General features: G+C 40.9%; 1 protein-coding gene across 2 annotated transcripts; it reads left to right on the plus strand.

The window, feature by feature from the left end:
* The first annotated feature begins 229 nt into the window (after positions 1 to 229).
* On the plus strand, positions 230 to 49,760 carry CA8 (carbonic anhydrase 8 (inactive)). Of its 2 annotated transcripts, XM_087735479.1 has the most exons (9): positions 233 to 620; positions 1,015 to 1,206; positions 5,093 to 5,217; positions 24,573 to 24,668; positions 27,123 to 27,185; positions 28,572 to 28,620; positions 31,250 to 31,362; positions 37,766 to 37,935; positions 49,110 to 49,760. In XM_087735479.1, the coding sequence occupies exons 1-8, from the start codon at positions 542 to 544 to the stop codon at positions 37,898 to 37,900; spliced, it is 852 nt and encodes a 283-aa protein (XP_087591605.1). In that variant the 5' UTR covers positions 233 to 541; the 3' UTR covers positions 37,901 to 37,935; positions 49,110 to 49,760. The 2 variants fall into 2 exon arrangements, with proteins under 2 accessions (XP_087591613.1, XP_087591605.1); XM_087735487.1 differs by lacking the exon at positions 24,573 to 24,668 and having other exon boundaries at positions 230 to 620.
* Positions 49,761 to 72,089: the final 22,329 nt, after the last annotated feature.

Consider the following 72,089-nt stretch of genomic DNA (forward strand, 5'->3'; position numbering starts at 1 on the left):
AACTTGTACCAGTGCCTGGCTTATTCCTCCCCAGGGGCAGGGCTTTGCCCTTCCCCTCGAAGTTGCTCTCCCCGGGTGTCCCCGGGCGCACAGACCGCCTGTGCCCAGCCCAGGGGCAGCGGGAGCTGCGGGGACACCCACCCGCCCGCCCGCCCACCCAGCCAGGCGAGGGGAGCAGCCTGCAGGGGAAGGCGAGGAAGACGCAGGGAGGACAGGGGAGCGGCGGCCCAGGGGGGACGCCAGCCTGGGCTGCGGTCGCCTCTCCCCGCTCCGCCGGCTGCCACCTTACCCCTCGCTCCGCGCCCCTGGCCCCTGCCCCGCCACACGACGACAGCCGCCGGCGGGGGCGGGAGGGCGGAGGGAGGGCCGAGGCACGGTGCGGAGCGCCGCCAGCCCGCCGCGCCCCTTCACACACACACACACACTCACACTCACTCACACTCACACACACTCACGCTCACACACACACACCCCCACACACACCCACACACACCCCCCGCCCGGCCGACGGGAGTCGGGGCCGCTCGCAGGGCGCCCGCCCATGGCTGACAGGAGCCTGAACGAGGGCGCCGAGCCCTTTCCGCGCCGGGAGGAGGCTCCGGAGTGGGGCTACGAGGAAGGTGAGGAGCGGGCGGCGGCTCCGGCGGGGAGAAACTTTCGCCGCGGCCGGGGGAGGAGGAGGCGGCGGCGGTGGGAGGATTTCAGCGGCGGAGCGGAGGGAAAATCGCCCCCCGGCCGTCCCGAGCCGCGGGGAGCGGGGAAGCGGCGGCCCGCAGCGGGCGGCAGGTCCGGCACCGCCGGCGGGAGAGCGGCGCGGGGCGGCGGCGGCCGCGGAGCCGCCCGCAGCGGTCGCCGGGGCCGGCGGGCCGAGGTGCGGCGGAGGAGCCCCCTCTTCCGCGCCGGCGGGCAGCGGCGAGGCGGTCGGTGAGGGCGGGGAGGGTCTGGCCGGCCCGGGAGCCGCCGTGCGGCGCAGGGAGCCGGGTCTCCCCGTAACGGCTCTCCCTTGTCCCTCAGGAGTGGAGTGGGGGCTGATTTTTCCTGATGCTAACGGGGAGTACCAGTCGCCTATTAACTTGAACTCGAGAGAAGCTAAATATGACCCCTCGCTCCTGGAAGTGCGTTTGTCGCCAAACTACGTGGTGTGTCGTGACTGTGAAGTGATCAACGACGGGCATTCAATTCAGATTGCCCTGAAGTCAAAATCAGGTATGCTGAAACACGGCCTTTGCTTTCCCCGCTAAAGCTTGTGTTGCCTTAAGACTGGCTGTACGTGTATGCCGGAGCATAGGAAGAGCAACTGCTCCCAGCAGCGAGCGGCTGTGCTCGTTGGGCACGGACCGCGGCCAGTAAGAGTGTTGCTGTTGACTTCAGTAGGAAAAGGAGCAAGCTTTGCAATGGGAGCTGCGAGTTTCAACGCCAGACTGGATGGTCAGTCAGATTGCTTCAGAGCATGTCCAGAATTTCCTCTTGTGGTGGTATCAGCTAATTCACTGGCATTAACAGCTGCCTGCATTCAGAAGCAGTCCAGACTATCGCTAAGACAGTGTGATGCCAAACTATTTGGTACAGCTGGCAAAATTTGTCCTTGGTCAGAAGACCACTTAAGTTAAAAGAGCTTTTTCCATTAGTTTGAGTGGGTTCTGAATACTAACTGCAGAACTGGGCAGCTTAAGGTAGATACTCCAGTTATACATGCTTACAATATTGATGAAGAGCAGGTAGCAAAGCAGTCCTCATTTCTTAAAGGGTTTTTTGGTGTCATTCATCAAATAAGAATTAGAAGCACATAATAAAAGAAACAATTCCAGCTTAAGTGAAATTGCAGTATCTCATTCAGACCTTTCATCTGGGTAAACTATCCTGTATGAAGGAGACAACTGCCAAGAAAGTAGGGAGAAAAAAGTCCATTGTGCTTTCCAGCACTGTGGTAGTTCTTACCATGTGTTTGGAAGAGCATCCAAGTCATTCTAACCAATCTTAGCTAGTAACAGCCTTTTGGGGGCATTTAAACAGCTGAACATTGTCAAACCATGAGACATTCCAACTTTTGTTTCCTTCTGAGATCCCAGTAGTCCTAGGAGCTACAGCTGTGCTGAGAGTGAGAGAGTCAGTTCAGTTCTACAATGAATTTTATAAAAAAGAAGGGTTTGTTTTTTTAATAATGATACTTTCCTTTATAATTTCCTTTCCATGTATTATTGCAACACAGAACATGTCTTTCCACGGAATTTTGCAGATTTACAATAGAATAGAAATTTTGTACTTCAGTCAGTTTTACTGCCTTCATCAGAAGCAGAGCTCTTTTCCCAAGGAGTAAGGTTCTCTCTGCAGGATCAGGAAGGTTCTTGAATTCTCCTGTGGAGGAAGTGAGAGTGACGGCAAACGACGTCATCGCTTGCATGCCAAAATGCATCTCCTTCAACTCTACCTTTCCCAAGGGCACTTTATAGCTTAGTAGCAATAATTAATAAGGTGGGACCAGCACACCTAAATGCATGTGCAAAACCATTGGAGACTTAGGAGAAGGAAAGACTTCTTTTCAAACTTGAATGCAGTGTGATGCCAGACTGATGAGTTTTGAAATATAAGAAAATATGAAATAAAATAAAAGTTTATGACTGAGGTATGGAATTATGATTTAGGAAATCCTGTTTTAGTTTCACCTTTTCCTTAGATTTCATGTTACATAATTCCCATTCTTCATTTGTAAACTGGGGATAATTTTTCCATTTTTTGGAGGGGGAAGACAACGTTTGTTATCCCTACCAAGAGGAGAAAAGAGTTAATAAGCTGTGTTTGACCTAGTATTCTGGCCAATTTTCAGGGATTGCGGAAACTCCTGCAGCTTCTTTTCCTCACAGGGGATCTCTGATGACAAATCCATTTAGCCAGATTATTTTAATGGGAACTGTTGAGCACTAAATGCTTTTGAAACTCTGTCCAATTAATGTGCAAGAGGTCCTCATCTACTGTAATGTTAACAGTCAAAGAAAAACTTCTTTGTGGAAAAAAGTAAACTGATTAAGATATGTCTTAAAAATCAATTTGTCATTATTGGTGATTGATTTTATCCTTTAATTCAGGACATGCAGTGCATCTGGAATTCCCAAATCCTTCTCATTATTTAATTGCAAACATTTTCACAGGCTGCTTCCAGTTTGATCGTCGTACATGTGTTATGCATTAGGTGGAAGAAGCATGACCAACTGTGTAATGGAATTGTATATTGAAAAATGCTTTAGAGGTTATCCTACTAACAGAGGGACTTGTCTTAAGCCAGAAGTGGATTGCACAGTGAATCATGTTTTCCGAATAATTTTCTAATGGGGATCAAAAATTGCTGAAAGGCAAAGCAAAGTTAAACATGTTTCATGCATTGACAAGGATCAAGATTTGATGAAAGGCAAAGGAAAGATTAACATGCTCCATGCATTGAAGTACTTTTATCATGGGATCAATGTTATGACTTAAGCCTCAGAAGCCTCTTTGAAGCTCCTGGAGATCCAGAACTACATCATATAGAGAACATTTGTTCTAGTTACACTTTCTCTAGGAGCAATATTTTAAAACAGAGAAAATGCTCCATTTTCCTAAGAAATAGCACTAATTGAGTATCATGTTTCTTTCTGTTTGTCCAGATTTCCCTAAATACTTCAATGTTCACCAGATTTGTAGATTTTTCCCTATAGGGTATATGTATAGATAGAATATAGATAAAGCAAGTTTAAGAAGCAAATCTGAATCTGTAACTACATTTAGGACATGTCATTTTAGAAAACCTAATGGCTGTTAGATTAGTTATGAAGAATTATTAAAGGAGGATTAATTGGAATATTTTACTTTTTTCTCCAATGTAATTGCTTATGAAAACCATAACTGATCAGTTGTCTTTCAGGTTTTTTTATAGTTCTGTACTTTTGTTTTTGTGTTTGTACAGTTGCAATATGACTCAATTGCTAAATTATGTTTTAATATTACACTATGTCTTGTGATCCAAACTAAGGCCGTTTAGTTTGTGTGTCAAAATAACTTTATATTATGGAACTTTGGTTCCCTAAAGCTGTAGGTTATGCAATTGAATAATGCTTATCAATTATCAGAGATGGTAAAAGATTCGTTCAAAGTCTATGATATGTAAGCTAGAATTTAATGGATTCTGGGGAAGACTGTGAATGCCCTTAAGTAAAATCCAGCCCTGCCTAGAAGCCAATATTCAATGATTTCAGTGGAAAGTTACCTACAGCTTGTGGAGTAATATTTGATCTGAAGCAGATTCAGAAATCCCTGGGCAGAATGTTTTCATTGATTAATTCCAAAGTAGTTTGGGCGTCACAAGGTACGATTGCTTGCTTTTACAACTTATGGTGGAAGTGTCTATTAATGCAAAAGTATTGAGCTACTATATAAATTTTTTGTGTGTATGTTGCAATTTTTAAGAAATTCCAGATGTTTAAAAAACAGAAGTAAAAAAAAGCCATGGCTGCCTAGAAGCTGTTTTTAAGTGAATGAGGTATGTTGGTGCTCCTCTGTGTAGGTTTGATTATATTTGGATATGGAGGCATTCTGTACCTCAGAAGCCTGACAGGTGGTATATGACTGAACACCTTTACCTGGCAAAATACTGACAATCAAAAGTTTTCTATCCGTTTCTGTGACTCATAGCAAATATAGGTGATGGAGATTAAGCATTCAAACAAGTTGGAGTCAGTTACCAGTTCAATTCAGAACCCCCACCATCTGTTTAGAGCATACATATACTGTCTTGATAAGAGCAATAAACATAGTCACTCTTCTGACTGATAAAGGTACAATGTTTTTATTTTGTGCTATGACCAGCTGTTCTGCCTTATAAAATGAAGAGTGCAGCCTGACAGCAATTTCACTGCTGTTCGTAACGGCCTGCATTCATGTTCTGTACTTGCTCGGTACTTCAAAAGTAAAGATGTCACGTCTGTCAACTTTACTCTTCTCCTCTCTAGTATCACTGATAATAAAGAAGCTTGCAACAATCTCCCCATTGTATTTGGAGAATATGTTCAGTGGCTTGTCTGCTTCAAGAGCCAAGTTCCTTACCATTTGTCTTCTTTCCCAGTGTTAATAGGGGGGCCACTACCTCGAGGACATGAGTTTGAACTACACGATGTTCGATTTCACTGGGGGAGAGAAAACCAGCGTGGTTCTGAACACACGGTTAATTTTAAGGCCTTTCCCATGGAGGTAAGAGTGACACTGCATTGCATAACACCCGCCAAATGCAAAAGATTTTATTTCATAGCCTGAATTCCTGATAGTTCAAAAGAGAGTTTCTTTTAGCTCAGCATTTTATTGCTTTATATTTCAACCACAAAGGCGTCTTGCTGAGGTGTGCTTTAGTGCAGGTAAATTAGGATATGCATCTGGAATAGAATGCCTCCAGCACTCATCACATTGTATGATTAATTGGTCATAAAGTTAACCTGCAGAATTATTAACTTCTGTCTTAATAATATTAGTGTTCTAACAAGATCTACCGTTTCAACACTTCCTATGTCACCTTGACTAATAGCTATAGATGGGAAGAACTAGCCACTGGAAATATTTCCATGGTGAATAATAGCAACGTAGGTAAGTTTGGAGCAAGTGTAGAGCAATTTGTTCAGGAAATAGCTTTACATACCTGAAAATTGAAGATTATGTGATATTCTTGGGTATGTTCTGTAATATCTCAACAAATTACAAAATTTTGAAACACAAGTGAAGTGATAACGCAGTCTGAAAAACTTCAGCTGTTCATGGGGTGTCAGTTTGGACTCCTAGAAAACCCAAATGCTGGGACCCATTTCTCCTGCCCTCCAGCAGGCTTTCATATTACTTCACTGTCCCATTGCTTACACTTGTCGAGGAGTGGCTTGGAGTATCCTTTAGAACCGGGGCTGCAAGACTACGTTTTAATGGATACCAACCCTAATGTTTGGGGACTTCAACTTTGCATCTTTTATTTCATTTGTTGTGCACTGTTGGTTTTAGAGAAACTCAAACTTTTTTCAGAGTTCTTTGAGTTATTTTTGCCTTATTAATCTATCATCATCCCTCGCGAGCCTGAAACTCTGTTTCCTTGTTCCCTGTCTTGTTCAGTGCTAGGAAATTTGTTATTGTAGCACTACATTCATGAGTGCCAGATTACTGGAATAGAACCCCTTTATGGAAAAGGATACAAAAAGTATTAGAGCAACTACTGCAGAGCTAAGCGTAAAAAGCTTGTGGACTTACACTGTCAATCTAATTCTGAGGGTTGTTCAGGTACTTCTTTTAAGAGTTGTGGGTCAGATTTTGGTCTCTGTTGTTTGCTATTTTGCACTGGTTCATCAAAAAACCCCATACATAAAGTCACTCATAGGGGCTTTGCAGGTTGAGTTGAGGCAGATCATAGAATCATAGAATCATTTGGGTTGGAAAAGACCTTTAAGAACATTGAGTCCAACCGTAAACCTAACACTGCCAAGTCCACTGCTAAACCATGTCCCTAAGTGCCACATCTACACATAGATCCTCTTTGCAGGTTGAGTTCAGGCAGATCCTGGAAATGCAGGAGAATTACTTGAATGGGGAAGGCTCACCAACCAAAGGGAAAGCAGAGGAATCACAAGAACATGATTTATACGGGCAGTAAGACCTACAGGATACTGCAGTGTTTCCCTGAGGCAGGAAGCAGCTTGTTCATTATGAAACAAACAGCTCTGCTTAGTGCTTTTCCTCAAGGCTGATTTAGCATGTGGTGATCAAGAAATATTGACCTGAACTATGTCGAGAACTGTACTTGGGAGTCTATCAGGTTCTCCTGTCTCCTTGTTTATTAAGGATCACTTTGCAAATAATCTTGGTATGTGGGAACAGTCTGTTGACAATCTGCAGAAGCCCCAGAATTCTCTACTCCAAATCAGTCCAGAGAAAAATATACTTGACCCAGAGATGCAAAACAACAAACTTAATCAGTCATGAAGGGATTTCATTCTTCAACTACTTTAAAAGCAGCACGGCAGCTGCACAAACAGGATTCTGGCACAGTTGAAGAACATCACCTGGAGGTGAGCAATCCGGTGTTATCCTGTCTCTTGCATCTAAGCAGCTTTCAGCTAGACTGTGATCTCCAAGAAATAACTACTGATGCAAAAATTCTGTAGCAGAAAAAAATTGACACATAATACACTTTAAGTACAGTGTGGATGTTTAATTTTGCAAACAGATCCTTACGCAGATGAATTCTGGCAGAAAATGACAGCATAGCTTGTCGTATCCAAGGTCAGTTGCACACAGGTGCATTGGCTGATCCAATCATCATCTTCATCCATGAAGTTCATCATCTTCAGCCCCATGTTGCAAGAAAGCACAGGGCAGTTTGTTTGACAGATGAGCTGCATTTCCCTCTGCTATATGCACAAAGAGCTGCTATATTAAATCTCAAATTGTCCAAATCAAATATTATACTTGAGCAATAATAAAACAGGTGATTGTGACCACTATAAATGTTTAGGAAGTAGTAGACCTGAGACTCCAGAATGGAAGATTTTCTGTTTCCATTCCAGGGATTGCCCCATCTAATTTTTTTTTGTGGAGAACAATCAAGGGACCAGGAAATTTTATTTTTGTAACTTTTAACATTAGCATTGGTTTATACATTTGTTGGAAATCACCATATTCTGAACACATATTGGGCTTGATTTTCACTGGGTTTGTTAGTTACTGAACACAAACAGCGATGGGTGCCTATTTTGGCTATATACAAGCAGTCTGGTGTAGTTTATGCTTTCATCCTGTACTAAATACAAAACAAGCCGGCAGTTTTTTGTGCAGAAATGCATGCCTAGAAATATGTTGAGCACCAAGTGCACAAGTTTGGATCTTCTGCTAGTGGAGCAAATCTAGTAGGAAGTTTTCCTAGGAAACTAGAAGCGATTTACAAAGCAAATGATAAGGATTTTAAATTCTCCTCTCTTCGTGGGAGGAAGTCAAGTCAAGGGGATAAGCAGTAGTGTGAAAACATAAGTGCTTGTTTTAAGTGGGTACATTAACAACACAACAAACTAGGCCCAGATCTTGTACTCCGTTACACTATTATAAAACCCAAGCAGTTCTACAGAAACCAACTTTGAGTTTGAAGAGACCTATCTGAGATGACTAGCTGAGACTATTTATTGACTGGAGCAGCAATCTGGTTTTTTAGGACTGAAGACTGTAAGGCTTTATTTTATTACATTGGACCAAATAGTTGTGGAACAGCTTCAGATTATCGGTGTAATGATCTTTCTTTGTAAAGGATGACTTTAAAAAAGAGTGTTATTTTTCAAAGTTTGGAAGAGTGCTCTTCAGTTACTTCCTTAGCCTCTTCACCTTTGATACCGTAACTGCTTTTATAGAAATTAGGCAATATCCTGTATTAGTTGCGTAATACCCTGTGTCTCTTAATGCAAAAATCTATTATTTCTTACTAGACAGCTGGGGCCTTTGCCCATGGTTAGGATATATAGGTTCATGGTGAAATGGGTTAGACTACTAAGCTTATGTAACCTTTGGAACAGCTTCTTGAAATAATTCACACTGTCAAAAAACGTTGTTCATGTGGCTTGAAGGCTGAGTTCATTGTTATTTTTATTATTATATGAAGTTCAGCAAAGATGTGTTTTCTGCCTTCCTTGACTGAAGAAACCAGAATGTTGACAGTAATACGCCAGCGTTACCATTTTCACTGAAACATCTGTGTTTGCAATCAGTCAGGAAAGCAGGACAAAACAATAAATAGTTGTCAAAGGTAAATACTGTAACACATCTTTCTAAACAAAAGAAAAGCAGAGGGCTGTACGTATCGGTACAATAATCCTCTCTCTGTTCCATGAAAACAAGAGCATGAAGGCCATTCTTGCCTTTTGGCCAGAAATTGGAAGGAGGCATTTGTGCAACTTTCTCCAGAAATCTTTCTCACCAAGTACTTCTACTGCACATAAACAGTGCATTTTGCCTTTTGGCCAAATTTACTTTGGCCACCGCTTGAGCTAAATATTTAATAATTGTCTTGACATTGAGAGACTGTTTCTTGCCAGCAAATGGAACAAGGTACCAAAGATTAGATTGTGCTTTACAGTACACGTTTCCACAGAGCAGCAAAATACACACTTATACCTGCATGTGAGTTACCTCAACATGATTTGGGTGTAAGAAAGAGAGGAACTATTTGACATCTTTATTCCTCTCCTTCATGCCAAGAGTCTGGATTAGAGAAGTAGGAAGAACAAATGAAGAAATAATGAAGCTCTGACTCTCTCCCTTACTTTTGATGTATAAGAGGGAGACAGAGGGGGGCAGGAATAGGAAATTACTGCTATTTATTTTTGTTATTAACAAAGTTAAAATAGGGGCAGCTAAAAATGGAGTCCCGCTGTACCCAATCTCTGTATAAACACAGCATACTATAGTGTCAGGCCGAATCAACTTACAGTCAAAAAAGACAGGATAGACAGCAGGAGAAAGTGAACTATATGATGGCATCAATGCTGTTTTATGAAAAAAAAAAAAAAGTTTTCACTGCTTCTGAAGTGAAGGGAAACAGGGAAAATTATGCCTTCAAGGTGTCTCTTCCTCTTAGTTACTCAAGTAGTGGTGTGAGCAAATGCACAATCTGACCATAAGGGAACAGTTATTTCCAGGCTGCTGCTCTGAAATAAAACTGTATCTGAGAAAATAAAAAGGTTCCTTTCACCACTTGTAATATGACCAGGAGGATAATTCTCTGTAATCCATCCTCTTTAAAATGTAGGATTATATTAGCTGTGAACCATGTGAAAGGTCTCAGTAGAAGAGGATTGGCAGAAAATCATTTAAAAATTGTTTCCAAGATGTGCAGGAAGATTAAAAACTGTATTATTGTCTGTCCTACAGTTTTTGAGTAAACGGAAGAAAATCCAGTTGCCTTAAGGACCAGAATCAGTTCTGTACAGGATAAAAAGATGTTCCTTTCTGTTGTGTAATGAAGAGCAGACTAATTCATTCTGTAGACTCTTTCAGAATTACTGAAATACCTGCTGTAATGAAGTTAAATATAATGCAAAAAACATATCCTACCCTCGATCTGATTGAAACCATTAAGTTTTCCTTTGTTCACGTGAAATGGTGCCTGCCTAAGGATCTCATCAAACAGAGTTACAGCTTCAGGGCTTCAGGTTAGGCTGTTAACATTACGCTTATCTACTCAAGTCTTTACAGTCTTTGGTGTGGGGATTTCTCCATGCCTGGCTCTGAAATCAGATACCTGCACACTATGCATCCCCTTTCTTGAGAGGAGGTGTCATGCTTTCAACACAGAAATGTATTCTTTGCCAACTTTTAATATTCTTTGCCAACATTATTTAATCTTGCCATCTGTTTTAATCAGTTTCTTATTAGCTCGTTAGCAAATTATTAGGGTTAAAAAAATAAACCAGAGTATTTGTAATTGTAATAGAAGGCCTGGGAGACAGTGTGTATGCAAGCATGTCTCTCCCTCTTTATGCAGAGATTTACAAACTGCACTGGGACTGGGTAGGTGTGAACGGCAAGCAGGATTTAATCCATAATGATGGTAGTTTCTAATATGTGAGCTCAGTTCTGATATCTGTGGATTTTTGCCCGTAGCTTTAATGGGACTATGATCCCAGTCATAAACCCTAAAAGAAAAGATTTTAAACCAAGGAGTAAACCCTGTTGCCTTAGCTGATGGCATTGATTACCTGCTTGTTAAAAAAAATTAATTCATTCCGCTCACTTTGGCAGCACAAGACGTATGAATGAAGAATATCTTGCTTAGACAGTCATGAATTTAACAGGAGGCAAAACAAACAGATTCCAGAAAGGTTTATGTAGCTTCATGCTGACGTCTGGAACTCTGCTCAGAAATTGTCCAAGTTTTCTGGTGGAAAATTAACTTGTTACTCAAAGGTTTGGATGATTTTCTAAATTTTGGAATCATTGTAGGTGACTGCTGTGAGCTGTGATTAAAACACTGTGTCTTATAAGAAAATGATGACGTTCATGTAATAGCTATATCCTTGACAGGTTATGAATAACAGATTAATAATAGTTTAAAGCTGATATGCCCATTGGACATTATCTAATTTTTGAGGACAGAATTGTGGAAAAACACAGGAAAATCAGGCCAGTATCTAGGCAGATGTTTTCAGTTTTGTTTTCCAAATCTGCAATGATTTATACAGAAACAATCTTTTACACATTATGTAGATACCATTTACAAACATAACAACAATACTTAGCTTTACACAGCACTCCATGGGCAAAACTGGTCCTGGCACCAATTCTAGGGCTGTCAGTGAATTGTATTATGTGGGATCCTAGCCCCATATGTGCAGGTGTTTAAGTATTTTTCTGTGGTTTTCTATGTACCGTACACTCTGCGGTCCCCTAATTGATGTGACTTCTGTTTGGGTTTTTTTGTAGTGATACAAAGCTGGGAGGTCTCTGTCGCCTCCCAGTATACTGGGAAACAGAAAACCACCAACAAGATAAAAACAAAATTACCATCATTGTAAATGCATACATGAGCAGCTTATGACTCTTGAGATTGCTAGTTGCTAAGCTCTTTTAGTATTATATTTTTATTGTGGTTGAGAGTTAATTTGACCTAAATAGGCACATGGAGTCTCTGAAGTATACTTTGTTTCTAGGTAATTTGTCAATATGAGCTTGGATTGGCCCTTATTTTGCTCAGTCACATGTAGTTTGAATTTTTTAGGGAATACATCTATGTGCTTTGTATTGTGGATTCATGAAAAAAGCAAGTGCAAAAATGGGCTGGTGTGCTAGCACAAATATGCTTTTAGCTTGGCTAGTGCCTGAGAAATGATCAGTTAAACTCTGTGGAAGAACCGTACACAGCTTCAGAGGCAGCAACTGTGATTTCCTTTCTGTGCAAAATCTGCAATTTATTTATTGGATTGTGGAAGACGTACAAGCTGCCAGACACCAGGTCAAAGAAGAGTGACATTAACAGTGTATACTGAAGCTTCTTTATCCTTTTGTCTCTCTTTTAAGAGTTGTCTTATTTACAGCCAGTTGTGTGTGGAGAAGCTTCGTGGCTCATATGCACCTAAAACTCTTTTGAGGTGGCCGTTGCAATAGTGTGTGATTTAGAACTTCTACCAGGATGGAGAATTTCAGTATTCTTTTAAGAAATAAATGGTCCAAACTACAAATGACTGAGCAGAATAGGAAAAACTCTTCTAAGCAGAAATGTCACAAGTGGAGAGAAGCTGGGTGAAGGAAATGAGAAGGAGAAGAAAATGAGGACTGACTCAAGAGGGAAGCCCTTCTTTGGGCTCCCTGTTCCATCTTCCCTCAGCTTATTGGTTCAGTTCTGCCAGGAGCTGAGGACAGTCTTTGTGTTTTGCCTGTAACAGACATTTTGCACCAAATTTTCTTGCAGTTGTGCTGGGCTAAGATGCAACGTTCAGTCTCAGCCTGTACTAACAGGTTTGGTGGCACTGCTTCCTCACAGAGGCAGGCAAGTAACCTTGAATAAAATAGCTCTTAGCAATCCCTGCCTGCGGTGGAAACAATATAGCCTCTGATACTTTTTTAAACGATGTCAATCCTTTCCACTCCTTGAGCAGAATTATAGCTTTACTTTCTCCTTACTCTGCTTTCTCACAGAAGTGTCTTGGTGACAGTGCTTGCACTCATGGATATAGATGCTGCTATTGTGACATCCCTTACTGCAAATCCCATTTCCAACTCTAACAAGATGGCTATTTATGTTTTCACTCTGCTGTGGTAGAAGAGCTTGTGTAGTCACTTAGAAGATGGGACTTCTGAAGAGGATTTAAGCCCAAGTTTGAGCACAACAAGATGGCTGCTCAAGTCTCTTCCTTGACGTTTTTCTTGGTTGTGTGCCCTTGACGTGATTTGTTTCAGTTGTACATCGTTTTCTAATTTCTGCCATGATCGTTGCTGGCACTCTGCTCGCATCTTGCCTCAGTTTCCTGGTACCTTGGTTTTCCTGTTTGGTTTTCCTTGGCACTTTGCCTTAACCACTAGGCCTAACTGTTTTTCTGTCTAAGATCTGTCATTTATGGAATAAGCTGGGAACAGAGATTCCTTATTTCCTCCCTTTCCACGTCATATGCTTGTTTCAGGACCAGTTCCTAGGTTGGCCCCAGTGCATGAGTGAATACTCTGAGAGGGAGATAATAGCTTTCTGATGCTGAACCCCAAATTCTGTGTTCTTTGTGCTAATGGTGCAGACATGGCTCTGTCCATTTTAAAGGATAAAACTTACAGATCATCTAAGAGCCAAAAACCTTTGAAGGCTTCCACAAGTATTTGCTGTCATGCCTGAGTGCTTCACAAGCACAAATAATGTAATCCTTAAAACATCAGTGTGAGGGAGACAAGTTCTGCTATAGTCAATGAACTGGTAGAAAACAAGTTCAAAGCGATTAAATTATTTAGCTATGGTCATACATGATGCCTTTTTCAGAACTGTCAGAGAACTGACTCAGGATTCCTAGATGCTTGAATTGTAAGAAGACTTGCAGACACTGTAGTACCAAAATATCTAATTAAGGTTGTAAGTACTAGTTCAGCAATTTAACTACAGGGCTATTTTATGCACTAGTCCATAGACTACGCTGTTGCCAATGAGGTAGTCTCACTGGTCATTCCTGCCTTCTCACTGTGCCAGCATTAAGCCACATAATGAACTGGACTGGGTAGCAAAATTTGGGGAGTTTATGGAACTACACGAGAGCAGAAAAGTATAACACCATTATGCAATCTGCAAGCTTGCAATTCAAGAGAAAACAGTTGGAGATGCATAACAAAGTTTATTATTTCAATAGAACCTTAGCCAACATTACAGAAAAAAAAGCCCTGACTTGAGTTTCCTAGAGGAGTGTAGTATGGAAGGGCGACTGCTCACTGGAGAACAGTCAAGATTATGACTTAAGAAGATAACATGCAGCTGCAGATTCTCCTCTCTTTAGGGAGACCCTTAACTTTGAAACACAGAGAACTGTGGGATTCAAATCAGTTATTACTAAAACTTAATAAATTAGCAGGGAAGGAGTGTTTTTTATTCTACCCTCATTAGAGAATCTTTTGTTGAAAGTTAAATCAGTGATTTAAATTCTTCTACATATGAGCAGTCTGGTCTTAAATCCAGGGCAACAGATTGCAGCCAACACTTTGTGGAATTGGACATGTTTATATTAAATGCTTAGTCATATGAGTAACACTTCCAGAATTAAATGCTTAACCCATAGCACTTTGTGTTTTCTGTCTTCTTGGTGGCATTGCTAGCCTGTAATATCATTAACTATTCATCGAGGGCCAGTCCTTTTTCCAGGCTTTGCTCTTTCTAACTGTGGAGCTATAAAAGCATGTGCAAACACACACATACACCCACTCAGTTTGGCAAGAATCCAGAGTAAAAGCAGAATGGAGGGTCCTGCACTAAAATCCTTGGGTTTTCCTTTCTGGCCTTCATAGTTCAAGGGAAGGAAGAACAAAGGCTTGAATATATATTTGTTTCTGTTAGCACAGGTAAGGGCAGACCCAGGGCACTTCAGCCTACATTTTTGCTGGGACCAGACGTTGTATCAGGGAACAATAGCCTGCTCTGTGGTGCTCCTTGCTTCACACACTGAGCAGAAACTTGGCACAGTGAAGAGCTTGACCTATGAATCTGACAGTAATAGCTGTGTAGCTTTTCATTTTCGTACTGATAGGGTTGATACTGAAAGTCAGCAATCTGGAATCGAGGGTGTTTTGTCGTTTTCATTCCTTTTCTTGAAGTGTATAATTTTATTACGGTTGGAAAAATGTTCAGTTTTGATTAATTCCTGTTTTCTTTTCATCTCCAGTGTGTGCCAGTAGAAATAAGCAGTGCTTGTGCTTTCAAATTGGAAGAAAAAATAAGTGCACACAAATTACAAATTACAGCATCCTCAGGTTCCCTTGTATTTCCTTCCCTTCGATGTTTTGCCAATGGTTTTCCTAAGAAATGGGTAAACTAGTGTCACATGTCAGCAGCCTCTGTGAGCAAATGAGATATTTTGATCTTCTGTTCAAGGCCTGGACAAAAGAGGTCTAGGTGGGGTTTGCAAAGCTTTCTGCGAATTGGTGTCCTTCACAAAAACTAAGACAGGCAAAGACATTGGCGTTGTGGTTGCATTAACCATGAAGATAGTTTATGCCCGTCTTACCTCCCTGGGAGCGCTGAGAGAACTGCAGTGGTGTTTGGCTTTGTGTCCCCTTTCTGTTTCCTAACCTTGTATACAGTGGAAATGAAGCCCTTCTCTGAAGAGTTAGTCCATCTCTGGTTAGAAGAGGGACACAAGACCCATTTTTCCCTTTGTTATTAAGTTTAAATTAATTTTCTTTTTTTAGCCTTCTAGCTTTTTTTGCCAGAACAGAAAGAACACTCAGTTGGATATTTTACGGTTCCCATTACTTTTCTTTTTAGCTTACTGTTGGTAGCTGTAGTCTTTTGAATCTCTCCATATACATCAGTACTTCCTGCTGTTAATTTCATTTCTTCAGTGGACCAACAGTTCTTTTTGTCTTAAATGTAATGAGGCTACTGCATGTGATCAGACTGTGCAAAAGGAACAGGTATCCCTGGTTAATATTAGATGTTGCAATGTTTTTATTATTATTTTTCAGTATGGCTTACCAATGTACATACTTCTTTAGCACAAGGGATTTGCTACAGCAACTGCGCGAGTGTTTCCTGAGATGCTGCAACTAATTCAGTAGTCCCACTATTCCTTACCTGTTCAGTGGCACACCTGAAGATATGCCACACAATTGCCTAGACTACTTTTGCTGTTGCTTGGATGTCTTTTTGGAAAGAGAATAGTTTTTTGGAAGGTGTCTTTGCAACCCTTCCTTTTATGATCCAAATAAAATAATTTTATTTACAGCCGTGTTCCAGTTCCGCCCTCTTTAAAAGATGTTCACGGAGAGGAGAGCACCAGTCAGCAAGGGTTCTGGACTACCCTGATGTCCCAGTCAAGCATTTGTTCTGCCTGCTTTGGCTGTGAATTCAGCTTTTGACCTGACACGTGTAGTATCTCACACTGTGACTGCAAAGTTGTGTAAACAGTATCTCCAGGATGCCTTGTACTCTGCTCCAGATTGTTTTGTTTGCACCTAATTTCTCTGATTTTAGATTACAGACTTCTTTGTTCAGGGAATGTCATATTGTTCTCTATGTACTTGGAGCCTGACAGTTAACCCACAGCCTAGACCTGCTAGATCTTTAACATTTTCAATAAATTGTAACAAGCTGAAGTTCAGCAGAAGCTGTGCTTTCCCTTCTCCCACATTATATTAATCAGGAGGTTTTTAATGCTAACAGTGTTGTCATCTGCATTTCTTGGCGCTGCTTTCAGCTTGTCTCTCTTAGTGCTGAAATTAGCGTTGCTTTCAAAGATAGGGAAAGATAGGCCCTTTATGTCATTTTTTAATGACAATTATCTATGTATGAAATTTTAAAGATGATTTCATTTCTACTGAAATTCAGTGGCACTTTGGCACCTACACACAATAGAAGCATTGAAAAATACAAGTCTACAAGCATAAACCAAGTACACTGATTAATAACTTAACTCCCTTGGCTACTTCCTTGTCCTCTTCTTTTTTGATTTTGCCCAGAGTTCATGATCTAGTTATTTGTTTCTATTTGCATTTGCATTTTCAAAGGAAGCATATTTACTTTGACCGAACTGTAATGTTTAACCATGCAGGCTTTGTTACTTTATGGGTTTTTGTTTCTTTTTTTGTGGCATGGAGTATGTACACGTACTCTGGCTTCTCCTAAGACATTTTCAAACAGCCTCGGTATCAATTCCATTAACTTTAATTTCCTAAACCTCTCCTTCAGGCTGTTAATAACTAACTTTCTATTTTTTTAATCACTTTTCTTGAAGCTGTGTGCCCTGGTCATATCCTTGGTTCGGTCCCCTTGTGAGGATTTGGAACTTAATTACTGTATGTTATGGTCACTGCCAGCAGCTTAGTCAATTGCTTCCTGAAACAATTCAGTGCCAAGTCAAGTATCAACTCATGAATTCTTGTGCACATGTATAATAGCAAGACACCATTTTTCCACATTTTGTCCTCCTGTGATGTTGTTTACGCAATATTTGCGTCGTTGAAATTACACATCATTATTGTATGACTGGGCTGTGTTGCCTTCCATTATTATTAGCTGAAATCCTCAGCTTCATTTCATCCCTCTCAAACCAGGAAAAAGACTTTATGCTGGCCCTAGTTAGGTAGCCAGAGTTTCCCATTTGTACTGTTCCCTCCTCAGCTTTTATGGCATGTTGTGAATGAAACCGGAATATACTGATCTCTAACAAACCTGGGTGAGTCCAGGAGAACAGCTCTTAGCTCTACAATCTTTAGCAGAGCAGCTCTAAATCTGCTTTAATTTACCGTAGGGATATAGATTCATCCCTGAGGTGGCGTTTTTGTGGAATCTAAACAGAGTTTCGGCTCTACTCTCTTTCTCAGCAGTGACAGAAATACGACAAAAAGCAATGTGCTCAAAATTTCCAGACTGACATGTTTTAGATACAACTCCGGTTAAGATGTGGTGATGCAGTATTCACCTAACTATTAGTCTTCTGAGGTACAGCCTATATGAATTGAAGTAAGATTTGGGAAGATATGAGAGCAATAACATATCTCTCATCCTTAGATGCCTTCTTGTCCTGTAATATTACTAGACTAAGCAGACTTTTCTGAAGCTTGTAATTGCTAGTTGCACAGCTAACAAGAAATAGCTGTATAACCTAGTTCTGACCAAGGAACAAGGCTTTCAAGAAGATTAATTTACACATGATGCTGCATGCATTGAAGAAAGAAGCTTTTATAATAATTAGCTCCTTAGTAAAGAGTAAGAGTGTAGAGAGTGGAAAAAGTACAATGGGCGATTGCAACAGCAGCATGGATTCAAGCAAGCCTAGTGACGATGGTGTCACAATCTGGCGTTTTAACAGTTTAACGTGCAGATCTGAAGAGAAATTATTTAAAAATGATGGTCTTCTACTGTGTGTAGAGCACAAACAGAAGCATGTTGAACAGAAGAATCCCCCATGTCACAACCTTTTGCAATGTGGGCTATGGTTGCCAATTAGGTTGAGGCAGGACCTACACCCAGGTGTTTCATGTTGCCTCCTGCTGCCTCAGCTGCTGGTGGTTTTGTCAGGCATGAGTCCCCTGTAGGGCCCAGTTCTGGTGCCAGGGAGGTCAGGAGGAGTTTTGCTGTTGGCACATTCCCTGTTGACTCCAGTGGGGTGAGGGCTTGGAGCTTTGTTCCAAACTGCCTGGCTTAGCCAGTGGAAACCCTGCACATGGAACAGTGTTTTATAGGGATCCCAACAAAAAAATTAGCGTTTCAGTAGTTTAGCAATAAGTATTCCTAAAGAAAGCAGTGATAGTATATAGGCTCCTTTTTATAGTAGCAAGTCATTCCAGATTGTGCAGGTTTATAGCAAATTTGTCATGTTAAGATCATATAAGAGTGCAGAAACACTGGAGCAGCGTCCTTCTTCTCCTCTTACCATTAATCAGGTATGTCATAACAAAAGATGAGCTGTGACTTATTTCAGAGTGTATTTTCTTACAAGGAGCGGGCCTGTCTCATGTGTGGTCTGGTGCTTGGGTGACAGATGCGTACCAGCATGTCGAGGTAAGGGACAGAGCTAGTAGCAACTTTCCTGACATTGCAAGAGTCAGGTAAGCTTAGGTGAAAGTAAGCTTTGGTGAAACATGGTCATTCACATAGGCGGATGACTGTGTGGGTCTGAGAAAGAGGTGTCATTCAGGAGTCTATCAAGAGGCATCACTGGCGTTCATGGGCAATTCTTGCGTGGGCTCCTGAACAGAGACTCCTGGGGAGTGTGAAAGGGCGAGAGGCAAGGGACACAGGTTGCAACAAGAGAGATTCTGATTAGCTACAAAGAGAAAAAATTCTGCACTATGGGGGAGGTCAAAGACAGAACAGGTTACCCAGAGAGGTTGTGGGATCCCCATCGTTGGAGATTTGCAAAACTTAGTCAGACAAGGCCCTGAGCAACCTGATCTGATTTTGAATTAGTAGCTAACTTTGATGCTGCTGTGAATGGGAGAAGGAGGTGGCTGAACTTCAGAGGCCATTTCCAACATAAATTATCCCATCATTATATGTTTTTATGTGTGAGCTGGGGATAAAGTAAGGTCAGCAACAGAGCTTAAAATATCATTTTTGTTCTCAGTGAGCTTAGGAACTTGCAGATTTCCACAGGGCAGCCAGTGCCCTAGACAGGGGGAAAATTTACGTGCTTTTTGTAACTCTGTTTTTTATTGAGAGAAACTCTCTTCCAGAACTGATAAATGTGCTATTTCACGTACAGTGACTCTGATTCCTGTCATAATCTGTCATCCCGGGGCCTCTGATTCTGTAAAAATCTACCATCCCAGGCCTTTTATTTTCATATTGACATAAAAGATATTTCTGTGGTAGAGAAAGGAATGGATTTAAGTGTTGGGTTTTCATTTGTTTATTGAATTTAAAGGCAGAATCTCAGGTCCTTACTCAGTTTTGAGAAAGTCTTGATTTGAGACAGGCCCCTTGTTAATGTCAGTGACAGCTTTTCTTAAGCAAGGACATTAGGACTGAGATCAGTAGTATTTGGTTGAATAGAGACTGGATGAAAATTGAGAAGATTCTCAATTTGTTCCATACAGAATAATCCTTCTGTGGATTTGCTTTGCTACCTGGAATAATTTCTTAATCTTTCCTGTGAAGGAGAGTCTCTCCAGCTGTTCACAGAACAAATCAACTTTATCAGCACTTTATTATAACTTTCCTTTATTATCATTTGCCTTCATGAGTTTTCAGTTTATCTGATTTTAAGGAAGTCACTGCTACAATTCTTTGATTTAAAGCTGAAATGTTAAAAGGCTCCAAATTATGTTTTTATCCAAGAGAAAAATGTATTTTTTGAGCGCTAAGGAGTTTCTCACAGCTTTCTGATTATTTTGTAAAAATATACTGTCTGGCACGTGGAGCCAGCCACCAATAACCGGTACCAGCATAGCTGACTCATTTTGATTGTATAGAAACATCGTAAGTACTGAGTATCAAAACATTAGCTAACAAGTTGAGCAGAGCCTCTCCTGCCATGCTGACATGTGCAGCTTGTTTGTACTCTGAATGAAAACCATACAATGGTAAGCTGCCAATACACTGCAGCTGATTATTTAAAAAAACCCACATGGTTATGTTCATATCAGAGGCTGGCACCCCTTGTGAGTAGGCACTTTTTATATAGCTGTCTCAAATCAACATAAAACTGAAGGTTGCCAAAATACAGAGCGTTAATCTAATGAGCCTCTCTAGCTATTGCTACTTGTAAGATACAGATGCATGGGTATGAAGTTGCCAGTGTGCATGGGCATTATATTATATTGACAGTTTCAGGATTTATAAAAGCACTGGGGTCTTTCCTCTGTGCGCATTTGATTCCCACAAATATTAACAAGAGTTACAGGCCATGTTGTTTGTGAACTGTACTCTCTGGAGTTCAAATTTTGTAATGTTTGTAGACTTTTTGCCATCTTTTTTTTTTAACTGTTATCTGATGTTTTCATCTGATGTCATATTACAAATAAAAAAAGAGCAAACAAAAGGCAGAACAGCTCCAGAGAACCACAGGAACAAACAGGATAAACCACAATTTGAAAGCAATACTTTGCTATGAACACTCAGGCCTTTCTACTTCCTTGCTAATATTTCCCTTTCTGAATCACTTTTTCGTTTACTTACCCAGCTCCCATCTGAGCTGCGTTTTTCCTGCTTTGCAGAAGAATTCCTTTGATTTGACTTCCATTTCTTTAAGTGCATGTTGACATGTGTTTATTTATTTAAATGTGCATGCATGGGCTTATCAGAGGTAGAGCAAAAGAAGTGAGGCCTGTTGGCCTGTTGTTAGGAAATAATACGGTATTAATTATTATTTTCCATTAGATTGCTTGTCTAATTACAGTTTGTAAATCCCTAATGACAGAACCTTTTCTGTGAATAGCTATTCCAAATATCACCTTGATTCAGAACATGGGAACATAATAAATGCGCTGCTGGATCAGGCCACTTGGTCCATCCAGTACTGTGTCTCTAGCAGTGTCAGTAAGGGATGCTGTATAGGGAGAGCACGTGAGTGTGACCGCTTTTTGTTGTACTCCCCAGTCATCTACTGTCATAGGACTAGGAGTGCTAGAGGCAGCATCTCTACGTGTTCTCTTTAGTGTCTGTTTTTGGACTTGTCCATAGTTCGTCTAATTGTCTAACTGTCTAATCCATTTATGAACCTGCATCAATTTGGCACCACAGTGTTTATAACAGCAAGTTTACAGTCTGCTGTGTAAAAAACAGATTACTAATCCCCCTTAATTATCGCCACCTCTAAGAAAGTAACACAGCAGCATCTTAAAAACAGACCAGAAGTCCGTTCTACCTTGGGCTTTAGCAACCCAGTACAAAATGACGATTCTTATTCCAAGGAGCCTACTGTGTATTTTAGGCATTCTTGAGCAGAACCTCAAAGTTACAGAAACCTTTGGACCAGAAAGTGCTGATTGCCTATTTCAGTACCTTCAGTAACGTTGATTACTAAACCTGAACCTGGTCTAGGGGTGTCTACATTAGCCTTAAGTATATCCCTTTTTTGTCTTTGTGTTATTTTTTTTTTTTTTTAGTAGACCATCCTGACCTCTGTTGAGCTGGTGGAAAGGAAGGAGGCCTGGCGGGGATGCAGAGACCTAAAGATACTCTTAAAATGCGTAGCTAATACTTAACTTGCGCTTCCCATGTTCCCTGGAGAAGTGGGAAGAGGTGCTGGCCAGTAGGTATGTTCCTTGGAAAGCAGTTCCAGCTGCAGGGCTTTCTGCACTGTGGTCCCCCTTTCATGCAGTGGCTAAGTATTATTTTGCAGCCCGTCTTCCTATCAGGCTGTTCACGCTGCTGCACGGATTAATTCTAGACCTCTTAATGTTTTATAGTATTACACAGAGGTTTTGGTGTCATTTTTCTAGCTGATAGCCTTATTGTAGGAAAGTCTCTGCCCTGATGAGCCTGCTGCCTAAGACAGGACAACAATCTGTTTCTGGATAAACTGCGGTCATTGCTGGTACAGTCTGAGGTGCTTGCTCATTTTTCTCTTGCTGGGGCTCAGCATTTTCCTTTCAAATATTCAGAAAAAAACCCACTGTTGTCAGAACGCAGACAAACGTCAGATTGGACTTCACCTCCAAAGGAGCATAACACGCTGAATGCCACGGCAGCTTTAGCCAAGACCCGCCTGTTGACACAGTCAAAGTCATAGTCTCTTTACATTTGGCGATCACCCTCAGTGCTATTGTTCCAGCCACCAAAGGACAAGCTTGCTTTGACATTTCCACCCAACCGAGTCGCGGTGCCATGCAGCGCTGCTCTCGCCGCGCCAAGGACGTTGCCATCCCGACTGCAGTCACCCCAACCTCATTCTTTCGCTTTTCCTTCTGAACGTCAGGATTTTGGTGAGGATCGTGGGACTCCGTGAGCCCCCTCTCGTGGATAGCTGATGCAAACTCCTTGCTCGTCTCGGAAAATGCAATGCTTTATCTTCTTGGGTGGTGCTCGTTCTGTGTCTGCTAAAGTGAGCACTGGAGACTGAAATCTCATTATTTGATCCTGTGGTTTTGTTACTTTAAAAGCCAAAGGCAAATCAAATGTGTAACAAGGCTTTTTATAGATGATAAAATACAAGGCAGCAAGTAAATCTATCAGCGATAGCAAGATAGCTTAGTTCTAACAGGGAGCATTGTCTGGAAGTTTTGTAGCCGTGGGCAAGTACATTTGTATTAGTGTTCTCATGTGCAAATGAATTATTGTATTTTTTAAGAAAATGGTTTAGTGTTTTTACTGCAGCAGATGCCTTTGATCAGCATGAATAGAATTATATGCATGATAATTTGGAATTTAATTCGATTTACAATATGTTCATTTAAAATTTTCTGTTGACTTTTGAAATGACAATCATCAAGAGAAGTGCACAAAATTCTCATCGGAGATTAAATAAGGGGAGAGTGATCACTTGAGGAACTGGTCTTCTGAAATGCTGAGATGCCCGAGTGAACTCCTGCTGTGTAAGGGGCAATAAGCATTTCACAGAGGCTGTTACTGTGCAGAAATGAAACACAAAATAGGAAGACACACTATCTGTTTTAAAAACTAATTTTGATGAAGATAGAAACAATGTTAGATAACAGGGTGCACATTTTAACTTCTTAGACACATGACTGAGCAAAACATTGATCGCGATTTTACAACAGGAATTAAATCTAAGAGTTTGTATTTTTTTAGCTGTTTGATCTATGTGGAATGTGCTAAAGTTGTTGGCAGATAAACTTCAAAGCAGCTGTGCTTAGGATGTTGAAGCTCTGCAATGTTATTAGATCCAGCCACAGTTATTACATTTTAGCATTAGTGCTGGAAAACCTTGTGTTTGAAATGAATATTACCTCTCTGTAAGATAGTGCTGTCCCTCCCTTCCCTCCCTTCCCTCCCTTCCCTTCTTCTGTCCTTCCTTCCCTCTCTCCTCCCACCCTTTCTCTCTCTTTCTTTCTCTCTTTCCAACTGTCGGTCTGTTTTCCAGCATGTTTCTCTTGCCCCTCTTCCCCCCATCCCCTTCCCACCCTCCTCCTTCCCCTCCCTTCCTTCCTCCCTTTCCAACTGCCTGCTAGTCTGTCTTCCAGCACTTTTCTCAACCACCACTTCCCAAGTCACGCTGTGACACCTCACCAAAACAGACTTTGTGTTTACCATCCAGTGCCTGCTGCCTGACATGTATTCATGGATTAACTCCTACAGGCCCTGTTACCTTGCAGAAGAAGGCAGTGGAGGGCTCATGTTTTACTCCTTAGCATCCCTTTCACTGCTGTCCCTAAGGTGGTCCTCCAGCCGTTTTTCTCTGCTTGACTTTCTCTATGTTTAACCTTTCCTGAAATCACTTCTCCTACTCTTACTACTGACATTTGAGTGACTCATCTTGGGAGGTGATATGTGAGACAAGTGACGTTAACATGGTACAGTCAGCTGGTCAAACGTGTGTTTGGACAGCCTATGTCCATAACCATACTCCTGCCTTGGAAGGGAGCTGGCTGGCTGGGAGGCAACACTGGTGGGTTTCATTAGCTGATGTTATTTCAGTATTCAAAGCGAGGGAACTGGTAAATCATCATTAGCATCATTAGCATAGTTATTCACACCTCGGTTGTAGATATTTGATAACTGGCTATACATCACTTTCTCTGCAGCTGACCTTTTTTTTTTTTTCTTGGGATTCCTGATGTTTATAATAGGAATCCACTTATATATACATGCACAGCCATAGGCATGCACATATGTATATTCACGCATGCACACACACGTGCTGAGGCTTTGTAAATTGACATTAACTGCTGGTGTTTTTTTATTACAAAACATATTTCTCTATTGGTCTATTTGCACTGCTTTGTTTTAGCTTCATCTAATGCACTGGAACTCCACACTGTACAGCAGCATTGATGAGGCAGTAGGGAAGAAGCACGGCATAGCTATTATTGCTTTGTTTGTGCAGGTAAGTTTCCTGTGTTGCACTTGTTATCATGCACTGTCATTTGTCTGAGGAAAATAAGTTCCTTTCCATTTTCTTTCATTTTTAATGATTTCATAAAATTAAACAATGTATGACTGCTGGTATTCTATTCAAAAGATATTTTTAGTCATACCTTCTGTGTATGTGCTAAATAAGTAATTCTTGTTTAAGCAGGATATTGAAAGTATGTTAATTAAAGAAGGGATAATACATAGTTGGCCATTTCTCTCTGTGACTCTTGCTATAAGCAGACATCCACTCTTCATTCCTCTGAGGGCAGAATGAAGGCTGTCAGGAGGTACAGGTGCTTCACTGTCTCTGTAATGTGTTTTTCTCCATTCCTGGACAGGTCTGCTGTTCAGGGATTGAGGAAATACACAGAGGAGAGGAGGAAAGAGGGGAAAAAAACCCCTACTAACCCATTGGCACAGCTGAAAACTGGTAGTAGGATTGTGTTTTCTGAACACAGTGACAAGTGTGTTTCTTCACACAGGACAAATACGAGGTGAAGTCATATCATTTCTTCAGAGACGCCAGACTGACAGTGTAAAGAGTCTTGCCACAGACCCTCAGAAAAGCCTGCGACAAGGAGGCTTAAAGCTTAAAGCTTGCTGGGGAGAAGGTGTAATGCAAGCTGGGAAGTTAGCCCCATAGTCGAATTGCTGTTGAAAGTTTTTCAAGGGCTGCACTCTATAAAGATTTTCAGTTTTGGTCCTCAAGCACCAGATTCTCATCCTCCTCATGAGAAATGGCAAACTTTTATTTAAATGGGCTTGGAGGAAGAGGTTTAGATTTCGTGCTTAGGTCAAATGGATTTTCTTTCACAGTGATATTATTAATTTGTCGTATTCCATAACGAGTTTATGAATGCCTTTGAGCTTTACCTCTGTTTGAATTTAAAGGTACATTGGTTACAGCTCCAACACTTAGATAGAACTGCTAAAAATGGAAGTTAGAAAGTCTTCAGTTTTGTATCCTAGAGGGCTGTGTGATAATTGCTTATGTAAGTAAGTCACCACCTAATTCCAGCAGAGGTAACCTTCGAGTTAGTTAGAAAGTTATATATAAGTTCTTAAATAAATCTGAAACTTCAATGATACATTTTCCGTTTCTGGTCTCTCACGTTCATTAGAGTTTTTAAGCATTCCAAAGGGCTTTTTCATTAGCCAAGAAAGGCATCATATAATTACAACTGACCAAGGAAAAATAGTATTTATGCTGTTTAATAAAGGAACAGGGAGAGGAAATTCGGTGAACATTTTTCCTGTTAAAGGCATGGAAACATAAAAGTTTTGCACCACAGTTCTCGAACACATAATTTTAAGGTCAATGAAAATATTTTCACTGATTTAAGTGACAGCCCTTCGTGATTATTAGTTTAGAAACAACATCTTTGAAGTGATTTCAATATCTTTTACCTACTTCAAAGGTTTTGAATGGAAATCCCATTCTGAAGCAAAAGAAAATCCTCTTAAATTCCTAGAAATGACAAACTACCTATTGTTGACATTCAATTGTTTCCTTCCAGTGACTACTGTGGCATTCTATTCCAAGAGAAACAAAAAGCGATCAAATTTTTCAGGGTCCAGCTGTCCCGTTCTCACTCATGCCCGCTTCATTTCTCACCTCACACGTGCACACGTTGGCAAAGAAATCAAGTGGAAGGCTGTTCTGAGTCTTCCTCTTTTGCCAATGTTGTTCTGAAGGTAAAAGCTAGGGCCGTAGGATGGGTGATTTAGATCAGAAGCAGCTGAAATCAGCGTACAGGGTGAACAGTGTTCATGCAAAATAAGAATATCTTGTTTCAAGAACGGGTCTCTTTTGAAAGCTGCAACTTCTGTGCCTTAAAGATGTTAGGTAAAGGCAGCGCTGCAGGCTGCCAGGAGCAGGATCCCAGAGATGCCGTGAGGGAGGGTATCTGCCATTCTGCACTCTGCAGGCAGGAAAAAACTCTCCCAAGCTTCAGAGATACCTTGGGCCAGATTTGCAACGCTGTGTGAACAAATTCAGAAAGTGTCTGTTGTGTTTGTTCACTCTGTTCCTTTCTGTGTACTTTTCCAACAAAAACTGGTAAGGACAAACTGTATCCTTGGCATTTATATGCCATAATGCTGCATGATTTTGACTCCACATAGAGTATATGCTGCAAAATGGGGTTAGTCAAAACTTACCAGACTTAACTGTGACTCTTTCTAATGTTCTGTGTGTTTCTGTCTCTGCTTTAAAGTTATTTACACCTTGTTTACTTTTGGCTGTTGACTTTATTGTGATTTAATTATTTGGAGTTGCCATGTATCAGTGTATTTGGTTAACACAAGGTTGCGTAGCTTAACTGAAAACAACTACAGGACTTACTGTTCTGGTTGACCTCTGTCTTGCCTCACAGTTTCAGAAATAGCAAAATACTGAAACTCATCTTTGCTTCCTGTATTTCAGATAGGAAAAGAGCATGTAGGCCTAAAGGCTGTAACTGAAATTCTCCAGGACATCCAATACAAGGTAAGGCATTGTCTGAAGAAATGCTTCCTTTGCTGACCAGAGGGTGAGAGAGTGAAGGGTATATATGAAACACTGAAGCCAAGTGAAGGGTTTCAGATGCGTCTGTAGTAAAAGCATGTGTGAAAGCCATAGTTTGGTGGCCTGCATCAGAAGCTCAGCATTTTACAGTACTTTCAGATAATATACAGCCCTTACAGTTACTTCCTTTTCTGATGGCCAGAAGGTTTGATCTTCTATACTAGTAACTGATTGCAAGTACTACCTTTTCGGTGATTATCATGAAGTCAGGGTGAATGCAAGCACTGCAACATGCTTATTGAACACCACCAGCAGCAGCATCTCAAAACTTACCTGGTTTTAATTTGTAGAGGAAAAGAATAGATGAACTGAGCACCTGTATTAACTTGCAGTGGGAAATCAGCAAAAACACAATGCTGTCTTCTCAGGTGGATTATGTGTGGGGATCCTGAAGGACAGCTAATAAGCCTAGCAGGACTGAGGAGATATGAGTGCTCTCCAGAATGTTGATGCTATCTTAAATGACCTTGGGCAAGTTACTTCCATCTCTCTGCTTCATGGTCTCTGTCTGTAACATAGAAATAATCATACTTACCTTTGATTTTAAAGGATTTTGAGATGTATTAATGAGACGTTCTGTATTGGTCTGGAGAGATTAGCCATTCACTTCAGCGGATGCTGAAGTGTAGAAAAATTAGAAGCTGTTATTAGAAGGGAACTGAAAATCTTATTTTAGTCAAATAATATATGGTAAACTTCAGTCATGGTGTTTAATATTACAAACTCATTGTTTATGAAGGTGTCAGAGAAAACAATAGTATATGGAACTCTGTAGTTTCATTACTGAAAGGACAGCCAAGTAGAGGAAGGTCATGAAAGGCCTTGTCATTGTAAGTGTGTTATACTAATGACTTTCAGAGGGTCAGCATCAAACATACTTTTGGCATGCATAAAATTTTCTTGCATTAAATATGTGGAACCAGCTTTATTTTATTAAGTGTTACCCATGTCGGTCAAGGAAAAGCTCACTTTGGCCCTTGTTTTTTAAACTCATATTGTATGGAACCCCTGAATTTCATGTAGAGAATTTCAAGGCTAGGACCTGGAAGGAGCCCAGGTGCTAAAGGCAGAAAGTTAACAAATTGCTGAAATAACCTTAGAAGTAAAATATAAAATAGAATAAAAAACGTGTTTGTGTAGCAGCAAGGACAAATGCAATGATGATTAAATGGGGGCTATTAATGAGGTTGCTTTGCACAGGAATTCAAGGCTTAATGTTATAAGAACACACAGTGTGTTTTACCTCTCCATTCATCATCATTTTAATAAGAAACTAGAGATGAGATTGATTTGTATTCATTTTTTCAGGGAAAGTCCAAAACAATACCCTGTTTTAATCCCAACTCTTTATTGCCAGGTAGGTGCCTTTGCTTACTTTTGTGTGGGTGAATTACTAGCTAATTGCAGAGGCGGAGACAATCTTGATCTAAAGCATAGCCTAACTGCAAGCCTGAGAGTGTGTTCCATAGGGTGGTAATGCATTTTGCACCTAGTGGTGCTAACAGGGATAGGGATGAATTCCCTTTGGAACACGATAAATCCGCACCCTCGTCGTGTGAGTGGGATGTGATACTGTGGTCCATGCACTGCTGGCAACGCTGTGGCTAGCCTTCTTGATGATTTATCATCCCGCCCAGAGGGGGAGTTGTATATACTCCTTTCTCTACTTCAGCATAAAATGGGAAGTGTAGGGTTACCCACTTACCAAGATAGCTTTTCAGCAGCATCAAAAGACAGTGCCATAATACAATGACAGTTGTATAGCATACAAGGAGTAGTGACAATGGGAGGCAAATTCAAATTCATATAGCTAAAAGTTAAAGAGTAATAGTAGGCAACAACCACTTCCTCTACCTTGTCTTGAAAAAAATGCGGCATTTTAAAAAACACATTTCTACAAGATGAATGTTTCTGCAAGGAATCCTTCTGAGCTACATTCCATGTCATAGTGGCAAGATCTTTAATTTTCCAAAGTAATCCAGGTCTACATTAAACTATATTAATTATATCAAAAGAATATTGTTTAGGTTGCAAAGTCAAGTGCTCAGCAATTAGGAATTGCAGGAATTAAGGCTGCCTGTGCCCCTTCATGCATATGCATTATAAAACATCTTTTAATTGTGTGACCATAAGTTATTTTTTACAGGACCCCTGCCTCACAGTTCCTGTTTGATGCTGATCAAGTCACATAAACCAAAATTTTCATAAGTAATCTCTAACTATGTGTTCCTCATTTTCTAGGTGCCCGACTTGAGATCATGGGGTCTGATTTGCAGAAGTGCTGAGTGCTTACACCTCCAACTGAAGTCAATGGGAGCAGTGCTCTGACTGCATTAAGTCCTATAGAAAGTTAACTACTCTGAGAAATCAGGTTCTAAGCATCTCATGTTGAACACCTCAAATGAATAGATGCATTTGATCTTAACTTCTCTGTGCCTCAGTTCCCCAGCTTTAAAGTGTGGGGGCAATCTGTCCTTCCTTACCACACTGGGGTGTTGGAAGGATAAATTAATTCATGTTTGTGAAGCACTCAGACACTGAAGAAATGAGTGCATTAGAAATATGAAAAATGAGAAAATGTGGTCCTTCTAACAAGCAAGATGGGAAAAAGAAGACCAAGGGCCACATATTGTACTGAGAAATCCAAATGTTATTAGATGCTTTTCAAAAGAAAATCATCCATCTTTGCAAGTAAATGATGAAAGGTTCTCTAGAAAAGACATACATGATCACGTAACAAGACGGTGTCACAATGCATGCACAGGATGGGCTGAATTAATTCTTGCAGTTCTTAACTTTTGAGTGTTTGACAATGCAGCTTGCTTCCAATGGATTTGCTCTGTAATTCCCTAACTGAGAAAGAAAATTACACCAACAAAACAAAATCCATTCACTGACAATCACGGGCTTCATTAGCAAGATTTAATTCTACTTACATTCCTCTGAGCTAGTAGTGAAATGGCAGTAACAAGTTAGATCAACCAAGCAAGTTTATTCCATTTTCCAGCCTCCCATCCTGTCCTTGTCAAGCTAGTCACAACCTTCCCCCTAGCTCTCCATGACATGATTGACCAGCCTTTGTCTCCAGTTCCTCTCAAGGTTTGTTTCTTGTTCCCTCTTTTACAGTGAGGCAGTTTCCTATACGTACTTCTTAAGCTGTGTCATTTGTGAGTATGGCCTACAGCAGCAAAGGGCAGCCCTGTGTAGTCTCACGAAGTGCAGTGTGACTGGAATCTCTGGGGAATTAAAATTAAAATAATTAAAATCGAACATGCATGTAGAGTTAAAACTCTGGACAAACCATTGTACGTTTTCTTGAGAGACAACTGTTTATTCTAACAGTTATTTATAAACCTATTAATAAGTTTATAAACTTACTAAAATAAGTTTATTCTTAAATAAACCTTGATTTTTTTCCCTGTGAAATTCAACTCACTTTTCCAAAGCTAGGAGACACCAGTGCATCTCAAAAAATGTCACCAGAACTGTGAACTGAAAAGTTTGGCTTGAGCTGTTTTCATTGTTTTTTTTTTTTTTTTTTAAATGAAATAAGTTAATCCTTGAGACGTATCCTAAATGTAGAAGTCAGTTAAAATTTGATCACCGCAGCCCCTATGCCTTCGAAATGGGATGTCACTTGTAGCTTTTGACACTAACAGGAGTTATTTCCCACCATATTATGTAATTGCTGTGTTAGTTTAAGGAGTTGTGCACATGTTATTTTTCACATCTATAAAGTGGCATTTTCATCTTTAAAATACTCATCTGCAAGGGGAAGTTACTGTGGTATAATGACCAGAAGCTCATGTATGTTCACATGAGAAAGTAGTGGACAGTGCTTGGCAGGATACAAATTCACACCTTAACTTACTGCATACTAACTTCATCATATGAGCAAGCCCATGGCTATCATCAGCAGTCATAATTGGAAAGGCACAATTATCTTCCTTAATGTCATTAAAATTCCACATTTCTTCTAATTTCAGATCCTCTACTGCGTGACTACTGGGTGTATGAGGGCTCTCTAACCATTCCACCCTGCAGTGAAGGTGTCACCTGGATATTATTTCGCTATCCTTTGACTGTGTCCCAAGTGCAGGTAACAGCTGTGCTTAAAGTGACCTTGGAATATGGTTATGAGCTAAAGGTTATAGCGTGCAAATATATATATCAGGGCATTATATCTGTTCTCCTTGAAGATCCCATTAGATCAGTACATGGCTTTTCAAGTAAAGGTTAAGCCTTTTGAGTCACTGAAAGCATTGCAAAGGTCAGAGATGAAAAACCTTGTTATCATTTATCATCTGCATTTAAAATAATTCTTTATTTAAGTGAAAGAAAAAGAAAGAAAGAAGTCAATGGGCAAAAGAAATTCAATTCTTTGTAATTGTAAGCTTTCAAATATCACTGCTTTTTGATGTTAAAAGAACAAAAAAGCACAGGGAAACACTATGTCCTGGAGAATGAAAAATGTTAACATAGTACAGGCTAGCTATATTGCATTGAACTATATTTAACTTCCCTTGCTCTTTTTTTAATTCTGTTTTGTAATAAATGTCAAATGGAAACTACCTATTTGAATTTGATTTCACATGTGTGTATTTTAAAGTTGGGTTTTTTTAAAATTATATCTAACAGTCATGTGAGCCTTTCTGTAGAAAACATTTCAACTCTGTCCACAAATAATCCCAGTAAAACCAATGAAAATTCCTGATGGATATTCTCCCACGGTCTGTGAATCCCAACTGGAGGCATGTGGAATTAGTTTAAGTGAAACTATCTAGAATCCCTGAAGCTGAATGCATTAATTTTCATTGCCTGCTCTGAAGCATGTGCAAACAGAAGAGAAAAAGGTATAAAAGGTGATAAATTCACATTTAAATTATTTCAGCTTTAATAATCTAAAATTTTGCTAGGAATCCCAGTACAATATTTTAACAACTTTTAACAATTTGAAATTGGCAGTGTTTCTTTTCATATGAAAACTGAATTCTAGTTCTAATCATAGGATAAAAGCAATAGCTCTCAATAAGCTTATTTGTATGATAGCTGCAACTTAAATGTATCCCGTCATGAATCTGGTATTTATTTGCTTATGAAAGGATAAGTCTTATGGCTGCTTACTACTGAGTAAATGGAAACAGAACTCTGTTGGCATTATTAGATTCAGAATAACTTTTAAAGACAGAGTGCATTTTGTAACTTGGCAGCTGATTGTCCAGATAAGATACGGATAAATAAGAGGACTTAGTAAGAAGTATAAAGACCATAGCTATTATGCTGAGACATTGTACGATATTTTATTTTATGCTAGTTGCAGATTTTGTAGTCTCTATTCCCTTTTAATCCAGTCAATGCACAGAGGAGGGCACAGTTCAAGCCATCCACATGGGATGGGAGACAGCAAGGGGGTGAATGAAAGAGGAATTAAGCAGAGAGATGCAACTTCAGTTAATATTATTATGTGCTCATTTACCACAACGAAACAAGATGTTGGAACGTGGTGTGAAGGGGATAAGTCTCCAGAAGAGAATATTGTGCCTGAGGGAAAGAGTGCCCCACAGTGCCTGGGGAAAAGAGTGTGATTTATAACCACGGCCTTTAGGTGAGGGGCAGCTGGTTTGTGTTGCTACATTACTTTGATTGGTATAAACCCAATCCAACAAGAACATTGCAGTGATGAAAGGTGTACAAGTCATGGAGGGACTTTTTCCCTGCCGCTGGCACAGTATGCAGGTGAGAGGTGGCACTGGAGCAGAGTGAGAGACTGGAGTGGACTTATGCCAAGATGATCCACAATACTTTGTACTCACTGTAGATCAACATCAGTTAGAAAAAAAATCGTCACTGCTAGTCATGAATGCAGTAGCATTAAAGTCAAGGTTGTGCAGAAGGGACTTATTAACAACATGAAGGACTTTTGCCAAGGTGGGATAAAAATTTTACTTGCATCTGATACTGCTTTCAGATGTAAACTGAAAATAAATATGGGGACAAGTAAGGGTTTCTAAAGTCAAAAGGGACTGAGAGTTCTCCAGGATGCCCAAAATCTGATTTTGGGGGTGCCAGAATATTTTTCCTATTGTCTAGACATCCAAGATTTTAACTTGTAATTAGCATTTTGGCTGCGATTAAGTATCTATCTGGCCTCTTTTGTGATTGTGGGCATGAGTGCCTATGAGAGATTCTGTTTAAGGAGAGATTAAAAATGCAAGGGCTTTTGCCTATGGTAAATAAGAGGATGTAGTATAGCATATACCATTCTGAATCGTCCATGGAAGGCTGGTAAAGGCATTTAAATTTATTAAGCCTGCTTGTAGTATTAAAGCATAGATATCAGTGAAAATACATTTCTAATGCATTTAAATACATTATTTTTACATGTGTCATTAACTTGTAGAACTTTCTTCTGTGGGATACTAATGAACATAGCTTATGAAACTTCAAACAATTTATATAAGTACTAGTAGCATCTGTGGTTATAGTCAGTAAGAGACAAATTCAAGGCTTTGTATTTTCATTTTTCAGGCCATAAAATAATCAACTTCTGAGTATCAATAACAAGTAACAATAAAGAATGACACAGTCTGATATGGAATAGGTTTTATTGCCTTCCTCTGATGAAGCTAGTTAATATATTGGAAACAAGATACTCATTCACATTCTCATTTTCTGTAATTAACATAGCAATATTGATTAGCTTAATGAACTGTGGGTCATAAGGGGAAAAATGAATAAAATTGCAGTTCTAGTTCATGGCCACATCTATATATTTTCACATTTGCTTATTTTGAAACAAGGGAGAAGTAACTATTTTGGCATAGGCATAATAGGCTGACCATTGCAAAGTAAAGAACCTTTTTCTTTTGCTCCTGAAGACATCTACAGATAGTAAAGTTCAGCTGATGAGTTGACTTGCTACTGATCTAAGTCAATGTTAAGTGAAAGGAGATGCATCTCCATATGCACCTCACTTCAGCAGCTGGGATCTGAGTGTGTTGGTTATATGAATGGCAAAAGAGCAAGCCAGGACTGCAGTGTGAGGGTGTGCTTCCCTGGAGTCCAATGCTGTTTCCTCACTGGAAGTAATTTTCTTTGACATGAGGCTTCACTTCATCAGAGAGCCGTTACCTTCACGGATGGTTCTGTGGGGTCTGGATAAAGTATGCAGGCAACTCTTTTCCCCTGGGCTTTGCAAATCTGGTTCTTGGGAGTTTTATTACTGACCTCAGTGGAAAGGAGCTTGTCTTGAAAGCTGCACCCTGCAGTGCTCTTTTTGCATGTTCCTGCCCTCCTTTTGTGGTTTTTATCATCCTCACTTGTCTTATGTTGAAATACACAGCCCAGAAAGAACTGTGTTGACTGCTTTTGTGAGACACCTCGGCCATGCATGTACACTGCTGAAATGCAATGGGAGAAAATAGAAAACTCCCTCCTATTAGGTCAGTAAAGAGCAGGAAATAATTGAAAAAGACTTGCTCGTGCTTCTCTCCACTATATTTTTTAGAAATTGGACATTTGTGAATAATGTGCTTTGTGGTTCACTGAAGCCCACAATAAGTACATTGTCTAAGCCACTCAGAGTAGGGATTTTAAACAATGATGCAGCAAGGAGCCGTCATTCTTCTGTACTCGTTGTCAGAGTTAACTGGTTTTGTATTGAATGGTGAGGTCTCTGGTCCTTTTGTCTACCTCATTCAAAATCAAGACCTCCTAAAGGACAGAAATAATAACGAGCATATGGAGCTGGAGTGGGAATTGTGCAAAATTTATGTAGTTTGTGAATTAAAGCACTCTGAGAGGTTCACAGTATTCTGTTCACTGGGAAGCATGTCTGTGTTCTTGGAAGGTGTCATGGAGGCATGTGAAATTTTCAAACAGAAGGATAATGCTTCTATTCCTCATATAGAAGAAATGTTTGTAGAGAAAACATGCAAATTCTTTGTTTTGTGTGTTCTAGTCTTCAGCAAATTTTTAAGTGAAACAGAAGAAAGCAGTATTCAGCATCTGAATACAGGGAAGTGGTAAAAACATTCTGGCAAAATGCTATAAAATACAAACTAACTTTGTTTTTACTCAGTAAACATGCTAACATTATGTATTTGCCCTTTGACTGATTAGAATTGGATCCTGAATTTTGGTGTGAACAGGCCTGGATCATCCTTAGTGTCTTCTGGGCATGAGAAAAACTTTAATAAATGGCTATTCCTGCTGAAAGTGTGTGAATATCCAAGGGTGCTTAGCCATACGCCTCTAAAAAATCTATTTCCTTGGCAGTCCTGCAGGGTGTACTTCACAGCAATGACTTGTGAGGCGTTGGGAGGAGATAGTAAATGGTTCCATATTAGAGGAAGCAGAATAAGTGGGGCACACATATTATTGTCTTATCACATGGAAATTTAATACAAAAGGTAACATCAGCACAGCTAGTGTCCTGTTCTGACAACGACTTCTCAAGAGTGAGGCAGACCACCATGTATATAGAGGGTCTCTGTCACAGGGGTCTGAACCATGATATGAAAAACTGAACAAGGAGGCTGGTGGGCTCAGAAGCGATTCCCCCTCAGAGTAGGGCTGCAATTCCTGCCTTCTCTGAAGACTCAAGAGGAAGCACAGGGATCAGGTCAGTCCTGCTTTCCTGACTGAAGAAACTGGAAGCTGCTTTGTGAGGAGTACCTCCCGGAGAAAAATTTCACTGTGGGGATTGGGGCAGAGCATTTGTAGTTACTGTAGCTCGCAAATGCCAGCTTTGCAGAGTCTGCTTTTCCCTCTCCTTCATCTGTGTTTGTTTGAAGTCTCTCATTCTCAAAAGATCAAACAAAAGCTGCATTCTTGTAAAATGCTCCTTCCTAAACGACAATTATTTCAGACTTTCTGGAGCTGTTTCAGGTAGTGAAAGAGGGTACCTTTACAAAACCCATTCAGTGATTTACCAGCACTTGACTCCTGAAGACTTTCTCAGTTCCAAGCCTGTAGTGGGTTTGTTTTCAGTTTGCTTTAAATAAGCAAACAAAAAAAAATCTTCCAAAACAGAGTTCTGCTCTAAAAGCACCTTCAAGGAGATTTACAGTTTGTTCTGCTTTTCATCTTTTCAGTCTAAGCTGTTGCCTTATATCTCGGCTGCAAGAAGCTGAGTGTTGATTTCTAAGCTTGCTGTTTTTTGAAGAAAATACAGCAGAGCAGAGTTAGCCTCTAAATCAAGTAAATAAGTCTGTATCAATTCTGCTCTAGAGTGGAAAACAACAATGAAGGCAGTTGTCTTCAAGGTTTCAGTAAGAAAGCATTCTCTGCAGGCAATATAAGAATAAAAATGCCATTACCTGCTGTTTAGTACCTCATTTCTTTTAATTCTGGAATCACACTTGCATTCTCCCTGTAATCCCCCATAGGGTGTTTTCCATGGAGAAATTCACTCTCTATAATTTCATAGATGATAAAATGATTAAGTACTTCAGGCTCCATTTTGCTTTCTGTGTAGCTTCAGTTTCAAGTTACAGCTGAGCTGGATAGTGAGGCATCACAGCGTCAGTACAAGCACAGAGGCTCAGACTAGGGGAGTCAGCCTTCAAGTAGATTTGCTGTGTCCAGCTAAGATAGCTTGTCAATATGCCAAAGCAAAAACTAACACAATTTTTTTTAGTAGTTGTAACTATTATTTTAAATACCAGACTCTTAAAAACAGCACTGTTCAGCAATAAGGTATCAGGTTGTTGAGATATGCATTGATTTTCTTAGTTTTTTGTCACACAGAGCTTGATGCTGATACCAAGGATGGAGATAGAAGCTGCTCACGTTCTTCCCTACACCAGATTAGATATGGAAAAATTAAAAAGAGTCTATGAACCAGAAACATATTTGTTTTGGATCAATTGAAATGTTTTATATTGATTTTTGACTGTATTTGATTTTCTAAGTATGCTTAGCACCTAAATCTACAGAAATTTTGAAGTGGTATTTTGTTTAGTTGTGAAAAACCATATTTTTCCATATAAAAAGTCAACAGGCTTCCTCTAAAGCTGAGTCTGTTCAGGATTTTTCAGGTTTAGAGAATAGTTTTTATTTAAATGAAGCAACAATTTCAGGCAATAAGTAAATCACTGGAAAAAATTCAAAACAATTTATAGTCAACCAAGTTATTCCTGAAATGCACTTCTTTGAAGAAGACCAGAATGATTACTCTCATGTCACAACTGTGAGGTTGATTCATAGAATGTAATCTACAATGGCTAAGAAGGTTATAGATCCCAAAAGAAGTTACAAAAAAGCAAAGGATAAGTTTGCCAAACCATCTGCATAAAAGTTGTTATTTTTCTCTATATGTTAAATGTTTTGACAGCTTTTTTTTAAATGTTATTAATGATGTATATTGACCTCAGTATATGGTACTCGAGCACTCCAAGTTTCAAGGCTGCAGAAGTGGCTGGGCAAGGCTGATCGTGATCATTAGTCCCACAGTGAATAATGTATCTCAGCTTCTTCATGTCTGTTTTTCTGCCTTTCAGATAGAGGAATTTCGTAGACTGAGGACACACGTTAAAGGTGCAGAACTTCTAGAAGGCTGTGATGGAATCCTAGGAGATAACTTCAGACCAACTCAGCCACTTAGCGACAGAGTCATAAGGGCTGCATTTCAGTAGCGGAAGAGGAAGAACAAAAATAAATCTTTATTCAGGTAAGTAAAAGCTTAGCAGAAAAATCAAAACATTGAAATAATTTTCATAGGGGAGATTGAGCTAAAGGAGAAAACACACTGAGTTCATTTCAGCTAATGTTACGATATATTGTCACAATTGTAAGTTTTGACACTGTACTGTTTTATTTTATGCTGTGGTGTAATAGTTTGGTTCCTATTGGTTCTTTAGTGGCTGGAATAGTTTGGTTACTATTAGGTTCTTTCGTGGCTGGAATCTAATACATGATTTAGTGAACTGAAATTTTTGTAATGGCTTCAGTAGGCAGTGGATCATGCACAGTTAGATCACAGTTACTTCTTGTAGCTTTAAATTTCTCCTGCTGCAGTGAGCAACAGCACAGTATGCCTAGGTTATGTGGCAGATTTCCCCACTTACTGATGTTCACTGGTTGATTTCTTACTGTATTTTTAGAAGACCAGTCATTGGTGAATCTTTCTAGTGTTGTCTGTTAAAAACCAGGGTAGTAGTTCTGGAAGGAGGCCTTTAATTCTCAAAGGAGGCCTTTTTTTTTGGATCCCATCTCCCTGCTTTACAATGCTGTTCTTTCCCAACAAGACTGAATCTTGTGCAAAACCAGTGCAGATACAAGAGGAAACTAATTAACTTCTGTCATGGCTAATTTTTCATATTTTATTCATCAAAGTAGTTACTTCTTCTTGTCCTCAGTGATGTTTGCAGCCTTCATTGGTTCACAGAGCAAGAATTTAAGGATGACGTTGGATTCAATGCATAAGAGCTAATACACATTTGAACCTGCATTATCCCCACTTCAGTTGTTAAAACCTCCCATGTCATATTCCCCTAGCCTCTATCAGTTACAAGATAAATTCCCTCAATGCTCGACAGTTACTCCTAAATGTCATTATACTTAGTTAATCAATGTTTTACTCTAATGAAAAACCTGGTAATGAGATTCTTAAGAGAGTGAAAGAAAATTTGCTATCAAGACAACTAGTTACCTTGAAAGTAGTGAGTCAAGACACCAGCATTTATGGTTGAATTTGCAATGAAGTGTCCGCACCTTGATACAAATAGTAAGACAGCTAATCTGGCAAGTCTTCAAGAGAAGAAAGAATCTGTTCACTTGCTTTCTTTAATAAGTCCTACTACTTTTTAGCAGAGTAAAATTTTTCATCTACTATCCTACAGTAAACTTTATTTAAATAATAAAAACATTGGGTACTTCCCATTACCCTATTTTACTGGTAGAATCCATTATATAAAAGCACCAGTTTTTCCATCTGTGCATTTCTTCAAAGCCATATGCTCACAAGAGAACCAGTTCATCCACAGTTTCACCTGGAAGCATGCTGCTGAAAGGCTTTTGATACACACTTTTGGGTAAGGAAATTTATTTGTACATCAAATTCTTGCCCTATCTAGGTCAATGATGGAACTCCTTAGTTCACTTCAGGCTCTGTTGTGGAGTTAAGCCTCTTCAGAGCATGCTCTAGGTCCAGCCCCCAACTTCATATGAAGTTAACAAATGATCAGGCAGCAGATAATCCCTAACAGAGATTACTAATTCAGTGCTTCCAAAAACTGATCCATTAAAACTGAGTGGGAAGATTATCTTTCCTCCTGCATGTGACAGAAATTATTAAATGGGCTGGGACAGTGGCCAACAATTTCATGATCTTTCCATATAGCATAAGCATTCAATATAGTGTATGCATCTAAACATTTTTAAAGTAAGGGTTTATTTGTCTTTTATAACCCTATTTAATATCTGCATCCCAGAAGTTAAGCGAAGAAAGCAAAACATTGGTCCTTTTATTAATGCTGTTTTCCAAGCCCAATTCTCAATTGCATGGTTCTCTGCAGTCACCAAATGTTGTCACTTTAATCTTGAAATGGATGTTTCAAATTCATCCCGGCTTCTGCATAAAAATTACTTGGGAAAATTGTAGCAATATTAAAGTACAATTTTTCTCAGAGAGTGAATAATGCCCTCAGGCCAGTGCAGGTAATTCAAGTCCGTAACAGTGAAATTACTTGACATGCTGAGTTTGAATTTTAAGCATGAAAGCGTTTCTTTTACAATGCTGGAATTGAAATGTAAAAATTTCCCTTTTGCTTTCATGTTTGAAATTTTATTACATTTGTCAATACTTACAAAGATTTGTTTTAAATAATAAGATTTATCTTAGCCATGCTTCACAAAATAATCTGTAGTTTTAATTCCCAAATGATGTATTTTTAATGTAAAATGATAGTCCTCGCTGTAGGGCTATGCTAATTATGGACTGTCATGCACTGAGAAAGAACTGTGACTCCTGGCATTGTGTAGCCCACACAAGAAATGGCACTTGGCTCTCTACACCTAATTGAATTATTTATCAGAAATTCATTTGGCCAGGTCTTCTTTTTAGTTTTGGATGCATCGGTCCAAATAGCACTGAACCAATCGAGGGTTCAGAATATATTCTTCCTATTGAGTTTGTCTCTGGGGAGCTGGAAACTAGATATATGAAGCATAAAAAGAAATTGTGTGGCTTTGATCACCTTTCTTCTATGCAAAGAGGGAGAAAGGGAAGAAAACAATCCTACCTGCTTTGTAGTCATCTCACACAGTTCTCTCCAGGAGGAGCAGTAGCTCCTCACGCAGACCTCAGACATCCTCAGGTAAGACACCTTCCCTCATTCATAGGAAGGGGTAATGGTCCTTAAGCTGAGACTGCTGACATTGGCTGAATATTGCTATGAAGACTCAGTAGCAGATGGGGAGGTAGTAGTTTGCAGGGTGGCATCTACACAGTGATCCAAGAGGGAGCATTTCTTCCTTTCAAAGAGGAGATTGTCTTTTATTTTAAAGCTCTGGTGTGTCTCGAATATTATAATTACAAACACACTGGCAGACTTCTTTTCTGACACAGCGCCCCTCTGTCAAGGCTGCTGGAACTCCTGTCAGTGAAGTTTTCAATATTTTCTTTTATTCCAAGCCAGTGTGGTGCAGCCACTTGAAGAACCTTGAGAAACATTAGTTTTCCATGACCTCGTCACTCTGTCAGGGAAAGCAGGAAACAAATGTTTCCATACATGTTGTATACACAGGTGCAGAAAGAAGTTGCTTGAAAGGTCTAATTAGTATTGACTGAATCAGAATGCAGGCTCTATGCATGCCACAGATCTTCAGGACATCTGCTCTTCAGCCTTGATTGAAACCTTGACAGAACTGAACCCTTTGTGGCTTATGATGAAACGGCATATGTTGATCTTTGATGCAATTTGTGGTAGTTTGTTGAATTGAAGGCAGCGGTGACACAAACATGATATATCAGGGTGTGTAATCTCAGGTAAAGAGCTGATTTTTTTTTTTTTAAATGTTCCTCTATCATGGGAAAGCCCAGATCTCAAAATATTCCCCTCCTGTTCTAGAACAAAGTTTGTGTAGGCTCTGAAGGGAGCCTTCAGGAGGACAAAACAGGTAGAACTTTGTAGCTTCACTGCTCTCTTTAACCTACTGGGCTTTAGAATAAGTTCGTTGCTATCTAGTTGGACTCTTTTGACTCTGCTTTTCTGCTAGAAATGCATCTCTCTTCTATAGCCTGGGGTTAATGAGTCTTTGGACTCTGTTATGTGGGTGTTTTTTAAATATATCCCTTAGAGAACAGCCTTTACATCCTATTTCTCCTGCAGTTGCCAAAGTTTTCACATATGTTTCCTTTGAAAAAGCCATTTTTTTTCTTATTTCTAACCTCTTTAAGTCATATCCAGTAGTGATAGAACCAGGTGTTAAGGAATTTGGAGGGAAAGCTCAGTACAGATTTGGTTTCAGACATGGAAAGTGAAAAAATTGAGTTCAGTTTTAGGCAGCGAAGAACAATAGAATCACAGAATAGTTGTGGTTGGAAGGTGCCTCTGGAGATCTGCTAGTCCAGTCCTCTGCTCAAAGCAGCGTTAACTACAACGGGTTGCTCAGGGCCATGTCCAGCTGGGTTTTGAATATCGTAAGGATGAAGACTCCACAACCTCTCTGAGCAACCTGTACCTGTGTTTGACCACCCTTGCAGGGAAAGGGTTTTTTCTTCATTGTAAATGAAATTTCCTATATTTCAATTTATATCCATTGCCTCGTCTCCTTTCACTGGATACCACTGAAGAGTCTGGTACCATCTTCTATACTTCTTCTCATAAAGTATTAGTACACATTGATAAGATCCCTCTTGAAACCTCTCTTCTTGAGGCTAAACAGTCCCAGCTCTCTCAGCCTGTCCTTCTATGACAGGTGCTCCAGTGCCTTAATCATCTTTGTGGCCTGTTGCTGGACTCAGTCCAGTATGCCCATGTTTCTTTTGAATTAGGGAACCCAGAACTGGACCCAGTACTCCAGATGTTTCATCAGTGCTGAGTAGAAGTGAAGGATCATCTCCCTCCACCTGCTGGCAACACTCTTCCTAGTGCAGCCCAGGAGGCTGTTGGCCTTCTTTGTTGCATGGGTGCATTACTGGCTCATGTTCAACTTGTTGTTTACCAGGATGCCCAGATCCTTTTCTGAAAGAAAAGAGAGAAAGGATAACATTGTGACTTCCTCAGTGTTACCACTAGTTTTTCTGATACTTCATAGTTGACTCAGAGCCCTTGCTATGGGCACCAGGGTATTTCTTGATAATCTCAGGTTACCTTGGAAAAAGATTTGTAATTCTTATTGTCATACAGCAAAGCTTAACAATGGGGACATCAAATGCTACCACTCCTAGAAATCAAATAAGAAAAACCTTAAATCTTCCATTTTATTAAAGGCTAGTTTTTTGGCAATTTGAGTCCTGACGCACTATTTTTAAACATGTGAATTGTGAGTATACCAGCAGGTTATTTTATTTTGGGGCTTGCCACTAATGGATAAGTACTTTTTCAGTAGTGTATTCTTCACTGAAGACAGGATCATTTGTGTTTTCCAATGGATTTATTACCCTCTCTTTAATCCTTGTTGCTTTACATGTAACTGATTTGATAGACATACCTTTCTCCTCTATTACATCAGTGGAACAGCTTTATCTGTGAATGAGCAAGATGTCTGATTTCAAACACTTGAATATCAACTTGAATTGATAATAATACTGAATTCAGTATGGCATGCCTACATGTCTTCATTCCTTTATAAATCAGGGTGTATAAGCATGATTCCATGCATAGGATAGTTAAATGGCATTGCTCCCATTTACTGAGAGGAGATCAAATAAGTGCCTGGTATAGAAGTCACTGACATCAATGAGATTCTTTTAATAGAAGACAGTAAGACCTTGTTCTAAAAAATAACTTGTTAAAGTTATATTGAAAGAATATTTTCTTTTGAAACTGGTAAGCTTTAATTTACTGAGCATAACCAATAAACTAAAGAATTTGGTCTTCAGTGTGTTGTCTCAAAAGTGCACACTCCAGACACAATTTATTTTGGATCTGTAAATGAAGAATTGTCTTCCAAGTGTGATGACGGTTTATACCTACTCCGTCTACCTATCTACATTGCTCCAGTTCTCCTGAACATTTTTTTTTGTGACTGATTCAGAAACTCCTGAAAAAGCACCTGTTTTTATATACATGAATGCATGTACACATTCATACACACACATACATCTTTGGTAGACCTCAGATTGTCAGTAGTTGCAAGTTTATCCAATGTTCTGTCAATTATGATAGCAGAAATTAATTTGGATTAAAACCCATTCTTAATATAATTACCATTTTCCTAGTTGTACATTCAAGATTAGAGGAAAAAAAATAAATGACATCATTAAAATACCAAGGTTGTGCTAGGCCTGAGGAACAGGAAGGAGTAATTTAGGGTGGGAGGAACAGAGACTGCATGCCTGATACTGTAGAGACTGCATGATATTGAGAGATCTGAGCAGACAAGCAGAAATTCGCACAGCATTAGTTTCAGAGTAAGGAGAGAGGCCAACGTGGTGACTGTATCTGGTGTGTTTAGTGAGGAGGTAGATAGTGCAAATTACTTCCTTTTGAAGCTACTGAGCTGCTCTTGTGGCAGTAAAACTATGCTGCCCTTTCCATAGGACATTGGACAGGGGATCAGTGTTATCAGTGGGAATGAGTTAGTATTAAACAGGTAGTGGTGCGCTCCCCTCTTTGTGACATTACACATTCTATGGTAACAGTAGGTTATAGAATATGAAGGGACATTCAAATACAGATTGAGCTCTGGAGCTGTGCCTTGCGTTTGAGAAACGGAGGTAAGAGTGGCATGATACTATGGTCTGTATTTCTTTGCCTAAGCAGATCTCAGTGAACTTTGCATTTGGATGGAGGTTTACATTACCAATCAATATGTGTCTTCACTCTCAGTTTACTAGTAGCCTTTGTAGTTCCTGAAGTTCACAAACAAGTTTCTCTGCGGAAGTTCCAACACTTGGGGATTTTATGCTTTCCTGTTGCGTAGATCCAAAGCTGGAGTGAGCTTTCAGCAGCCAAGTTTCAGACTGTGAAAGAAACTCAACTTCATGTTATCAACAAAACTAACTATTGTTCTCCTCTTTTTAAGAGCTTATGTATAGTGCCCAACACTCTGCTGCCACTTCAGAGTACTTGAGACTGTGCTTACATTTGAGTGCGTGACTATAGGACAGAGGGCCAAACACCTTTGGCTTGTGAGCCGCACACCATAATCGGAGACTTACCAGGAGCATACCAAAACTTTTGGAGCGTTCAGGGGACCAAGAGCTTCAAAAATGGCTGAAAGATGGTGCCTTTTCAGGTTGCTTCCCACTAGTTTGTTGTAATAGCAGGGAATGGGGTATGCACTGAGATTGTAAGTGAACCCTGTAATGGCAGCCTGACTTATTTTCCCACTGCTGAGGATTCAAATTAGTGAGTAGCAAAACACTTTTGTTGCTTGTGTGGCATACCTCTGACACAGGAGCCACAATTTAGGGATTTGGTAGCCACAGGCAGCCCAGGAGTTGTAGACTGCTCACTGCTGTAGTAGGAATTTATGCTGTGTCCAGGCCAGAGCATCAGTATAGGGAGTGATCAAGCCCTAAATGAGGAAGAAAACCATTTTGAGTTCTGTTTCCAGAATAAATACCATATTGGAATTGTCCTTGTTCAATCCTTTACTGAGCTCTTCTTAGAAATACACAAATATTGGTGGAGGAAAGGAAAACAGTCCAAATCCCTTAGCACGTAAAGAAGCAGTAAAGAAGAAACAAGATACTGTGCTTCCTTTTCAAAGCTAAAAAAATTATAAGGTAGCCTAGGAATCAGACCCCTGCTTATGCTTCAAATAAGATACTTCATGCTGACAAGGGCTCCCAAATTTCTTGACCTGTGCCTCTCTGTCAGCATCACACAGTCTTTGCTATCCACAATGCACTGTTTTCATCAGCTTTTTTATGAAAAGCATTTTGAGAGTATCATTTCCAGCTGCATACCATAACCCATGTACGGTTTGTACACTGCTACTTTGGAAGTGATAATGTAGCCAGGAGTGCCTGTCATAAAAAACACCCTCACAGCATGTTTATTGGCAATTTCAACACAAAAGCTAGAGTCTGAACACATGCTGAAACTCTGCCATGTTATTTTCACTTATGGGGAAAATTAGTGGTGAGGGAAAATGTTAGGAAGCTTAGATCATCTTTGATAAAACTACACCTGCTTTTTAAAATATAGAGACTCCAGATTAGTACGTGCGAAATATAGTAATGTAACAGCTCTCAAATGTCAAGGATGTTATAAGGACATACAGGTACATGTGTCTGACCACGGATGGAGAAGAAAGCCTACAGTATGCATTCCTCCTTCAGTGATGTTATACATGTTAGGCAGTGGGAGTGCACTCTGTTTGACCTAGATGAAATCATACGGGGAGTTTTAAGCAGAACATTACTCCATTGAAACTGAAGATCCAGGTAGTCACAGGTCCTTACTCTTACTGGAATTTGTAATTCTAATTATTTCATATGGATGAAAACAATGCAATGAAAGTATGCAAGCAAACTCTTGCTAAGCAGACAGCAATGTTTTGAAAATAAATAGGAAACAAAACTGACCAAGTTACTTGGGTTACTGAAAATGTTTTTGCAACTGAGAATTGTCACTGAAGGAAGAGAATACCAGCAGTGACTGTTGTTAGCAACGTTTTATGACTAACACCACAGTTTATGACAGAGCAGTGCTACAAAGCAAAACTTACAGTAATTTTTAAAAGATTTTTATGCATCCCCAGAGCACAAGAGAAACAAAGGTACACTTTTGTTATCTAGATGTTGTTAAATCCCCACAGAACTAGATGTAGACTCAATAAGTTGTGACCCTTTCATGGAAGGAAAGGGTCACGCAAAGTGTTTCAGGAAAGATAAGGATTCACAAGGTAGTCAGTTCTCTTTCTTTTCTGAGACACTCTGAATCCATGCTTGACCACACTTTCAGGTGCTGTTTTTAGGAAGGTATAGGATAACGATAATGTGTAGTCAGTGTCAAAGTGGTTTTTGCCTTTGTTTTTTTTAAACTCTTAAACATTTTGGTCTAACCTAGTGTTAAGGAGGAGAAGGCAAGATGCTTCTATAAGGAAAAAAATAGAGACAATAACGGTAAGGAATATGGTAAGACAAAAGAGGTGGAAAAGCTCTCCAGAAAGCAGATTGACTACTTTAAGTAGCAGAAGAAAGTTTTTGATCTCGTGTAGTGATCTTGACCTAAGGCTGCTGCAGTGGGGCATCTTATTTCCTCCTTATCAGGTAGAAAGGCATATTATCTTGGCCATCCTATTTCATTTCTCCATAGTCCATTTATTTGCACTTTCTCAACACTTTTGGAAGACTTTGAAAAATAATCCTTTTCACTGAAATTTTCTTATATCTTCTCTTTTAAATATGTTCTGTCTATTACTATGGGAACATTGGGACCTTTGGTTCTTAGAAAGATAACAGCTTGGCCCTATCTTTGCTCCTGCCACTGCTCCTTATTTCTGAGATAAAGTTAGTCTTGCATTTATCCCAGTTTTGTACAAGAAAATTTATTCTCCATGAAGAATCTAAGTACATAAAGTTATTATATGAAAGAAGTGGAAATGAATGTTGTTGGAAACAATGATTTTTTTTACATTACGAAGATGATTTCTGAATTTTGATTGACCTTGTTAATATTTCTTTTTTTTAAACCATGGGTATTGTGATAATAGCTCCCAGATTTTCCAGGTGTTATACACTTCATATATATACACTTTATGGCACTGATCCTGAAAGCTTTTCTTTGGGAGTGGTTGCCTGATCTATAGAGGACTCCACCAGAAGTAGTTGGAGTCTCTCTATATATAGGACTCAACCCAAGCAAAGGAAATTTCAGAGGCAGAAATATAATCTGTAAACAAGCAATTTTCTGATTATAATACACATGCCCCTTTGTACAATTTTAGCTCAAATATTACATTTTCAAAAACTTTTCAGAAGAGTAAGAGAATCAGTCTTTTGTCAGATAATATGTTCAGTATTTCTATAACAAACACAACTGAAATCTTCAGACTGGCTTGTAATTAGGCTCCTTTCCAAAAGTAATCCATTAATACAATAGCTGCCAAATCCCACTTCAACTTAATTTCACTGACTTTGATTTTTGGACCAAAAGCATTAAGCTTGAACTAGTGAAAAATGTACAAAATGTGCATTCAATTAAGGAGTAATTAGATACTCAATCACCCTTACATCACACTAGGGATTATCCAAGAAAGAAGAGAGATACTACTCACTGCAGTGTATAAAACAGTTTTGTTAATTAGTTTAGCACTAATTGAGATTGAGAAAGTGTCACTGTGTCACAGCCTTAATTTGCCTACACAGAACCTTAAGAACACAAAGTTTTGGGTTTCTTTTGAGTTTACTTGCTCAGATTTTTCAGTCTAATTCCCTGATCCAGTATCTTCTGTCCACGTAAGAGGAACCTTTCTGTTCACTTCAGGGAGGGGGTTGGTCCCTGCATCTTTATATCCATAGCCCACTGAAAAACATGCCAAGAGTTTTTCCAGACACAGAGAATAATGTGTTATTATTACGTGGTTTTTTTATGTTACACCTTTATACCAAACCCCAGGAAGAACTGGGAATCCTCTGTGCTATTACATAAAGTGTAACTGTGGCTGAAACCAGCTGCTCTGTGACTAAAACTGACTGCTGTCTGAAAAGCTTACAGCCTCCCTTAGAAGGCAGCTGGTAGAAAGTTCTTCAAGTTGACCAGCAAATAGTCCTGCTGCCAGACACCATGACTTTTGGGGGTATTGGATGATAACCAGGGAGCACATGGAAATCATGGCACAGATTGTCTCGTGGGTAGACACTGACTTCTTAACTGCACTGCTGGTGACTGACAGCCTCTACACTCCCTTTTTAAGAAAAAGAGTGGGAACTCTCTCGAGATGTGTTGACCCTGCAAGCAACTGTAGCCCCAGGTGACCCATTTGCACCTAAGCACTTACAGATTTTTTGTGTGTACGTACTGAGCTATAGTTGGCACTAAAATAACCTCAGGGAAAAATGAGCTTATTAGTACAACAGGATTAAATGATTTGGCACTGTCATACCTACCACTTTGGAACTGAGAGCGCTGGGGCAACCTGGGCAGCTGATTTCCTAAGGTTATGCTGAAGCACATGTGCATGTGTTTGCATGAAACCAAGTATTGATTTATCTCTGCTGCTAATGAATATTACTGCTATTAGGAGGGACAAATTGGGTGATTGCTTTTTATCTCCTGAGCCCACCTGACTCTCATGAGAGCTGTGTACGCAGCACTTCACTTGGTAGGCCCCCTAAAATGGGAAATGGTAAAAAACTCTCTGTGACTAGTGTATTTTCCTTTCTAGCTTACCGCCATGCTCTTCACATTAGAATCAATTACCTGATTGATTCAGAAAGCCAATTGTAAAGCTTTGTTTAAAGTTAATAGTTTTACCACTGCATTTAACATTGCATTTTTATTGCCATTTCCTCCACTGCTAGTAAATCTTCCAGCTCGGGCTTTACCCTAAAAGAGAAGAATCAGGACCATTATGTCACTGAAGTATATACCCTAAAACTGCCCCCACCTGCTGTCATGAAATCCCTGCTTTTAGTTTTCCCTGTCTCCCTGGCTGGACATAAACAGTCTTTCAGACCCACTGTGGAGGAATTTCAGTAATATAATTGTTCCATTCTCTTTTCAGAGAGGGGGAAGACAATGCTCCCACAGTGCCCTCGGATGAGAAATGGAAACTTTTGAAGCTGCTGCTTCAGTTGAACCACAAAGCCCGTATTGTTTGTCTTCATCTAATTCAGCCTTGATAGACAGCTTTGACAGTTGGTCTGTCCGCATGGTCCAGTGAAATTCTGGGAATGGGGCTGTACATTAAAAGAAGAAAACACATTAAATCTTCCAGTTCACACTGTTAACTATTTTTAAATGGTAATTACCATTGCTTAGATAATTCCTTTGCCATAGCATTCAATAGTGGTCTGTGATCCAAATAGTACTAATTTTAAGCTTGGTATGAATGTTAATATGTAGAAATACTCATTATTGTTTTGAATGTTAGATTTAATTTTATTCTGTATCATCTCTTGTGCTGTCAGTAATCGTCTTTTCTGTAGAGGGGAGGTGCATTCTATAAAGCTAAGAAAAACATTGTTCACAGAGAGTATTATACAGATTCAGAATTAATTTTTGGGCAGAAAGGAATGCTTCTCTGCTAAACCTTACCATGGTTAATCTGAATAAAGCTGAATGACTTTTGCATTACTAGGAACCTTACTGAAATAAAGGACAATTTTGAAATAAGGAAAATTAACCGATGTAACAATAAACAGAATCATCTGGATTGTTTTCTATTTGGTCAGTCATGGAAATTTGCAAAGAAATGTTCAATTCAAGCAGAAAATGATCGGCCTTTGTTCTCCTGTGAATTATGACAGTTCTGTTTGTTTCTGTACATTGCTGAGGATGGTGGTCTGGGGGTCTGCTCTGCATGTCCTGAGCTCACTGCACAGCATGGGGATTGCCACGCTGGGCCACACATGACACGTCTGACAGAACAGATAAGGGAACAGTAGTCTAAGCCAGCTAGTCATAGCGTCTGATTCCTGCAAAACATCTGAAGGACAGAGTCAATAATGTGGTGGGCAGTAGCTTTGATCACCGTAGCTGTCAGTGAGGTCCACTTTACTAGCATGAGGAGGGAAGGTTTATGCAGAGACCTATGTGAGTGGAAGAACGCCGGAGGCGCAGATGCCAGGCTCCAGGCAAGGGCACAGTGGAGATGCAAACTGACGGTTCACAAAGGGGAGGTTACTCCCCTGGAGCAGATCAGTGAGTCATCAATCACAAAAACTCACCACCGGGCGATGGTAAATGCAGCGTCAGAAGGCGTGCTTCACCTCTTCAAGGGCTATGGGGAGAGCTGCTGTGGAATAATGAGTTACAAATACAAATCATTAAGGTTGGAAAAGACCCTTGAGATCATCGAGTCCAACCATTAACCTATCACTGCCCAGTCCACCACTAAACCATGTCCTCAAGCACCATGTCTACCCAGCTTTTAAATACCTCCAGGGATGGAGACTCAACCACTTCCCTGGGCAGGCTGTTCCAGTGCCTGACTGCCCTTTCGGTGAAGAAGTTTTTCCTAATATCCAACCTAAACCTCCCCTGGCGCAGCTTGAGGCCGTTTCCTCTTGTCCTGTCGCTTGTTACTAGGGAGAAGAGACCAACCCCCACCTCGCTACAACCTCCTTTCAGGTAGTTGTAGAGAGCAATAAGGTTTCCCCTCAGCCTCCTCTTCTCCAGACTAAACAACCCCAGCTCCCTCAGCTGCTCCTCATAAGACTTGTGCTCTAGACCCTTCACCAACTTCGTTGCCCTCCTCTGGACATGCTCCAGCACCTCAATGTCCTTCTTGTAGCGAGGGGCCCAAAACTGAACACAGTACTCGCGGTGCGGCCTCACCAGTGCCAAGTACAGGGGGACAATCACCTCCCTGGTCCTGCTGGCCACACTACTCCTGATACAAGCCAGGATGCCATTGTCCCTCTTGGCCACCTGAGCACACTGCTGGCTCATGTTCAGGTGGCTGTCAACCAACACCCCCAGGTCCTTTTCCACTGGGCAGGTCTCCAGCCACTCCTCCCCAAGCCTGTAGCGTTGCATGGGGTTGTTGTGACCCAAGTGCAGGACCTGGCACTTAGCCTTGTTGAATCTCATACAGTTGGCCCCGGCCCATCGATCCAGCCTGTCCAGGTCCCTCTGCAGGGCCTTCCTACCCTCCAGCAGATCGACACTTCCACCCAGCTTGGTGTCATCTGCAAACTTACTGAGGGTGCACTCAATCCCCTCATCCCCATCATCAATGAAGATATTGAACAGGACTGGCCCCAACACTGAGCCCTGGGGAACACCACTCGTGACCGGACGCCAACTGGATTTGACTCCATTCACCACCACTCTCTGGGCTCAGCCGTCCAGCCAGTTTTTAACTTATCCAAGCCGTGAGCAGCCAGCTTCTCCAGGAGAATGCTGTGGGAGACAGTGTCAGAGGCCTTACTAAAGTCCAAGTAGACAACATCCACAGCCTTCCCCTCATCCACTAAGCAGGTCACCTTGTCATAGAAGGAGACCAGGTTAGTGAAGCAGGACTTCCCTTTCATAAACCCATGCTGGCTGAGCCTGATCCCCCGATTGTCCCACACCTGCTGCATAATGGCACTCAAGATGACCTGCTCCATGACCTTTCCCGGCACCGAGGTCAGGCTGACAGGCCTGTAGTTCCCCAATTCCTCCTTCTGACCCTTCTTGTAGAGGGGCGTCACGTTTGCTAACTTCCAGTTGTCTGGGACCTCCCCGGTTGACCAGGACTGCTGATAAATGATGGAGAGTGGCTTGGCCAGCTCCTCTGCCAGCTCTCTCAGTATCCTCGGGTGGATCCCATCTGGCCTCATGGACTTGCGAGCATCCAGGTGGAGGAGCAGGTTGGTGACTGCCATCTCTTTGACAACTGGGGCTTCATTCTGCATCCCATCTCCATCTCCCAGCTCAGGGGCCTGAAAACCCCGAGGATGACCAGTCTGACTATTAAAGACTGAGGCAAAGAAGGCATTAAGTACCTCAGCCTTCTCCTCATCCTTCGTGGCAATGTTTCCCTTCACATCCAACAAAGGAGGGAGATTCCCCCTGGCCCTCCTTTTGTCGCTGATATATTTGTAAAAACATTTTTTGTTATCTTTAACGGTGGTGGCCAGTTTAAGTTCTAGCTAGTTATGTGTGTATTAGGGACAACAGAAACAATAGGACAAACCCACACACCACGCGTGAGCTGGGTCAGGGGAGTGGATACTGCTGACTACTTACGTGTTCATAACTGCGGGTACTGCAGAAACATGTGCTTCCTTTCGGGAGACACACAGCTGCCCTTGACAGCATGCATTGCAATGAATGTGTAGAAAATGTACAGCAAGCGGCCCACCATGAAGTCATCTGTTTATTTTGGGCTTAGCAGAGTAGCAATTGGCAAATTGCTCCTTGGCCCTATAGAAACTGGTATTTCTTAGGGTTATGTTTAAGGAAATCCCTCTCCACCTCCTGCCCAAATTTAATGAAGTATAACCCCATTATCTAGTCAAGGGGCTCAAGATTTCAGTGCTGGCCAAAACCATGCATTGCATCTGCCATGTCCCCAGCACTTCCATCATGTCCACGTAGCAGCTTCACTGGCTGCTGCCCCTCTACCTTCAGCAACGATTCCCCAAGCAGCTGCAGCCAGAGCCCAAGCCCAACACACTGGTCACCAGAGCCTGGCCTCCCACTGCTCCACATCTTGCCATAGGGTGGGGAGGAGTTTCTGTATAGTCTGCTGCAATGGCCTGCAATGGCTAGGCTGGACTGTCCGCAGTTTTTGACAGGAGCCTGATAGTTTGTCCTAGTTGTCAGGCTTGGTACTAAAATCTTGGGGAAAAAAAAACAAAACAAAGCCCTGCAAGGTGGAAGTCAACTGATTTCTGGCAGTTGAAGACCTATTCCTATCTCCTTGCACTCAGCCATGAAGGAACCCCCCAAAAGCGGAGTGAACCATGTTCTGAACCTGGCAATTCCCAGGTTATATGCACAGCTCATTGGGAAGATCTTTTCCCTTTGTGCACAGCATATTAGTAACTACTGAGTATTAACTAAGAGGAACTGTAGTATTAATATGGCAAATATTGACATTATGATGAAATCTGAACCAGATTTATTCTCTAAATAAATGTGTTCCTTATCTTGGAGCTGGCTGATATTATTCTGGTTGTGAAATACAGATACATTGCAAAGCAAATGATGTAATGTCTCCACCAAAAACCTGAAGTCCATTATTTCCCTTTCCTGTGCTCCCTTCCTGTGTTTGCTGTTCTTTCCTGCATTGCCCTGTGCAGTGAACTTCTGGTCGTATAAATACGACTACTGAGGAACTGAGGTTAGAAAATTTGTCTGAGCATTTGTCAGACTTTTTTTTTCCACGCTTGGCTTTGAAAGAGAAAAAACACTGCACTGGTAAAAATACTTATAACTGTATTTTGTCTTTAAAACCAGATCTAATTATAACAGCAAATTCATTCACAAAACACACCCATTCTAATTACAGATTGGTCAACCCACATTCATGGTGTGTTGGGAAAAGTTAAATTAGTCTTTCTGGTTTCAGGAGGAATCCGCAGGGAGGAATTTGCAGGAAGGGCTCTCTCTGTATTACTTCAGTTCTGCTGCATCCATGAGAGGTTTTATTGAGTGTGACGAGGCTCTGCTACTCTCCAATTAGTTTCACATGCCTGCCTTTGTATTAACATTTTTAAGAAATCATAAAAACTGATGAAGGTGTTCTGAGGGTAGTGTAAGGCCCTAAATTAATAATTTCCTCGTCTAGCCTACAGCTGCTAAAATTCCTCTGAATCAGGTTGCTATCTATCTGCACTAGAAGTATTTTTAAAGGTAAGTATTAATGTGTGTGTGATGCTCCACATAATTTTAAAGGTTTATTAGAAATGTGAATTGTAAGTTTCCAAGAGGTGTTGAGCAGTTACACACTTGTTGATCAAGAAATTAATAACATAATACTTGAAAGCAGCTATGTGCCTCACAAGGCAAAAGCTGGCTCTCCAGCCCTCTGGTAAACTTTAGGAAGGTATTGGGAATGAGAAGAAATCCAGCTCTTGGGAGAAGGCAGGTGAGTTGGGGCAGGATGTCTGCTGTCAATGACCTTCCCTCTGCAGGTGACATGTTCTTTGGGTTCCGCTGTAGTTTTCTGGAGCTCCCAGGAAAACTTAGAGGCTTTAAGCTCTTAGCTTGACTTCAGACTATGGTGCGATGCGCTTTGCACCCTGGGCTGTGATCCTGGGCTCCTGCCTGTTCAGATCAGAGGAGCCTCTTAGACAGCAACATGCTTCCCTACGGCTGCCTTCTGCCCTGGCTCCCATGTTTCCTTTGCTTGAAAATCAAGGCACGGGTGGAGCAATAATGAATACTAAGTCTGTTCCCAAAATACACCTGTGAGGTGACCAGGCATAAACTGATGTGGGTTAAAGGATAGGCCTGATCCCAGACATGACAGTGGCAAGCATGGTATGGTAGCTGTGTATAGAAACAGGCGTGAACTTGGACACTGAGTCTAAGAGGAAGTAAGGGTGGTCCCTGGCCAGCATCCCTGTCTGTCTCCTAAAGGCTGATTCATTGGTGTTCCTGAATCCCAGAGGGTAATCAAAGGCTACAGTTGCTGAAGAGTTAAAAGTGCTTAACAACAGGGCAACATAAAGTAAAAAAAATACTGAGAAATTTCAGCTGAATTTTGCTGAGACTGCAGAAGCAATGAGGAGAGGGAGATCCATGCACAGGCAGCTTCACAAGAAGTCATACACATCAGTGTTCTCCAGAACCTGCCAGGGTGTAGCTGCTTTACTCTCAGACTCGCCTTCATTGAGTTTGACTGGTAGGCACAGCACTGGTGCAGTAGTGGCCTTGTGCAAATTAATCCTTTCATGGCTGTCACATCAACTCCAGTGACAATGAAGAGAAGCTTCCTTCCCTGTAGAAATGGGGGAACCCCATGGTGAATGATGCCTGCAGAGGAAAAGAAGAAAACCCTCTCTGAGGGTTGAGAGCTCTGGAAAGAGGACAAATTTTGGCCTGCCTTTCCCTCCTTGGGTGGGTTTCACGGTGGCATCATCAGCCATGGAGTCAAACTTTGAGTTGTGTTCTTCCTTTATATACCAGTGCTGCCTGCTGAAATGTCAGGCAGCTGGAGAACCACCCACTACGTCTCCTGAGGCTGGACCACGCAGGACGTGTTTGGAAGTGTTTATGTGCACATGTATTTATGAAACTGTAACTGTCATTGTAAGCACACATCTGTGTGTCTATTCATATCTTTAGAATGCTATACATAGAAAACCTATTTTTAAAACAAGGGCAATTTAAAGTGAATTTTAGAACTTCTAATTAAAGCTAAGACATTCCAGTATGAAGACTGTGTGCCTAGCACCAGTTCACCAGCACCGTCCATATACTGTTGGTATTTGTATGATTGGATATTTTTCCATTTGCCTAGTGAACATGTGTTGAAGTCCTATTCCCTTCTCTTTTCCCCATTGTTCATTGTCCAATTTCAGGTCCTTTATACTGAACGCTGTTCAAGACTTCCTCTGAAGACATAATCATCCATTTTCTCATGGGGCTTTTTCTCTTACAGTAATTGTTTGAATGCTTCAGATGTATTAATGAACTTATCTTTACACTCACTTTGCAAATGTCTTCTGCCCTGTATCACCTGAGGGATATTTCTCTCTGATCATAGACTGACTAGCCATATGATGCCAGGAATAAGAAAAAGACTCGGCAGTCAGCCATTTTAGAGAGAGACTCTTCATATTGCCCTGCAGCACATGTGGTCCTTGTCCAGGAGAACCTGTTATGACCTTATCTGCAAAGTTAAAAACCCAACATTGTCTCAGTAGTCAGGTCACCTCTTCAGTCTTCTCCCTGATAAAATTGCTGAGATGATGACTTCTGTTGCAAGGTTTGTTTTTCATTGCTGGGTCATTTTTTTGTGACCCTTCTGTCCAGTATCTTCACATCCTTGTCACCAGTGTTCTTACCACGCTGTGTACAGAGGCAGTAGCAGCTCTTCATTTCTGCTTGGTCTTCCCCAGAGCCTGACCTCATGTTGATCCAAAGAGGCCCTTCTCCTCTCCAGTTATCAGGCAAACAACTGAAGATGGGGCCTGAGAATATTAGATAAACTTGAAAATAACTTGCCCTATAAAGTACACAATAATCTATTAAAGCCTTGAATAACAAAGAAAAAAGAAAGCATAAAGATAGCATGAAGCAAAAACAGCATAAAGGAACTTCCTTAAGTGTCTTTTTCTCTACCAGGGATGTGGTTGGAAATATTCCTTCTCTATTTCCATGTCAACTTGATTGTGTTAGAAGTGATCCATTCTGGGTTGGGTAAAACCAGCTAACTCACAGTCATCTCCCAAATCAGTGATTAGAAACCATGTCCAGCAAGCCTTGTTCCCGAGTCTGCTGCTCTCCCACCAGTGCCAGGGAACTGGCTGCTCCTCCTAGGGCAGCACACATCAACCCTTACTCCAAACCCTGACTGTTCACTGCGTTCCCTGTGGTGGGTTATCCTCCCACCCCTAGAAGACAATAAAGAAATAAGGTCATAACACAAACTCCATTCTTTTTAAAAGTGAAGCACTGGAGAAGGCTGGAGCTTCAAGTGCATATGCAACTCTTAAGCTTATTATTTAAGGTGATGTTTGTGTCTGAGATGAAGACAAAACCCTCTTGATCTTACATAGACATAAACTCCATGCATCCCTTAGGCTTTAATACAAATATACAATACAAACACTGCTTTCTGAAGTGCCTCCCATGTAAACATCTGACAGTGGTGAGCATGAAACAGATGAAAGCTATGATAAGTCAGTGAAACACATACAACTGTATATGATACACTACCTCAGCAGTATTTTAAGTAGCAGGTATAAAGCAATTCTGGAAAATGTGTGTTTAACCTCATGTTGTGAAAAGACCAGATTTTTTTTGATGCACTGTAGGTCAGCTGGAAATTAATTTATTATCTTGAATCATAATTAGGAAAAAACTTGGTCTCTTCAGTTATGTAATCGTATGTGTGGCTGAGCAAGAAGAAAAAAGTGCAAGCCAAAGGTAGCGGAAAGATTTATTCATGGCTTAGAAACATGTAGTATTTCACATAGATAAGATGTTTGCTCAAGAGACAAATCAAAAACAAACACAAAAAACCCTGAGAGCTGTGTGCTCTTGGCAGGGAAGCCGGTAATGATTATCAAGTGCATGAGTCTCAGTGTGAAATTATAGGCTGTGATTTAGCAGATGTGCTGCAGCATTTTGAACCTTCCTGATTTCTTGGCGTTTTCTGTTTTGCCCACCCCAGTAAATCCTAGAAACACACGAGGCCAGAGCATCTCAAAATACCCATGACTAGGGCCGTAATGAATGAAAAAAGGACTTGCAAAGCCAAAGAATCTGTTTTCAACAGGACTCGAGGTATGTGGCCTTCAGATGGTGATGTGACTGTGCAAAATTTTTACAGGTGTCCTGTAAAGATGTTTAATTGCACTTTATTATCCAGCCACTAGATGTCTGCATACTATAGAGCTTCAGGCAGGGTTTTTTTCCCCAGCATAAAAGGCAAACAAAGAAAATTCGTCTCTGTGTATGTCTCTCTCTGCATCATAATTTGACATCTGTTTTTTCTGACCTATGCCCCTTGTTCAAGGAGGGATCTGTGGGCAAAGAGATACTCTGCAAGAAAAAGTACATATATGAAAATTGAGGCTGGTTTCTATTAAAAATGGAAAGAAAACTATAGATTAAGCCATCTGTCGAGATCACATCTACTCAGATAAAATTCACAAATAAATGCTGGAAGTCAAATCCAAATTTCCACTACGTAAGTCATCATGAATTCCAATTAAGCCGGTCATGTGGCACCACGAAGCAGCAGGAACCTGCAACAAAGACAGTGGCAAGTCAGGCTGCGATAGCTATGTCACAGGGAGTAAGAGTGGCTACGAAGTCAGTCCTCCGGCCTCAGTGGGTGCTTGGTGCACCCATGGCTCAGGGCACCACTCTCCTGGCTTCACTGCAGTTGCATCAGAGATCTTTGTGGCGTTGGGGCTTGCGGCAGCAGGGCCACCAGTGGCTTTGAGGAGCACCATGAGTCCTGGTGCTGGTTTGCCTCCAACTCTTCAGGAGTCCCACTAGTTTTTGCTGCTTCTTACTTGCAAAATGGAGCTCATCTGTTTGATTTTAATGCAATTGGTGCTGTTAAGAAATACAAAGCTGAGAGCTGTGAGACTCTGAGCCCAGGTATAGTCCCCAAGGCCTTCCTTCGTAATAATACAATAAGGTAATAATTTGTTACATTAAAGCAATGCACACATCTTTCCTGAACAATAGGGCAGCCCACCCTAAGTGTGCACTGCATGGGCAGATGTTTACATACCTGCTTGGCATAAACACTTTTCTGATAGGATTTCCCCAAGGCACAATGGTGGGCAGCCCTTCCTAGGTGCTCGCTGTGCTGAAATGCCAACAACAGGATGGGGGAAAAAATCCTCTGCTTTCAAGGCCTTTGGCACCACCTGGAAAGTGACTATTGATTGAGTTCAGACACCCACCTTCAAAGGTCCCTGTTATCTGTGTTCACAGTCTGGGAACAACTGAAGTTTGTGAAGATTTGTGAAAATTACTGCTTTATGCAGAGGCAGCACCTGCAGTACCTCAAATGAGCATCACTATAGAGGCAGATTAATGGATTGTTTACTGTGTCCTATAACCCTTAAATTTGTACTCTGCCTCCTCCCTCCAAGGCCTCTTGACACCTATCTCATGTTGCGTTTGTTTGCTTGCTCCAAGATACCTCCTCCTCTTGCTTCTCCTGATCAGACACCTTCCCTTGCTGGTGTGGGTTCTTTCCCAAATGCATTTAATAGTGGGTGGCTGCAGAGCACAGCTGCTTTTTGTGTGCTACTTGATATTATAGTATTTACCCTTTCCCAAAAGCATTTGAGTGGTGTATTATGTTCAGGCTTTCCCTGCTTCTTTACATCTCTTGGTTAGTTAATCAAGTAACAGTTCTTAAATCCAGTTTCTCATTAACAAAAATTGAATCTAATATTAAGGATTCATTCTCATTTTAGAGTTGATTACCATAATTGTGGTTAGTGTTCCATCACAATTAACTTTGTTTTTAATCTCTAAAAGGCTAACAAGCTCATTTCACACCCTTTTCGTTTGGTAAGTGCAGAGAAGGAAGATATGATTGGTGTCTTGCAGTTATGAGCTGCAGAAACTTTCTTTCACTGTCCACAACAGTGGGTGTCAAATTTGTGAAGCTGAAGGACAGAGTTACAAGGACATTTTTTTGCATTTTTAAGAAGTGGACCAGTAGGTTGCCATTGCCACTTCTTTTTGAATTAGAGTGGAATCCCTTGTCCATTTATGTGAGTGCTGAACTCTGTTGTTCATTGCATTTCTGCACAGTAACACCTTTTTTTTTAATTTCACAAAGACCCTGAAATTATTTTGGGTGGATGATTTGTCTTGAGAGAAGAACCTACAATGTGCATAATCTTGGGATCTCAAAAGTAAGGAGCCAGTGAAGCTCTTGGAAGATGGGTCTTTGTTTCACCTGCAAGGAAAGAAAGTGCCCTTTTTGACATTTCTAGTATTTTTCTGAATGAGAATGAAATTTTAATTATGTCAGAATACCCTAAATTATTGAGATTTCAAATTTTAACCAGTTTTAGTCATACTCTGTAGGACTTTTGTTATATCAGCTAAATTTCTCTTTTCATTTAGCTTCCAGCTCCTTTCTAGACCAACCTGTATTCTACTTTTGTTTTGTTAAGTAATTTGTTTTGTTTCTCAAAGAGAGAGAGAAAAAAAAGGAATGCTCTGTGAGAAAGTATCTGGTACTTGTCCTGTAAATGAAGAGAGTGATAATCTGTGGTTACATTACTCTATCTAAACAGGAGAGACTTTGTGATCTCAAATACACACCTCCTCTTGCTGATTAGCCAGTTAGAAAGAGCAATCTGGTATTACTTTGGTAATATTTTCATATAGAAAGACATCTAGCGACATATAGATGAGATTGCTTTTACAGTTTTTTAATAATGCTGCTTTCCCACCAATTTCTAAGACGCAAGAACCCAAATATCTTCAATTTTGGCAAGCTCATTAGGCAACAAGAGACCAGGTGATGAGATACCCTTGTTCCCCTCACTTTCCTTATGCCTGTCTCTTTCCCTAGCAACTGGGAGAAGGAGAGAAAAAAATGATAACATGGTCTCCTTCCCAGCAATGAATTCCAGCTGGCATTCTAGCTGTGATGGATGTCTACATGCAGGGGTAGAGCTGTTGTTGCCCAAAACAAAGCAGTTGCACCTGTAAGAGGAGGACATTTTGCTAGAGGAAGGAAAGGAGTTAGAAATCTGTCAAGCCTAAATCTGCTCTCAAGAGTTTTTCAATTACTAATTTAATGAGATCATGTAGTATTTTTTATCTCCTTAGTCTCTTAAATTGTCTTTCATTAGATTTTAATGAGATTTTCTTCATCTCCTCCAGATAGAGTCCTCCCATTTTATCGGTCCATTCTTCCTGTTTGTTCCCAGCTCTACAGCCTTACATTCAGAGCTGTAGTAAAAAGATATTCAAGTTCCTATGTGCAATTCAGCCTGCTTCATTAAAGTGACTTGCAATTACTTATGACCAACCAACATTAAAGCGGAAAGGCTCACTCTATTTGACCTGGTCTTCATAAAATAGACCACAGATTTTCACCCAATGTTTCCTTCATCAAGTTGAGAAGCTTGCATTGACCTTCTGCCTAGTCTTGAATTACCGTTAATCTGTATTCTCAGTGCTTTACATTTGGTACTGTGTGTAACTGTATTTAAATTACATGCAGTCTTTGTGCATGGTTTTCACATCTTTTGTTTCATGTGCTTTTTTTTTTTCTTTTTTTTCTTTTTTTTCCTTTTTTCTTTTTTTTCTTTTTTTTCTTTTTTTTGTTTTTTTTCTTTTTAAGTCAGATCTCATCCTTCTTTGCTCATCAACTTTCCTCCAGCTTTTATATTTTTTACTTTCTTCCTAGACTGTTTCTGTCACATACCATTTCTGTCAACAAGGCGCACGCGGGCTGTGCTTCCACAGCGTAAGATCTGTGTGCTCCTGGATCATCCCGTGGTACAAATCTGATCTGAATGAGGCATGGGCATATTTCTGATGAATTAGCCAGAGTACAGGGTATGGATATATGCCAGGCTTTATCCCAACTATGGGTAAACAGATGATGTGTATTCGGCATAAAATTAGAGTGGGCAGGATGAGCTAAAAACTGATCTGTCAAGACAGATTGAAGTTGTACTAAGAATTCAAAATATTTGGAACAAATTTGAACTGACAGACTGAAGTTGTTTTAGTGTTTTGTGTCATATGGCCACAGGGTTTTTGATCTTGTAATAAGCATCTTAAAACAGGTTTACCATCTTGTCTAACTACAGTCTCAGTAACACCAATGTCAGCAAAGTAATAAACTTCCTGATATTAAGACCAGAAAGAATCCTTTGGGTAATTTCACCTGATCGCTGAATGACCCAGACAGTAGAATTTCCTTCATTAATCCACATTGTGTTCAATAACCTCCTGTCATTCTTTAATATCAAGGCCACATGATAGAAAATACGTGAAGCATCCAGTAATACAATGTTGTTTGGCCAATACAGTCAACACATCATTTAGGCAGAGTGTGTCTGGGATTTGTATCTCAAGTCACTCTTTCATTCTGCACCTTGGCAAACCTCCTAGCTTAGAAACAGCCATCCTTAACCTGAGTCTTGGCACTCCCTGAACCCCCTCCTTTCAGAGGATATTTAGCCCAACACATTGATCCATACTGTGCTATAGGGAGAGGCTGGTGAGACACGCTTACCCTAGGACATTGCTCCCAGCTGCCTTTCAGTTGCTACTTGCAACTCACCCCTGAAGCATGGTACGAGAGGGCTCTGCTGCTCTTTCCCTTCTGGGAAACTGCTTTCTAGGAGACAGGAGTGCAGGCACTCTCCTATGAACTGAGGAGGAGAAGTCGTTCATTTGGACCTTGCCGGGAGACAGTACTGCCTGTTCCCTTCTGCCAGCAGACATGGGGCAGAGAGTGCGTGTGCTGCTTGGCTCAGCTCAGCAGCCCTCCACTCTCCTGATGCTGGCAGCCAAATAGCCACCAGCAGAATAGAAAGAGGAGCTTAGGCAAGCAGTGGTCTTATCAGGAAGAGGCAGGCATCAGCAGCTGCCCGTGCTCAACCTGTCTGTGAGAGCACTCCTCTGCCATTTCCATGCTACAAGCCGAGTGGTGTGGCTGCCATCATCAGCCTGACTGGGAGACAGAGGTTGCCAGTGCTGCCTCCCACATCTGGCTCAGTGTCTGTAGCTTAGGGTAAGGCACCAGCCATGGCTTAGACACAGCTGTGGCTGATGGTTGCCACAATGGGTAACTCTATTGCCTGCTGCTTGCCAGCTGAGATCTGCATTTGGCCATTGGAGGCAGACCACTCTTGCAAAGGGTTAGCAGGCTTGGCACATCCAGGGCTCATGCCTCAGCCAGACACAAGATGGAGACGCAGTCTAAGAGAGCACCACCATCCCCAGAGACTGCATAAAAGAGCAACCTAAGGAATAGCTCCTTTAGCTCTGCCAGGGGAAAGCCAGAACTGATGCCAAACTCTGAACTTCATGACATAAAAGTTATCCCTGCTCATTTGTATACCTGCAGATTAGGTGTACAATTAGGGGGACAGTTGAGTGAGAAGATGAGAAGGAAAACAGACAGGACACAAATCAGTCAAAACAAATCCAGAATCTTTCCTTTCACTGCAATCAGGTGATGGGTCTTAAGTGAAGAGCCAAAAAAGGGTGCTGACCACTTCCGACAGGGACACAGGAATCTCTCTGTGAATGTACCAAGAGTGACAAAGATCTTTTTACTTTTAGAAGTTTTTAATAAAATTATAAAATTATAAAATGAGGGATTAATAACATATAAGAGTTTATGCACTTCTTGGGAAAAATGTTTATCCCTTTCTGCCCACTTCAGTGTGTAAGACCCCTTGATCTGATGGTATAAGGATTGGATTTGGCCAAAGTGTAACACTTACCTCTGAAAGTGACTGAGTCACCTTTGTAATCTAGTAAATAGTCTACCTCTGTGCATGTTCAGGCATCACCTGACAGAAATAAGTTTCCACTCTTTCTCATTCCTGCTAGCCCTTCAGCTCTGGCTGCAGGACGAATGGGTCTGTTCTCTTTTTCTGACTCACAGATCTCCGGGATATGTGTTTTTAAACAAGAAATGTCTCTTTATTTCCTGTTTTCCAGGTACTGGAGAATCAGTAATGATGGTCCAAATGCTTCACTTCTACTTCTATACTCTATTCAGGACCTGTCTTTTACATAGTACCTCAGGCAAATTACCTCTAAGCAGTTGTAGACGGCCTGGAAGCTATTTATTGTCTGCTTATCATGTTTGTTATAGACTTGCACAAGTCTTCTTTTTGCAAGAGCTGTAGTAAGACATTCACTAGAACCCAGAGTGTCTAATAGATTGCCCTTCTAATAATGCAGTTTGAATAAATATTTGTTCAAATATTTAAATACTCAAATAAATAATTAAATATTAGGGTTGCAGGCACTACTTATTGATTGCTCACAGCAAGTTACTACAAAATGGCATTGGTTCTGCCTAGCGATGTAGTCAGTCTCTTGAAAAAGGGATTGCTGGTATGGCTGGAAGTGGATGGGCTCAATGGTACCTGCAGTCAGATCACCTCTGCTTTGGGAGAGAAGGGTAGAGCCACCCCAGTGGCCCTGATGGGCCTTTTGGAGGTCTGAAGTTTCACTGCTGGAAAGACTTAATGAAAGTGCTGGATCCTTCCTGGATCACTGAAGGAGGGTTGTAAAAGGATAGCCAAAATAATGATTTGCTCTCTCTCCCATGGGCCCTACTTGGGTGAAGTCCAAAGGGGCACCTTCAAGCAGGCTTGGACAGGAGCATTTGCTCCGAGAAGAGGTCTTCCCTTGCTGTACATGAGCCTGTTGCTGCTGTAAAAACACAGGGATGTTGAGCCGCACTGTCTAGTTCTATCCCAGCACTGAGGCAAGGGTAGCTGATGGGTATTTGTCTAACCTGCTTTAGAGAGCTTCCCATGTGAGCCTTCTCTGTCTCCTTAGAAAGCTTTTCCTCTGGGCTAACCACATGCAGCTTCAGTGACCATGTACCCCTACCTTGGCCCCATCCCTCTTGGGTCCTTCAGAGTATGGACATGGTAGTGCAGCAGGGTACCAGGAGGACTGGGGGCTCCCCGGCATGGCAGGGCAGGGCCTGGCAGCCCGTCCTGTCCCACCACCTCAGTGGAGCAGCCAGGGGCACCGGGACAGCCCCTGTCCCAGCATCAGGCACTTGCCTGGGGACAGGGACAGGCCTGGCAGCACCCTCAGGCAGAGACCCAGAAATTTGTCCTGTGCCTAACAGACCATTACCCACCTCAAGGCTGTGATCTCATCTGCCTCTGAAGAAAGCCTGGTGCCCACCTCCATTATTTTCTGCACTGGACACTTTTCTTCATTTTGTTTAGTCTGCAATCTCTGTGGTACAGAGAAGCCACCATCCCACCTGAAGACTGCGGTGCAAGTGATGACCACATGCTACTGGTCCCACCTGGCACCACCATCTGGTGGTTCCTGATGCCCCTCTTTCTGGTTGTCTCTGCCTCCCTCCCGGGGCTTACCCCTGAGGACAGAAATTCACCCTCAACACGATCCACTCTCCGAGACTGAGAAATCTGCATGGCTTAATTTCATGGGCCTTGTCAGTGTGTCTTGGGAAGAAAGCAGCTGATTAAGTAGTAACTAATCCCCCTTCACTGTTAGAGTGAAAAGTAGTACAGTAAAACATTTTGTATGTTGCCCATCTCCTGAAGTTAAATGGGTAGAAAAGAAGAAAAGCAAATAACTATATTTTGGATAAAACAGAAAACCTCTTGATCAGAAAAGGAGCTATTTACTCACGCTCCTCAAATGATCACGTGCTAGCCAATTTTAAATTAATATAATTTCACACCTATTTCATATTTCTTTCTTTGTTCCTTGTGCACATTATTAGTCCATAAGTGACACCGTCCTGCTTGCTGGCTTCCAGTGGTGTGGAGGAGCAGTGCCTGGGCTGCCTGGGAAGAAGAAGCAGGGAGAGGTGAGAGGACCTCATGGTGCTGCTTCTCAATGGCCAGGCAGCCACCTTCTGCTCAGTCAGGCTCGTCCATCCTAGTGCAAAACTGCTTCAATAATCCTTAATTTGTCCTGTTTGCATTAAATACAGAGAGCGGGGAGTATGTTCTCATCTATATTACCTCCCTCCCTGGCATGGGGTTTTGCCACCTGTGCCTGCCCTGAGTGCCAGCACTTCACAAAGGGCTGCTGCGATTTCCTCAGGCGTGCAGGGCACACTGGGGAAAATGAACCACAATCAAGACTTACACAACTTCGCATCTGTTCCATAAAACGTTAATAGTTTGAGGTGGCAAGATGGCATGGAGGGGTGCAAACGGAGAGCTGTGGTGTGATCATGCCATCAGCCCTCTGAAGTCTGAACAGGCAGCCCAGCCTGGGATGGAGGTGGTCCTCTGCTCCCCAATGGCTCCTTCTGGATGCTTTTGCCCACCAGGTCTCCTCTGCCTAAGCAGGGAAAAGGCGGCTCTAATACACGAAGACAGAAACTGGAGATTCTGGAGTTCTTTGCACACACAACTGATGTTTCCAAGTGTTGCCACCAGAGGATGTACCAAGCACATTTTTGCTGGATCAACACATAAACAGATTAAAATAGCCAGATTTACCAGCAGAGGTGGCATAACTTCTGTACAGAGACAGGAAATTTCAGTGTAAACAACAGTTCATGAAAAAGAGAATACATAGAGAGAGGCATGGAAGTTATGTGCTGTATTTTCTGACGCATTTATCCCAACAGCTCTTGAATCTTTAACATATTAAATGGTAAATGCATTTCTGATTTCTTTAATACATTGCTAATACTGGGAATATCTAAGCTAGGCCACTTCTAGTCTTTAATGCAATTTCTTGCAAAGACAGCAGCCATTTTGATGGTTGAATATTTTCCATTGCAGTGATTCATCTTCTAGATCTGGGTTAGTCAGCAATTTAGGCACTGGGCAGAATAAAGAGTGTTCAAAAAGACAATGGCTACTAGACTGAGGCACTGACTCAAAAGCCACTTGCAAAACAGGTTGCTATAAAAAGGAATGGTAAGAGCATCAACTGTAGATAACAAGACAGCATTTAAAATTGGTGTTTTAGAGAAAGATCTGTAATCTTCTCAAAGGAAAATGTCAAAGATTAGCTAGTGGTTACCTCCTGTATCAACAAGAAAGTATGTATTTTTAACTGAAAAAACTAATCAATTTCCTCCTAGCATTTTTTCCCCTCATTACAGGCACTGAGTATTTCTAGGAAGTGACAGGTATACTTCAAAATGTACATTCTGAAAGTGTATAATATAGCAAAATATTCAGGAATACACTTTCTGCATTAATTGTTTTCAGACTTCATTAATGGTCTGACTCTGATGATTCCGTGTCTTGTTCAGTGGCAAACCACCCCATTCAGTGGAATAGAATCAAGCCTTTAAAAATATATTTTAAAATAAATTATTTGTCATTGCACCATGAAATAAAAATGACTTTTTACAGGAGTTTTATCTTCCATGGATAAACTGAGTTATGCGGTTGTGATTCCTTCCTAGAACTGACTATGACTAGTTAACTCATTTATGTCTCTGTGTTTGTTTAGGCACAAAGTCTCATCTAATAACTCAGGAGTTATTAACTTTCTAAAACAACCTGTTTACTCAGTACATGTCCTCTCTGTATTATGATAAACAAACATGAAATCAGATGGATTAAGGAAAGACTTACTGGTCTATGCCAAAGTCTGCAGAGAAGAGTTATTCTGGATATATGGTAAATTGCAGTTATCGTTTATTTGAATGGGCTTGTCAGTATAAGAATTAGCAGAATAATTTTCCTTCAGTTACAGTGGTCACAACATCTGCAATTGCTGTAGTAGAAAGCAGTGGATGAACAGATTCATCTTCCATATTGCAAATGCAATCAGGTTCTTTCAGCTGGGAGTGTACTACGGTTCATTTTTTAACCAATCAAACACTTTTTCAGTTATTGGTACTATCACTAGCCACTTAATCCTGTCAATTTGAACTCAGCATGCAAGTGGTAAGAAGCTTGAATGTTGCAGGAAATTTGTTTATTGAGCAGCAAGTTATAAAATGAACATTTTTGTTACTTCTTCCTAACGGCAAACAAGCAAATCCTGGGTAATTTTTCATACTCTTGTCTTCTCATGGCCAGTGTTAAGTATCTGTCCATGACTGATGGAGCTCCTGTCAGACCTGTAACACATCAGGTACCTTGATCACTTCCTCTGAAAGTGGGAAGTCACTCTTCACCCTCTGTCTCTGCAAAAGCAGATAGAGAGGGAATTTGGAGCCCTTGGCAGCACAAGTCTCTGTTCACACTTTGGCCCATGCAGTTCACAAGCTGTCATCGGAAGATTCTCATTGTACATTCTTGGAAATCCCTTAGCTCTGAGAAGTTAGGATATAACATCCCTGCTCTTGACTGCCTTTGAATCTTCTCTGTTTCCTTTATTTGAATAATACAAAAGGAACTCAAACACACCATAGGAGTCTTATACATATGTGTACACAACTGAGCAAGAAAAACTCAATCAACATCTAAGGCACAGATGAAAAGCACAGTTCAAATATTAGTATTTTTCTGTTGTTAGAGCCTGACCATATCCGTCCTCATTCATGCACAGATCCCAACACTATCCTCTGGACTCTGTGCCCAGCTGTATCCCAAGCAAGTCCATTACAGCCAGAAACACTGGGTAAGCAGACACCAGAGGCTCCACGGGGCAGCTTGGTGAAGAGACTGCTGCTGACATCCCTGTTTATGAAGACACAGGAGAGCCAGGCACATCTGGTCTAGTCCAGCCATTCCTTGCGATGAAGTCATTGCTGTTTGCTGCCACCATGGACCCAGCCTGCAGTCCCACACCTCTTGTGTCTCCACCTGAGCCTCAAAGCAGCACAACCTCCAGAGGAGTCTTGAAGCAGGGCTGGGGAAGCCTGCATCCCCCTCCTCTCTCCTGCTGAACTGTATCTACACCCAAAATAGGATCCAATTCACTGTCCTCAGGAGCATCTGGCACATCTCTCTTTGGCCCTTTCATTAGCACAGTGTCCACAATGAGGTGTTGTCACTTGCGCAGCTGAAGAGTAGGCAACACCCCACAGGCTACAATAGGTAAGACAATGCCTAAGAAACTCCATCACTCAGGTAAATGGTGCCAGACAGAGTTGGTTAGAGCAGCCTTTCATCCTGGCAACACTTTTAGGTCTTGGGTTTACCTACATGCCCCTAAAACTGAATTTCTTTCACACTTGTGATGTCAGAAACCTCCAAAGTGTTTTTGGTTAGCTGCTTGTGGGAAATTTCAGTTGTACTTCACGTGGTCTTCTCCTCTGTAGTGGACATATCTGGAGCCAATTTCTGGTGTGTAGCTTCATTCAAAACCTCACTGCAATCACTAACACTTCTGAGGCTTCTCAGATGGGTGGCTGACAGGAAGCTGCCTGGTTACATGAGTTTTAACACATCTTTCAGCTAACTCTCAGACCCGAATGCAAAATATGCTAGAACACGCAAGTACATCATGTGGATTTATGATATCTGCTTGAGGACTCCGCAGCCATAAACCAGTGACTGGATTACAATGAGATAAATACAGTATTTTCTTCTGCCAAATGCAATTCTGTCCCAATACTTTTCATTGCATTATTTAATTGAAAGCAGCTCCCATTTTGCTCAACCCAGCAAGTTGAAAGTTTAAAAGATAAGCCACATTTCTTTGTTTGAGTATACTGTCAAATGCATTTGAAAATAAAATGCTCAATCACGATAATGTTGTCTGCTCCTTATGTTTGTGGGTTTCAAATGTTAAACATAATAATACTCCTTCTTTGAAACTGGGCCAGTCCTGCTTCACTTGAAGTCAATGGGAATTTTGCCAATGACTTAAATTAAAGCAAGGTTGGGGCCGATATATTAACTTCAGGCTTTAGGACTCCACAGAAGCCCAGAACTTCCAGTTTCTGGAAATTAAATATTTCCAACTGCACTGAGCTCTCTGATTGCAAATTGCTGCCACATCTCCACAAAAGCATTGAAACAAACACTGACAAAGAGTGAAATATTTTTTTCATATTGCTGCCAGATTCTGAAGTTTTAAAGCAACAGTGATAAACTGGATATATACCTTTCTTAGAACAGTTGCATTTCTCAAAGACATAAGACACAGTCCCAGTCCTGCAGGCAAATACACACAAGGAGAATTGCAAAGCACAGGCACCGTCTGCTTGTCTTCAACAAGCCTGTGCACAGCCTAGGAGCCCACCTACACAAAGTAATTGGGTAGCAGTAGGTGCTATAGCTGCTTCAAAGATTTGTTGAAGAACACTATCTTTTAATAGATTATTAAAACATTATGGGTACATTTTTGTAGTACTGATCTTTTTTATTTTGACAGAATGGTTCAAAAGGAAGGGTAAGAAAGTTTTAAACACTTTTATTGCCAATTCTAATAAAATTAATTTAATAAACTCTTATTCAGTTATTATGAAATCCCAATAAACTCAGTAGGCAGATGAAAGATGGACCAGATAAGTTTAACCTGATGTAGAGAATGAATAGTCCTTTCAACACTCAGTCCTTTTGAATGAACAGTCAACATAGCTCATGGGAAATAGTTTCTCCATTTGGACCAGCACTCTATGAAACCCCAAGTTATTTCAACCAATGCTTTAATTATGGCCTGAGAACGCAAGCAAACATGAAAGAAAGTAAGACAGATACAGGACCAAACAAACTACCTTACTTATTCATCAACTTTAAGATGTCAGTCTCCCCAGACACCAAATTAATCTCCTGGTTTTGGAAAGGCTTCCTCCCTCTCTTCCTTTAGTGATCAGAGAGCTCAGAGACGAGCACTGCAGCTCAGGTACAAATCAGGTGCCTCACTGACACAGTGTCACTATCCCTGTGTGCCTGGTGTCCTAGAACCAGCACACCTACACGGCTCAAGCTGAGGGTTTATCTGTAAAGGAGTTCAGAAAAATTAGGAAGATACTTCAGAAATCAAAGAATCACAAAATGGTTTGGGTTGGAAGGGACCTTTAAAGGTCATGTAGTCCAACTCCAGCCCTCCCTGCTGTGGATTGGTACATGTCATAAAAATATTACATTTTACCCACTTTCTTTTTTTTTTAGCATTATTTCAGCACTGAGGAACACTAAAAGTCATGTTCTGATTGCTGTGACATACCACAAGTCGTGGTCTGTCTCCCTCCACCCTGCAATCTTGAGGAACTGGTCTATCCACCACTTGAAAAAAAACCCAACGTTTTACAAATAATTGAATAGCTCTGCAAGCCTTGCAGGGAAACTTAGAGAATTCATCCTCTCCTTTCCTTTACTGATATCACAGTAAGTGGGGCCTGACTTAGAGACTCAGAATATCTACAGATCCAACAGACTTTGAGCACTTTTGAACAGTAATAACTCCTGAAAACCAGCATAAAACGTGTGTGCGAAGTTCTTTCCACAGCAGGATGTGCATTTGCAAGTTCAATTTGAAGCATATGAAAAGTGCGATATTATGTCTTTCTATGAATTATATGTGTCTGATAATAATTCCGTCTTACTTTGGATGTATAATGATGGATTTGTTTTATTTATATGGGAAAGATGGAGTTTGGGGTGCAATGTAATGGTTAAATAATTGCCAAGTCACCATAAAGACATTACTCTGTTTAATGTGCACAATCGTACATTCAGTCAACTGATGATAGAAGCCAAGCAGAACTAATCAAAACATTGAAGGTGGGTGCTTGCTGCCAGCATCTCTCCCGCATTTACCAGACGAACTATGTACAAACCTAGAATGTGAGCTACTTAACTGTGAGTGAATTGAGTTTTAAAAATAAAATGTAGCTAAAATTAAATAAAAATGTTCACTAAGAAAAGTTAGAGTTACAGGCTGTCTACAGATTGGATTTTCAGTAGGCATATCATTCACTAGTGATAATATCTTCACTTTTAGGCTGTTCACTGCCTTTCTACAGCCCAAATATCCGTTGTTAGTGAGAAATGGATGTTATCACTGTATTTCCCAAAATCTTAGAAAACATAGCTAAAAATAACCTCCAGACTTCATCTGCCCACCTCCTCAGCAGGATCAGCTATACCTAAACCTTTCCTAAGGGGTGTTTACCTAGCCTGCTATCATTTGTCTCCAGCTGTAGCCCGAGACCCTGTGAGCCGACACAGATCTCCTCAGCTGATTCCTCCAAGCTGGGACTGGAGGTGATCTTTTTAGGTGATCTCATTAGCTTGAGTGTACAAACATAAATGGGTTCTTTGTGTGTGAAATCATCCAGAAAAAAAGGTAAAGGAAATCTGTTAGTGAAACTCACCAAATTAGAAGGAAGATTATCAGGGTTAGTTAGATCTATTGACCTGTTTTCCTTTTAGTGACAATCTGTTGCCCTTTCATTTTGGCCAGCAATCTACTGATCCCTGGATTTGTGGCTCTCTGAGGAGCTGGCACATGTTTCTGTACAGTGATGGGGCATGTGGAGCTGATGGCACTGCTTGTTACCCTTGGCAGACAGAGCACCTGCAGGTGTTCCCTGCAGGAGATGAGTCCAGGGCACCTAACGCACCTTAGCATTGCTGTGCAGGCTGGGTTTGATATTTTGCTATCTGTCAAGTGAGAAAAAAAGCCAAAAAGCAGGAACTGGGAATAACAGCCTGGTTTTTTTTGGCCTGATTCACTGCAACAACTAAAAGCCTCATAGTTACTTATGCATCTGCCCTCATAGTAGTGAGATGCGAGGATGAGCATCATTGTCTGCATTTGGTATCTG

Source organism: Nipponia nippon, unplaced genomic scaffold (assembly GCF_047370975.1).
Source record: "Nipponia nippon isolate SJK-2023a ecotype South Korea unplaced genomic scaffold, ASM4737097v1 scaffold_1, whole genome shotgun sequence".
In the NCBI taxonomy this organism is placed as follows: Eukaryota; Metazoa; Chordata; class Aves; order Pelecaniformes; family Threskiornithidae; genus Nipponia; species Nipponia nippon.

What these genes read in the sequence shown, in the direction of transcription:
- CA8 (XM_087735479.1), top strand. Translation starts at nt 542, where the DNA reads ATGGCTGACAGGAGCCTGAACGAGGGCGCCGAGCCCTTTCCGCGCCGG. An exon ending in GGAGTGGGGCTACGAGGAAG is followed by an intron (nt 621 to 1,014) that starts GTGAGGAGCGGG and finishes CTTGTCCCTCAG; the next exon opens with GAGTGGAGTGGGGGCTGATT. An exon ending in TGCCCTGAAGTCAAAATCAG is followed by an intron (nt 1,207 to 5,092) that starts GTATGCTGAAAC and finishes CTTCTTTCCCAG; the next exon opens with TGTTAATAGGGGGGCCACTA.